A 72,089-nucleotide genomic window follows, 5' to 3' on the forward strand; every position below is an offset into this window, starting at 1 on the left:
AAAGGATGAGCCAAAATGATAATTATCTATAGGTGATATAATCACATGGCTTAAAGAGAGTCACAAGGAAAATTATTGGAAATGATAGTGGGAAAGCTGGTTATAAAATGTGATAACCAATAACCAATAACTTTTCTATATAAAAACAAGATAGAAAACATAATGAAAAAAATTTCCCATTTAAAATAGCTTCCAGAATAATAAAATACATTGGAATAAAAATAATAAACACACAGGGTGACTGAGTTTTAAAAGAATTAAATGATATTCCCTAAGTTTAGATAAAAAGACAAAATACCATAAAGACGTCAACTTTCCCTAAATTAAATTAAGTGAATGTAATGCAAATAAACGTGCCAACAGGATTTTTTGGTTATTTTAGAATTTACATGCAGCAAATAAAAATATTCATTACACAATTATTTTAGTTGCAAGAGCCTAGAAACAATCTGAATGTACATCCATAGGAAATTGGTTAAATTATGATGTATTCCCAGAGGACAGGCTTATGATAGATACCCTGCTACTTAAAAAAATAAGGGAGATCTGCAGGCATAGCTATGGAATAATCTCCAAGGTATGTTGTTAAATCAAAAGATCAAGGTGCAGAGCACTACACAAAGGTTCTTCAAAAGGTTCATGGAAAAATAGAATTAAAAGATAATACAAATATTTCCATGAACTTTTTGAAGTACCCTCATGTGTGTGTGTATGTATATGTACACAAATGTGTATATACTTATATAAATATATTATGTTGTCATTTGTGTAAAAAAATACACACACATGCACATACTTCAAGGGGCACCCAAGAAACTTCCACTGGGGATTAGGAATGGAGGATGGGGTAAAAAAAGACTCCCTTTTCTACCATATATCCTTTTTACACCACTTGGTGCTTTTATTATGTATATATCTTAGCTTTTCTTTTCCTTTAAAAAAAAATTTTTATTATTAGCATATTCATTATTACAAATTGTAATTTTTCTTTGTGCCCTTTACCCGACCTATCACTCCCCAAACCCCTTCCTCCCTCCCTCCCATCTCTAGGAACCTTAGGTTTGTTCTCTCCTTCTGAAAGTTCAATGTACTGTTGTGGTTCTTTGTTCTTTTCTCTCTCTCACTCTTTCTTTCTTTTCTTTCTTTTCTTTCTTAGCACCCAGTTATGAGTGAGAACATGCGGTATTTCTCTTTCCTTGTCTGGCTTATTTCACTTGACATAATTTTCTTCAGACTCATCCATGTAGCTGCAAATGGCAGAATTTCATTTTTTTTTATGGCTGAGTAGCATTCCATTGTGCATATAAACTACATTTTCCTTATCCAGTCGTCTGTCGATGGACATTTAGATTGGTTCCATATTTTGGCTATCGTAAATAGAGCTGCGATGAACATACCTTAGCTTTTCAAGAGAAAAAAATAGTTGTTCTTAAGCAATAAATGGAATAAAAACCATAGTCCTATAAAATAGTACTTGTTCAACTTAACATTGTCTATTAAAATGTAAACGAGCATTCTCATCTGCTCAGATAGTCAACTTCTGGTCATATAGAAGTTCTTGCCCATGTGCACAACTAGGCATGTACAAGGAGAGAGAGGCATGTCATAGACAGCAAAACTAAAGCATCAGCTTCCTCTATAATACCTATTTACAGTGTTAATGTTAACAGTAACAAAAAATTGGAAACTAATATCCATCAACAGGTAAATGTTTAATAAATTTTGGTACAGCTAAATACTATGCAGATATTAAAAGAAATGCAAGAAAGCCATATATAATATGAAAGGAGATCCATGTTATAATTTGATTAAGTGTAAAAGACAATGTAAAACAATGTATGTAGTGTCATTATTTTGTATAAGCATAGAAAATGTACAGAAGGAAGCATATAGCAAGTGCCTGAGGGGAGACATTGTTTCATCCGCCAAGCCAAGCCAAGCCTCCCCATCTCCTTCCCAGCTTCCTCCAGAGGGAGCAAGAGGTTTCTGGTCTGGCCATGAACGCTAGTGAGCTGGGTCACTGAAGTAACCCTGGCTCCAACCTGGCCTTCAGCAACTCTGCGTCGGGCTGCAGAGCTCTCTTACAACCAGCGGCAACATTAGTCCCTGCTGCTTTTTCTGCATCTCCTTCAGTGTATTGGCTCCTGGAGAATTTAGCATGAGGGAGAAATGATGGGATTGATGGGTTCCTGTGACCTGACAATAACGCCATCAAAATGCCATAAAACCCCACCATAACCCCTACCAGGTACCTCCAGGTACTTCTAGGAAGAACTTTTCTTTTCACTTTTTTATACTTTAAACAGTCGGTGTATATGTATTTTTTTGTAAAACAATTTATAAATTGTAAAATAAGTGTCAGTGTGCACAAACAAAACAACCACATAACATATATCTTAGAATAAACATAACCTTGAATGTAAACATAAAAGTAAACACATGTAAAGTGTTTTATCTCTACTGATGCCTCTCATCATGACATGAAAGGATCTGTGACCACAAGGGATTAATAGCCACTCTACTCAACCTGTCTATTTTGTTTTTTGTTACACTCATTTTTTGTTTTCCAAAATGGGTAATATACTATTATATATTCAGTTGAGAAGAATATTAAGTTAGTCAACCTATATCTTTACTAGATAAATTATAGTTTATACTGTGAACATTTTATCAGGAAAAAAACCTACTACTTTCCTATAAACATCTTAGTATATTTTTTAAAAATCTGTACTTACTCAGTCATCTGGAATCACATGGTCTTCTCTCCCTTTCCCCTCCCTCCTCCCATGAAATAATTTTAGAAAAGAAAATATGACTATTGGGGTCAAAGCCTATAAATATATTAATGTTTCCTGATGCAAGTTTTCAGTTTAACTGAAATTTAACTGATTTTATAGCTTAACTTCTTTGATTTTGCAGTACCTCACAGGGTATAAATGCATGAATTTACTCCAACCCTCCATAGCCTTAAGCATTACATGTAATTTTTTAATTGATAGCAAACTTACACCAGTTTCCCCTTAGAATAAGCCCATTTTCTGAGATGTATCTATTCATTTACTGATAAACATTTTCAGATTTAGAATCCTTTGTTAGAACTCATGTAAGGAAAAATTTGGGTGAAGCATCTTTCCTGAACATCACTGTTGCATAATGCCTTATCTTTACCAGGTTAACAAAAATCACAAAATGTTAGGTGAAAGTGGACATGTTAAGGTGACACTTCGATGTATACTCAATTTAGGAATGGATGAATGGTAGTCCAGGTAGGCAGTATGTGAAACCTGCAGGCTGCACCCCCAGTTATAGTGAGTCACCCTGCTAGCATAGAGTTCCCCAGAGAATGGCACCATCAAGCGAACGTCCTGTTACTCACTGATCTAATCTAGCCCTAGAGCATCTTTTAGGGGACTGGAGCAAGACAGACAAGGTAAAAGCAATAAGAATGCCAAGGTCAAAGTTTTGTGGCAAGAATTAAATTTTTATTAATTTTTAAATAAAAATAGTGAAAAAAATTAAGATAATTTTAAAGAAAATCATAGTCCAACACTATTATACAACTATTTTCAGTTCTACATATTGCTATTTCTTAGAAATATGTACATTTAGCTAGTTGCAATCATAGACATGTCACACTCTGATTCTTTCAGTTAACTTTATTTTATAAGCGTGTTTCCATATTTGTACATAGTTTTCATAATTGTTATTTTTAATGGCTTCATGAAGGCAGCGCTCATTCTGTTTTATTAATCTGTCTATCCCCGGTGCCTTGATTCTCAGTAAGTCCTGATGAGCACATAGAATGATGCTAAGACTGTAAGTGCTGGGGCCAAAATACCTCAATTCAAATATAAGTTTCTTAACCTCTGTGCCTTAGTTTTCTTGTCTGTAAAATGGGGATGATGACAATTCCTACCTCAATGTTTGTCATGAGGATTGAGTGAGTTAATCTGTGTTAAGTTCTTAGAACAGCACCCGGTGCAAGATGAGCAATTAATAAACATGAAGAACTATTATTGTTGATGTAAAATACAAGTCATTTCTCATTTTTACTGCTTTAGATAATGTTTTCATGTAATATTTTCAATGTAATGTTTTGCTTCTGTATAATTATTTCCTTAAATTCCTAGAAATCAGATTTCTGGTATTCATATCACAATGAATACCTTTTAAAGACATTCCTTTGACCTCTGCCCTTGAAGAAAATTTGATGGTATAAAAAATACTAGTTGATATAAAAGACATGAGAAAGCAAAGAAATCATATATTTGATGACAACAATAATAATTTAGTAAACACCCGCCACTTTATTTGTAAAACTATGAACACATACAAAAACCCTGTTGATTTAATTCAACAAGTACTTCCTGGTCTGCTATATGCTCGTTCCATGCTAGACATTAATCAAAGAGAGGAGGAACATGAAGTGGTCTTTGTCCTTAAAGTCTCAAAATCTATGAAGGAAGGTAAGATGTGAAGGTAATACAAAACTATAAAATCACCTGCCAAATTACATTTTTAAAAGATCCCAAATCCATGATACAGAAACTACATATTAGGCAGAGTTAGCTAAGCAATTAAGAGTAGGTGCTGGCTAGAACCTGGCAGACTTAAAAGCATTTTCAGAAACAATATTCATTTGGCAGCAAGTTACCCACCCAAGTGATGACTAAATTAAGCTTACTTTCTTCTAAGAATCTAACATTTTATAATTGCTTTTAATCCACCCCAAACCAACAGGACAGCTCTGTATTTGAATATCATTAGCAGAAAAGGTTTGCTCTTGCTAAAACACATTTCATCCCTGCCAGTTGGAAGGTAAAAGCAGCCCTCAAACTTCAGTTGTGGGCTTTAGCCAACGGGGCCCAAGAGGGGCATTCTGGAGCGTAAAGGGCCAGTGGACAGCCTCAGTCGAGGACTGTGTGTGTTTATCTGTCTAGGATGGGCCCTTTGCCAGCTGAAATAGCAAAATCTGTATCTTACTCAAAATTTCACACTACAAGCTCCACCACTCTTGAGGCTTCTGTCTTTTGCCATGGTGTCAAGAGAAAGGGGGTAAAACTGCCTCCCCTCTTTGAGATGAGCAAGTCATTGGTTTCCAGGAAGCCAAACCTGAAGTAGAAGCAGAAGCCCTTTCATGTAATTGAGGAAGACTTCCCAGTTTCCAGGAACCCTTTTTGTAAAGGGACAAGCCCCGTATAAAGAGGTTTCTGTCCCTGAAAAATTGCCTGCCAACCATTTTTGTGACTTATCCAGGAGTTGTTAAACTGCCTACTATGTACAGATCTTCGTAAATTGACAGACTCCAGATTTCCACAGAATGCTTCGGCCTCCACAACATCAAGAGAAGGAGCTGCTTTGCCCAAACAGGTTCCAAAGCACACAAGTGAAACTGTCTTCCTTATATGGTGAAAAGCGCCCTGTCCCTTTAAGGCCGTGAGACTGGGCTGCAGACAGTCCCTGGGAAGTTTGCCGGCAGCCCCATCCTGTGTCTGATCCTTGCTGCTGTGCAGGTGAGTTCCCAAACCCTCTCTCCCTAATTTGCCCTCTATAATTGCTCTTGTGGCGGGTTGGAAATGCTGTTATGAAAGGGCTAGAGAATTTCAGAGTCAGTAGAGATGGTGGTGTTTGTAGAAGTTTGAGTCAAAGGAAAAAACAAGGTTACTGGGGATATGTGCAGTAATGCACCCAGGGAGGATGCATCTAACTTCCAGTGGGGAGGAGGCTGCAAGGTTACAGAAGGCCCTGAGACATTCCAGGACTGGGCAGGGGAACAAATTCAGCAGGAGAAGAGGGACAAATTCTAGGTGAGACCATGCAGGGCTAAGTTTAGACTCTAAAGCTGTATAACCTGGTAAACTGCAAGTTTAAACCAAACATAACTGGGAGGAAATACTGCTTCTGCAAGTGCTGAAGGCTTTGCAGGAGCTGGAGTTACAGGACTGACTGCAGAGGAGAAAGTATTTGGGAATGTTTGCAACGTCTAGAGACATGGAAGGCTGCAGCCTTAACCCTTTGTGCAGCCTGGCTGGTAAGCAGGTAGGCTTTGGCTGCCACAAAGCACAGGGGGTGCTGGTGGCAGTGGTGGACGTGCATGTGTGGAGTATTGCCATGGAGACTAAATAAATGGATAATACTATGATTGTGAAAACGCATCTCTGGTATCTTCACAGTACCGCGTGCAGAGAAGAGAGATTTTTTTCTAAGCTCAGAAATTCTGTGTCATCCAAGCAAAGGGCTGGAAGAAATCTCATTTAAGCTGATTATTGCTCTGTCATTTACTAATTCAGCTTCCTGATTTTTTCCCCCATGGCCCGGAGCCTCCTAAGATATTAATTTGAAATTAATAATAGAACTTTTTTACAGCTCAAGATTTGCTAGCAGAAGTGTATGTCTATGAAAGGCTGAAATGCACACAGTTGGGGTTGGGATTTTATAGATAACATGAAAAGAGGTGGGCATGGCAAAGGAAGGGGAACACTTGATGGTCATTTTACATTGTATCCAAAAGCCCTCTAACTGAGCCATTCATCAGCTACAGCCAAACAAGAAGTTTACCAAGAATTAAAAAAGAGAGATGCTAAATTACAGGGCTTGGGGTCATCCTCCCTCCCAGTTGAGTCTGGGACCATTCATCATTCAGAGGCCAGTGGTTTTTCTACAGTTGTCATGTGGGGGAGTGAACACAGAGGCTGGATTAAAATTCCTTACATACTCCATGCCTTTTAAAAATATTCATTCATCTGAATAGTCACTGAAGAATTCTTTTATTAACTAACAAGTGCTCTATCCACTTGTTAGTGCTTTTTACAGAATGTTCACGAAAAAAGATTTTGTTTTATCAACAGGGATTTGTTGGTGCAAGTGTTCCTCGCTTCTCACTTCTGAGGGGTGATTATTACTTGCTGAATAGAAAGATCTGTTCTTGACTCTGAAATCACAAAGGATTCCACTTGGGCCTTACCCTTTCAGGAACTCTGGTATCCCAAGCAAAAAGTTAACTTATGTGTTCACAATGTAGAAGAGAGCAGAATGCAAGAGCATAGCTTTGCTTTAGTTTTCTATCAAGCTAAATCCAGAAAGCAATGTCAAATATACTGCTTTCAAATATCGACACTACCAACAAAAACAAAAGCCCTTCCCCAAAGCTGGAAAATCTCTACAAGTAACATACTGTGATCTTTTATAAGCTAAATCAAGACACTTTAAATGAAAAAAAAAAAAAAAAAAAAAGATGTGGCTTCCCGAACACTTCACACAGTGAACCCCAGTCACATATTGGCTGTTCACCTTCACACAGGCCATTTGTTTTATCTGTGCCTCAGTTTCTTCACCATTAACTTGTGGATTGCTGGGGGGGACTCCTGGATGAAGTGGAAAGAACCATTGGACCTGGAATTGAGCAGACATGGTTAAATTTCTGGCCCCTGGATTTATTCCATCACCTTAGGCAAATTACTCATCCAGTCTGAACTCAGTTTCCTTATTTGTAAAGAAAGTAAATAATTAACAAGGTTATTAGGATTAGAAGAGCTCAGAACCCAGCAGAGGCTCCGTAAATGTTATTTCTCATTTTTTTTTCTATGACTTGGGAAACTATATTGTTCCTTGGAGGAGGAAATGAGTTTTGAAACCTGAAGCCAGCTCTGCAGCACCCTTCAGAACCACTTTAGCTCAGCCCCTCTTTCCACCACCCTCTAAAGAAGGATGCCCTACTCCCTAGGAAACTCATCCCTAACTGTTAGCCAGGCTCATTGTTCAGAAGATCTTCTTAAAGCAAACCCACTTCCACTTATTTTGTGTTCAGAGACATGAAGAATAGTTGGTTGTTTTCTTTTTGTATAGAATTATTCCACATTCTCGAAGAACAATAGTAAACCGTCTTAGAATGTCTATAAAGTTGGTCTACTTCAAAAGTATGTTTTAAAAACATTTTAAAATATAAAATTTCCTACAGCACTCACACAGCTGTCTTTAAGAACATGATTATTGTCACTTTCAGTGTTGTCATTGTACAGGCCACTTTAAGAGTAGGTTTCTCTTACTTGCAACAGAGCTGTGTATGACACACTTTTAAGGCAAAAACATTCTTTCTCTCCACGAGCTTAGAAAGATGGTGATAAATTTCAGCAGCAGAAACATTCCATTGTAAGTATACATCACAGCACATACATCAGCTAGGAATTGAGGCTGCCATTTTTAACTAAAGTTAGGGCAGGTCACTTCCACAACCGATCTCCTCTTGAAGAGACTGGTGTTCAGAGTCAACATGTAGCCACTTAAAGTAGCTGTGGGACTCTGGGCTAGTTCCTTTATGTGTCTGAGCCTCAGTTCTACAGTTTGTGTAAGTGAAAATGATAATAATACCCATGCACATGGTTGGCAAAAGACGTGAAACATGGCAGAAAAGAGCTTCACAGTTGTGTGGGATCTGAATGACTAATAGTCTCAAACAACATCCCTATACTTTCATAAGATGCTGGCCCTAGATCTTGCCTGCACACTTTAAAACAAACGGCAAGTATGGGTATGTGTCTAAGGATGTGCAAATTCGATTTTTAATAAAACTAAGTTTTTACTTAGGGGAACCAAAGAGAAGTAGGTGCTGGGGCAATCACATACGTGCTGTAGGAGTTAACTTTGGAAATAGCCTACAAATGGAGCTGTAGTTTAAAATTGGATGGGTCTCACAGAGCTTTGGATTGATTATGTTCTTTAAAAATATTTTTAACTTCTGACCCCATGGGAAGTACTTCTACGTCTGGCACATTGGCAGAAAGAGTTGGAATGGGGGAAGCAAATGGTCTATATTGAGTAGGTGGAGTAGAAGGATCCTGGTGGAGTTGAATCTCTTGACACATTTTTTTATCCCATCCCTCCTCGCCCCCCAACTAAGTGCCCTGTGCTTGTCATATGCCATTCATTCATGAAACCACCAAGCTGGGGAAGCTTGAGGAGGTGTCTAGGCCAGCTTCTTGCCTTTAGTCAAAGCTACACTGAAACAGTCAAGAACAATGGCCACCTACCCCTACACAGGGAAAGAGGCTGAAGTTCAGTCTGTTGTCTTCCTACACCGGGCTGCACTTGGGGCATTCCCCCTACACCTAACCTTGTAACACAAGCCTCTGTTCCCTTTGTGTGCACTGGGTCTGTCCTTTAAGTCTGCAGCAAATTGATAGCCTGCCTGTGGGAAATTGCCACTAACGTGGGGGGTGCTGACATGGCCACCGCCTCTGTGAGGGGCAGTGCTTCTCGTGGTTCCCAGACTAGAAGAGAGTATGCCACAGAATCACCTGGAAGGTGTGTTGAAACACGGATTGCCAGACCCCATCCCCAGAGTTTCTGATCTGTACGTCTGGGCTGAGGTGTGAATATTTGTAATTTCTAACAAGTTTGCAGGTGATCTGGGAGCTACACTTTGGGAACCACTTCTCTGGCCAACAAGAAATCTCCCTCTGGTGTTCCCAGTCACCTGCACCGCCTTCCACCTTCCGAGATAGTAGCTCCTCCAGCCTAGGGGGTGGAATATAGCCTTCTCCTCAGCACAGTTGTGCTACTATTCACAGAAGTCTGATCGTAACAAGCACTGTGCTAAACTCCTTACATACGTTATTTGTAATTCTCCCAACAGCCCTGCAAGTTTGGTATCATCAAACAAACAGAAAGAGATTAAGTAACCAAGATCTCATAAGTGATAAAGAGCAGATATGGTATTCAAACTCAGATTTATCGGGCAAGCTTTTGCTCTTTCCACTATTCTTGGGCTGGCAAATAGATTTTTAACTTGTCTGCCAACTCCAGTTCATTGATAGCCCCTGCGTGGAACACTGGGTTTAGGAATCCCAGGCAGACGGTGCTCAGCAGGAGGGAGCTCTGGAATTGGTGAGTTGCGCCTGCTGAAATGCAGGAGTAGACTGGCGATATGCATGCACGTGGTCACCATCCACCCGTGCCTTGCCTTGCTCGTGGATTAATTTTGTTAGGACCTAGAATCACAAGACATTCTGGAACAATAAAACTTATTCCTTTTCCCTCCCTTTCTCTGAAAAGTAAATCTCAGCTTTTGAGCCTAGATTTGAGAAGGAATGATTAACTGAAATGTAAAATGGAATGCAGTTGGTATTCGGAGAGTAGTAACCAACATGGACATTTTGCCCTAAAGTGGTGGGGCCAAGAGAATTTGTTAATTATAGTCTTTGCATGTTTTATGTCTTTCAGTGTAACCTATCTAATGGATCGCCTTACACTGAAATAATCGGCTCTGTCTTAATAAGGAGGTAATGACATTTCTACTTTAGTTCCTTCCTTCATCTTTAATATCCAGCATGGACCTTGTTATTTTTAGTGTCTCAGTGCTTAATATAAAAAGTGAATCTGATAATGCTCTTCTGCTTTGTCCTAACATTTGTTATGAATGTGGTTAAATGACATATAACTTAATGGCATCTGTTAAGCATAACAGATTGTTCTCATGGAACTTACATTCTAGAGAAGAGACAAATAATAAACAAGTAAACAAAGAAGAAAATTGTGTATAGTGATGTGTGTACAGTGAGAGAGAGAGGGAGTTTGGCTATTTTAGATGGAGTGGTCAGGGAAAGCCTTTCTGAAGAGGTAGCATTAATTTGGAAAAGGAGCCAAATGTGGGTAGGTCTGGGAGGGGAACACGCCAGGCAGAGAAAATAGCCAGTGCAAACATCCTGAGGTTGAAGGTAAGCAGGAGCCAGATTACATAGGTTAGTAGGGGTTTTCAGCTGGGGGTGATGCAGTCCCTCCCCACCCCCACACCTTCAGAGAGGGCATTTGAAGACGTGCAGGTGGCAATGTGATGCAAAACGCTAGAGCTGAGGGCAGAGCACTATTGGCTTCTAGTGGGCAAAGCCCCAGGGATGCGAAGCATCTTGCACTGCTTTGGATAGACTCAAGTCAGTCTTGTCCTGCTCATATTGTCCTGCAAAAACTGTCTCTATTGAGAAATCCTGATGACCTTCTAGAGCCAGTGTAAGAAGTTTAAATTTTATCCTAAGTACAGTGGGATGCGATCGGACAGTTGTAAGCTTTAAAAGATGATCTTTAAAAGATCACTTTGGCTACTGACTGAAGAGTGAATTGTAAGGGAACAATGGTAAAAGAAGAGAAATTGGATAGGAAGCTATTTCAGTAATCCAGAACAGAGATGACAGTGGCCTGGACAAGTGAGTAATGGTGATGGTTTTGAGAATTAGTTTTACCTTCGAGAGAAAGGCTGCTAAATAAATATAAAATGCTGTTTCTCATGACACTTCTATGTTATCTTCTTGAGAGTTTTTTTCAGTGTCAGAATCAGCTGGTTTCCTCTATTCATTTAAGAGAATTTTGTGGCAACGAGTTACAGAAGACCTTGCTCTTTCAAATGCTCTCTAACCTTCCATATCCACCTGCATTTCAAGTCGTTCATTGTTCAGGAAGGTAATCTATTTGACTTGGGCTTATAAAAGAGATAAAATTACATGTGCTTCTTGAATAACAATATGTGATTTCTTTTTCTGAAGGGTCAATAGGAATTAGCCAATATGTATTATTTTACAAAACCAGTACCTAATCACACGAATAATAGGGACGAGGTCTACTCTGCTGAAAGAGCAACATTAAGTGAACATCACAATCTCTTGAAGTGACTGCAGGCATTTCAGTACTAATTTTACGTGGGCATTAAAGCTTTGCAGATAGTTTCCAGGTGCATCAGCTCCTCCCTGACAAAGGCAATTCAGCTTCCAAGACTTTAGAGAAGCCCCTTACTGCATCCTCTTGTCTCCCCTTATAGCCATCGCTTCTTACTGCACCCCCACTACAAGGGGCCCCCAGACTGCCCTTGGAGTATCCCTGCAAATGCAGAGATCCACAAAGTAACAACAAGGGAACCCCTTAGTTCACCTGCAGAAGAACCCACTTTTCACCTGGGGGGAGGAGTATCCTGTCCCCCAGGCTGAGCTGAAGCAGGTGGCAAGAGAAGAAGAAAAAGGAGGTTGCTGGCTTCAGGCCATCCCCACACTAGTGAATGGTTCCTCTGGGTGATAGGTGCCTGCTATGGGTAAAATGTGTCCCCCAAAAGTTCACACGTTGGAAACTTGATCCCCACTGTAACAGAGTTAAGAGGGTGGGAAATCCGATTATGATATTTGAAAGGTGGGGTTCTCGAGAGGTGATTGGATCCTGAGAACTGTGCCCTTGTGGAAGGAATAATCCATTCATAGACCAATGAGTTATCGTGTGTGTGGATTGGAGGCTTTATTAGGAGCATATGAGAGAGCTGTTGTGATTCTCTTGCCATATGATACCCTGTGTCACCACAGGCCTCTATTCAGAACCCCCACCAAGAAGGTCCTTACCAGATGTGTCCCCTGGACCATGGACTTACCAAACCCCTAAACTGCAAGAAGTAAATTTCATTTCTTTATAAATTACGTTGTTTCAGGTATCCTGTTAAAAGCAACAGACTAATACAGCACCTCTGCCATGAGGACATGGGTCTTCCCCACCAGAACCTCGTGCCCTGCAAGCAGAGGGAGTGTTCACCACAGGAACACTGGGGTGGATGCTGGGCAGGTGGAACAACGAGCCACAGCCCCCAAGTGAGCTGATGGGGCCAGGTGCTCTCCAACCCTCACCCTGCCTGCCAAGTTCTGGATGAAACTGAAGAAGAGAAACAGAAAGGAGACAGGGTAATCCCCCCAAAACAAATTGTTTTCTTTAATTTAAATCCATCACCCAGTTTACATAAGCCAGGCTCCCAGGAATTAAAAAAAAACAAATGGTCTCCCTTCCTTCCTTCAAGGGAGAGGAAGCGCTGCATTCATCAGTGGCCACAGGTGTGACCTTGCAGGAGGCAGACTACTTCACTGCCTGGACAGAAAAGAGGAGAAGCCAGAAAGCTATGTTAGAAAGGAAAGAGCAAAGGCTTTGCCTTAAGAAATCCTGTCTTAGCTGCTAACTAGCCATGCCAATTTGGACAAGGTCACCTTCTTGGGTTTCAGAAATAAAGAGTTGATCAAAAGTTTTTTCAGACCCCCATGTGTTCTGACACTGATTCATAATTCAGCTCAAGAGCTTCACTGCTCCCCTAAAGTCTCTAGCAAACCAACCCGTCCACCTCATCCACCTCTTCTTTCTCTCTCTACTATGATATTTGCTTCTTTCTTTGCATGTCCTTCTCATCTACTAGCTCTTCAGCTCCCCAAAGGGAGGTACCAATGTCATGTTTTGTTTTGTTTTGTTTTTCAGTGCTTACCCCTATACCTGACACTTATTAGATGTTCAATAAATGTTTGCTGTTGGGTGAATGCACAAAGAGGATATAAAAACAGAGAAGAATGAGCCCAAGCCAATTCAAAGCTCAAGAGTCAGCTTTTGCTTAAAACCATATGTTCTGCCCATAAGATCTTGTAATTCTTAGAATTAAAAAGAGAGGGGGACGGAGTTTTAGATATTATAGCAATAATTTTCAGACACCATAGTTTCAAATACCTTGTGTCTCCACTGAGACGCACCAGGTGCACAGAATTTTAGAAATACTAGCTTTATCTAGCCTGTATGGAATATCTTATATTTCTAAAGAGCTAGTATAAAACTGCTGAGTGGAAATTTTCAGATCCTTTACTCTATGACTTCATGCCTCTTTGAGGTCTTCCCAGAAAAAAACAAAACAAAACAAAAAAACCTCAAAAGTTTAAAACTGCCTGGATCTTCTCTTCATAAGTTTTGATCCTTTTATTTATTTAAAATGTGTAACCATCAAGGTCTCATAAGTAGAACTGCTAAAAAATCACAGGGAAGGACATATGGGATGACACCCTGGCCTGTACAGCCTCGCTGGGACGGTGCCGGGAGGGAGGGAGCCGGGATGGGCAGCAGAGGTGGCAAGCCCAAGCCTGGTCCAGTTCCAGGAGTTTGGATTTGAAGAGACTGAGTCAGAACTGGATTGGGTACAGCATCATAGCCTTTGGGCAGTGGCCAAATGTTTGATGAGTCTTAGACTAATCAGAGAAGACCCCACATGAGAGGTTCCGGCCTCAGGAAAAGAGTCAGAAAGGAAAAGGAAATGTAGCTGATTGTGCCTCTTCCTTGTGCCAGGCTCTCTGCAGAGCAGGTGCGGCCGCTGGGAGCTACATCAGGGCTAGGGCAGGAAGACACTGCCCCAAAACTGTGGAATCTCCAATGGTGTCCCTAAGGGATATTGTTTCTTCCAAAATATTGTCCACAGGGCAAAGAGTAATAAACAACTCCAACTTCATCGACATGATGTGCTGTATATGGCTCATCCATCCATTTTTCTAAGCCCTGTTTGCAACTTGTGTAGCAAGTGTCATGAACTCAATTATTTTTATTTTTCATGTCACCGTATAAAGAAGCAGGTCCCTTAGACCCCCATTAGTGCTGTCCCGGGAGTGGGGGAAGGGACCACCACGAGACCATGATACTATTGTAGGTTTAATGACAATAATAAACCTTATTCTGGTTCATGTTGGTTACTCTCTTTAGAGGATAAGGAACTTGACTGTATTCCTCCTAAAACTGCCTCTCTTATTTGCAGCTGCTGTAAGTGTAAGAAGTGAAGAAAAAACTAATATTCTCCTACCTTTGGGTTTCAATCAGTCCCTTCTGAGCTTTCATCTCTCCTAGGCTGAATGGATTCTTAGACTTTTCCTAAAGGGTAGTTGCTCTAGTCTTGGTCATTTTAAATGATTTTTATAAATCTGGATTAGAAACAGGACACTAAGACATTAAAAACATCCATACAAAGTAAGAACACTTCTATGTTTTAAAAATAAAGAGCCTACCAAAAACTGGACACAGCATAGATATCCTACAGCAGGTGAAGAGTACAGCAAACTGTGGGACATCCACACCATGGAAAGTGCTCAGCAATAAAGAGGCACAAGCTCTTGATACATGCAGCAACCTGGATGAATCTCCAGAGAATGACACTGGGTGAAACAAAGCCATCCCAAAATGTTACATACTGTATGGTTCCTTTTACGTAACATTCATGAAATGGCAAAACTATAGAGCAGGAGAACAGATTAGTGGTTGCCAGGAGTTAAGGAGAGAGTGGGGGCAGGAGGAAAGTGGTGTGGCCATGAGAGGGCAGCATGAAGGATCCCTGTTGTCATGGGAATGTCCTGGTTCTTGACTGTGTCAATGTCAATTCCCTGGTTTGACATTCTACTGTAGTTTTGCAAGATGTTACCATTGGTGGGAATGTGAGTAAAGGGTTCAAGGGATCTTTCTGTATTGCAGTAGCCCCCCATTATCTGTGGGAGATATGTATCAAGACCCCCAGTGGATGCCTGAAACTACCCCTAGTACTGAACCTATATACACCACGTTTTTTCCTATGCATACATATCTATTATAAAATTTAATTTATAAATAGGCATAGTAAGAGATTAACAACAATAACCAATAATAAAATGGAATGATGATAACAGTATGCCAGCATCACTACTCTTGTGCTTTGGAGCCATTATTAAGTAAAATAAAGATTACTTGAACACAACCATTGCAATACCACAACAGTTGATCTGATTATTGAGATTATCAGGGCAGGTAGCATATGCAGCATGGATACCCTGGACAAGGTGATGATACACACCAGGTATAAACAGTGGGACACACAAGATTTCATAACACTACTCAAAACAGTGTGCAATTTAAAAGTTATGAATTGTTTATTTCTGAAAATTTTCATTTAATATTTTTTGGACCATGGTTGATCATGAGTAACTGAAACCACAGAAAGCAAAACTGCAGATAAGGGAGGACTACTGCATTTTTTATAAATGCATGTGAATGTACGATAATCTCAAAATAAAAAGTTTAATTTAAAAATAATTAGCTAACTGAATGGACATAGATGAATCTCTAAATTACAGTGTCAAAATAAAAAAAAACCCAAAATGTCAAACTATATTCTATAGTATATACCTTATAGTAAAACTATAAGGAAAGTTGAGCTTAATTTACAATAGTGTTGAGAGGGGAGAGTCAGAGAGAGAAATATCATCAGGGTGGGACACCCAGAGGTCCTCAAAGGTCTGAGAATATTCTAACTTAAAATGGAGAGGTGGGGAATGCTCGTGTTCGATTTAATCGTTATTCTTTAAACTGCACATATGTTTTAATACTTTATATGTATATTTTAAAATAAAAAGCTAAATTTTAATTCCCTCCAAAACATAAAGACACAGGGTCTGAAAGAAACTGATCAAGAAATTTAAAAGTTGCCAAAATAAGGCCAATAAGACCTTAAGTAAAAATTTAAAACATAACCTGTAGAACCAGTACAGACAGATTCTGTCTCTCCCTCTCTCTCCCTGCCTTCACTGGTAAAATTTGCTGACTATAAAAAACTTCGTGGGCATGAGGAGCATTAAAACTTATCTATATGTTATATTTGAGAGAAAATACTTTTCTTCCTCCTGCCCGTCCTGCTTGCCAGAGCAGGACTGATTTAGCAGACTTTCTTGTCCAAAGGTAAAAGGTTAAAAATAATGCCCACTTCTGCAAGCTGGTGTTCTAATACAAGGTAGCAACTAAACGTGAGAATCCTGAGCCAGGTGGGTGCCTTGTCCTGCCTTTCCCTCTGTGCATCTCTGTCGCAGGGCTATTCATTATGGTCTGCGCACCAGCTCAATATTTCTCATTTTGCTTCATTCTTTACATGCCTCAAATAGCTCATTTTTCCTGAGCCTGTGCATAGCCAAGTTCCCTGCATTTGGTTCCTTTGATCTTTCTGCTAAAATCAATCTCTTCCTCTAATTATTTTCTGTTCCACTTCTTTGAACCCCTTCCAGTTGTCTCCATCTTTCAAGGCACCAGGTGTTTAATAAAGAATCTGGATGAGGTTCAGCCAGAATCAGGTGGAGGCAGCTGCCTGCCCCCAGGTCACTCACGTGTTGCTCCTCTTTGAGCAGCAAAGATAGTTTACTAAAGGCACGTGACACTCCAGAGCCCAGAACAGGGCCCTGGCAATGGCAAGTGTGCAGTACATAATTACCACATGGAAGGATTAATTGGGGTTCCTCTTAAATGGGCTAGACCATATTTCAACTTGCATCTAATTTACTTCTGCATCCCATCCTCAACCCAGGACACTTTCTGTTTTCAGGTTTTTCTTTCAATCTAATAGTTATTTCATAGCTTATTTCCTTGAAAGATGGAGACAACTGGAAGAAGTTCAAAGAAGTGGAACAGAAAGCACATTTTTAAATTGAATTTCTTTTTAAATTTCCTGCTCATATATTTAAACTCAATAGTTTAATTCGTGTTGTAGGATTTTGCTAGCAACCTTGTTTACCAGATTGGCATTATTTATAAAGTATCCTATTTTACCCTTTTCTCCAAATGACTCAATCATGTTAATATTCTCTTATTTTTAAATTCTCTTTATTAGAGAGTAGACTTTGCCTCCATATTTGTTGATTTTCAATGTTTTTCTATTTAGCCACAGTGCAAGGTTTATCATATACTATGATTCTGACACAGGTTTGGGCTGAGAAGAATAAAGGCCGTTGTCTTAGAAAGATATGATATCTGGGACTTGCTTCAAAATAACCTGGTAGGAGTGAAAGGACTCAGAGGGTGATAGGTGAAATAAGATAGCCAGAGGCTGATAGCTGCTAGAGTTGGATGATAGGTACATAGGGGTTCGTTGATGCTTGAAACGTTTTCATAAGAAAAGAAAGGTTAAAAATAAAAGGTTATTTTTTAAGAAGCAAAAAACGTCGATATATAGATATAAAATTGATCTGTATGAATTTTCCTGTGATGGACAGAAAGGGAATTCCTCCATCATCCTCTACTTGTATGTGTCATTGTCATTTATTGGCGGTCCAGATGTTCCTCTATATCCATTGAGAGGTTTAGCACGTGCTCCTCCTCTTCGTTTCTTTCCACACTACAGCTCTCACGTGGGAGAGTACACCGTCCTGGTGTGTGGCTTATCTAGCACCTCACACTCACAACACCAATCACCTGCATGTTTACTCTCTTGCAGCAACCCACCACCCCTGACCATCCCCTAAATCATTTTACAGTGATGCAGATCTGTATATGCTGACTGTCTAGAACTCTAAGGCCTTCAAGGTTATGTTTTGATACAGAATTTACTTTTTCTGGACATCAGTCAACACATAAAACATATATAAATGCAGCCATTCCTGGCTTAAAATTCTTCAGGTCTACCTATCAACTTCAAGTTCAAACTCATTTCATATCCTTCATATCCACCCTTGCTTTCCTACCATTTCCAGACTCTTTCCCAAAATCTTCCAAAATTGACTCTCTTTTCAGCTATACCAAATGTCTTTCATTTTTGGGTGACAGACCATGCATCTCCAAGCTTTGACTATACTGTTCCCTCCAGATTGGAATGTCCCCCTGTCCTTCAGCCTCTGAGGGACTGCGGCAACTTCTGTTTGTACCTGAAGACCCAATTCAAGCATCACTCCTTTTGGAAGGCTTCCCTGAGCATTCCACATTGGGTTAAATTCCCTCTCCAATACCTTTTATTCATAGCTTTCTTAGTGCACACACTAATACTTTGAAACCCAAATGAAACCACTGGAATTCTTCACTTCCTTTCTAGACCATGAGCTCTTTGATATCTTTGAACTCTCTCTCCCCAGAACCCAACCCAGGGCCTCATGCATAGTTGGCATTTGGGTGCATGAGTAGCTGAATGAACAGGGGAAGTGATAAATGAATACTCTGCTATCTCCTTAAAATAGCACCTCACCACCCAAGGGCCTACTGTAGAGCTCTGGGTTGATGCTCTCAGTCCTGGGAAACCACTCCAATCTTTGTCTCTTAACGGCCCTACTTAACCCACCTGACACATCTGGCTCCAGCTATAACCCAATTGTCCCTGTCTCTGTTGAGTCCTCCTTATTTGGTGCTTCATCCGGATGAGTGTTTCCCAGAGTGTAGAACAGAGTAATTTTTAGGTGATACTCAGATGTTTATATCTTTTGACAGTCTTGTATTTACATTCATATATATATTGGGAGGAGAGGGATTAGCACGTAAAGCCTGTGATTTCACAGAGAATATTGGTAATTAACCTTACCCAGACCTTATAAATCAGGTGCATGGTGTTCAGACATAATCACAAATGCTCCAAGTCCTCAGTAACTGAGACCTCAGCATGCCCTTTAGAAGCATAGGTAGCCAGGATCACTGACAGGGAAGGATTCCTATACACTGTGTCCCACAGGCATTTCTGTGTTCTATTCAGTGATATGAGGAGATGTCACTTCTTGAAATTGCAGAGTACAAAGAGTCTTCAAAAAGTTCTCAGAAAGATTCATATTATCTTTTAATTCTACTTTTCCCTGAACTTTTTGAAGTACCCTCAAATACCCATACACTTAATTATAAAACATAAACAATTAGACATATTTTGAGCTGTCTAACCACATCCTCATGTGAATTCAGATATTCAATGTGGGTAAATATAAAACTTGACATATCTGTCTCATTGGTGTGGATCCTCATTTTTGTCTGAAACTCTACCAAGCAAAATATTCAGATATTTTAATCAAAAAGTTCCATCCTTCTGACAAGAGACTTATCTTCAGCCATACATTTTACAAATAAATTTGATTTATTCTATTTTTTGTTTGCTCTTTTTACCTTTTGTTTTTAAAAGCTTAAAAACATTGTTTTTATAGAATGTACTATATTTCATCAAATCTAATACACCATTGATGTGTAAAACAAATCGTTACTTTATGTGTCTCTAAGAACAACAGAAATTTTGCCAATTATAATTGCAAGATACCATTGTCTATAAGACACATCCCAATTTCAGAGATATCAAAATTACTTTTTAAAATGTGTCTTAAAATTAATGAAATATAGTATATGTACACCACTTCTACTTTGGCAGACGATACTTGCATTCCGTTTATAGTAATGATATAAAGTTTCCTTTTTAAATGAACTTAATTTAAAAGTAAGTTGATATGAAGAACAATGTTATGTAAACAAGAGTAGAGGTGGAGTATAACATGGCAAATTCTGGAGATGGTGCCCAAGTGATGGAGCTTGGCCTACCTGCCTAGGCCCAGGTACTGCCTCTTGGCCCCATGTGCCAGCTCAGGCCTCACCGCCCTCTAGCACTGTGCTCAGTTCCTGCCTGGGGCAGAGCTCCAGCTCTTCCACTGAGCATGGGAGAGGGGTTTGGGCAATTATGCCTGTGCTCAGTTAGAGGAATATGGCTATAAGTCCTTGAAGTCATTTTATTTCCATTGGAAAATGCTGTGCTTTTCTGTACCACCTCCCTGGCCACTGTAGTGGATTTGTGTGCATCGTGCTCCCAGCTTCCACCCTTGCTAGGTCAGGCCTTAGACTGCTGGGAGCTACATGCAGCATTTCCCAGAGCGCCAGGAAGAACCCCATGATTTACTTGGTGCTTATTCTTCAAGGTTATTGTGAATCATTAACCAGAATGCAATAGAGCAGGAGGTCACAAGTCATATAGGCTCTACTGCTTGCACATAGCCTGTTTTTGCAAACTTAATTTTGAAGGTTTTAAATGTAGGTGTAATCAGGAAGATAAATTGAACACATATGCATATCCTAATAAAGGTATTCTTTGGAGTCAGCAAATATTCACAACATATTAAGCATCAATGAGCCTATTACAGTATAATAAAATAGAATGGTCTTAGAAGATTTTTATAGGCTATTAGTTATTAGTGTAATTTTAAAATGTAATCAGTAACAATTAGCAAAATTGATAATATTGGATATGCAGCTGTTTCCACTCACTAATACTAATATACTAATACTAGCAACAATTCTATAGTGTAATGTCAGATGAAAGCTAAAACTCCTCTAAGTTCTTTGTTAATCCTTATGGGTGTTCCTGTTTATCAGATCATTGCTGCATAACTGTATAAGAACTATTTCCTGATATTCATAAAAATTATTGACAACATACACTAAATTTGGGGATTTGTTTATAGAGTAGAATACTATTATAAAAGTACCCCAGTCCAGTACTCTTGCAGCAAGCAGACGCACTGGTCAAAAAGCCAAATATATTTAGAAGGTAGAATCATTGGAACTTAGTGTCTTACATCAGGATCCCTAGACGCAGAGCCTGAGACAGGGATTTGGGTGCAGATGGTTTATTGAGGGGTAAACTTGTAAGAGAGTGAGAGAAGCAGGATAGGGAGGGGAAAAATGCCAAGTGGGATGTGGAATCAGTCTATCCTTAGCCTGATGAAGGCAGAGTGATAAATGTCACCAGAGGGGACAGCTGTGAGTCCTTCACAGCCAAATACAACAGCTGGGGTATGGGTGTAGTGGCCAGGAACAGGTATCTTCTTGGAGCACTAATAGCACTAACTACACTTGGTGATGGGCTAGGAGGGGCAGGGGGACAAGGATGGCCCCCAAGTTTGTGTCATGAACAAGTGAATCGATTCTTGTACATAATCACAGCACTCTACATGATAATACCAAAAATCTAAGATTATAGAAGAAATTTTAAAAGACTGTTTTACAAAAATAAATAAATTTTCCTTTAGCTTTCACTTTTCTAGGTTAAAGATACCAACTCAACATATTTGCATAGGATCAATTTTCAATTAAAAACATGTAAACTTGTTTCAAAAAATATTGCTCTTTTAGGTCTTTTCCATTTAGTCTGCTTCGTGTTGAAAACAGATACAAACTGGCGTTAGTACCCTAATAGCTGCAGATTCACCTACGCTCCCAATATTATGTTAGATTTTATAAAGAAATAGTTATATGTTGTGCTCGTGCATTCATCCTTTAGTCCAGGGGTCAGCAAACCACGGCCAGTGGGCTAAATCCAGCCTGTCATTTACTTTTGTATGGCCTCGGAGCTAAGAATTTTTTCATTTTCAAACGGTTGCTTTAAAAAAAAATGCAACAGAGACCTATGACCCACAATGTTGAAAATATTTTTTGTCTAACCCTTTATAGAAAAATTTTGCCAACCCTTCCTTTAGTCCATTATGACCCAAAGTTTTTTTCAGAAGTGTGCTGATTTAGTCTATATTTTAAAAACAAATCTGATATTCAAAAACTTCAAATTAGCAGGTGATTTATGGAACCAGAAAATGTTTGTTTTGTAAGAGGATTCATCATGGAATTTACATAAATTAATTCTAGCTCTTTGGAACAATTATTTTTTAGTAGACAAATTTTGGAATCATTCATTTTAAGTAAAATAAAAATGCATAAATCATCCTCTGTTTTGTATGAATATTACCACATATTTTGTGATTATTGTAAAGAAATTGAAAAATACAGATAGATACAAGGGGAAAAAAATCACCTGCAATCTCACCATCCAGAGTTAACCACTGTTAACATTCAACTACATTTTTTTTTCAGGCACACAACCAGTTAATTTGTTTTAGATGTGGATCACCTTGTATGTATAATATACCCTCTTTTATTCACTTAATATTATAATTTTCAAAAGCATCTTATTTGACTCCATTTATTCCAAAGAATGAATATGTCACAGTTTAAGTAAACATCTTCCTATTTTTTTTAACATTTTAGGTTGAAGCTAATTTTTCACTATTATAAATGCCACAATGAGCACCTTTATGCATAAATCTAGTTCCTCACTTCTGTGTCCTTAGGCTAGATTATTAGAAGAGTAACTATTGTCCTTGCCCTCCTTCTGCCCGTCTTCCTTAAAAACACATGCTTCCTCTCCTGGTTCTATAAATGATGGAGTTCCTCAGGACTACAGACTTGGCCTCCTCGTCTCACTCCCTATATTGGTCTCCAGGCCATGTCACCCATACCCAAGCTTTCAAATACCATGTGTATGCTGCGAATCCCTTACTTCCATCTCCTGCCCCAGATGTCTCTTCTAAGCTCCAGGCCTACATATCCTAATATCTACTTGTCATCTCTATTTACGTGTCTTATAACATCTCAAATAGAGAATGTCCAAAAAGGATTCAATATCTTCCCCTTATCTCCTCCGCAACCAAAACCTCTTTCTCCTTATTGCCCACTTCAGTAAAGTGACACTGCCTTTCCACTAAGTTGCTTATGCTACAACTCGGAAACCATCTCTGTGTCCCTCACCACCCCCATCTGTTCAGTTACCAGGTCCTGTCGATTCCAGTCCCTAAATATCTTCAACATGTCTATTTCTGTCCATCTGCCCAACCCCCACCTAAGCCACCATCTCTGTTTCCCGGACTGCTGTATGTGCTTCCTGGCTCGTCTCTCCACACCCACCCTTGTCCGGCCCTGTCCTTCCATCCCCTTCTCAATTCTCCACCATGCAGTATGTTTCTGAAAATGCCAATCTGCTTTTACAACCCTTGAGTGGCTATTAGGACAGAGATCTTACTGGCAACCCTTCCTCATTCTCCACCCTCAGCTTTTCCCCTTATTCTCTTGTTCCAACCTAGTGGTTTCCTTCCAGTTTCTCAAATGTGCTAAGCATCTTCCAGCCTTAAAACCTTTATTCAGGCTCTTTGCTCTGCCTGTAACACCCCTCCCTCCCTCCTCTGCTGGCCATCCCATTTCCTGATCGCTCCCCAGACACGCACACTACCTATATGCTCTCTCAGCATCATGTGAGTCTACTTTTGGGGTACTTACTATTAATTGTAATCTAAATTGTTGTGTGTTTTTTCCACTGTAATGTTTGTTTCTCCTCTAGACTGAAGTTCCATTTTAGGCAAATAGTGTTTATCTCTTTTGCCACTATATCCCACAGTGCCTGACAGGTAGTAAGTGCTCAATAAATATTTGTCAAATTAATAACAGGTCACAGAGTAAAATTCTGTAAAGAATTAAAAAATTAAAAATTAAATTTAAAAAGAATTTAAAAATTCGCAACATATTATCAAATTGCATTCCAGGAAGTTTATATCAACCAATTTATAAATCTACCAGCAGTATATGAGAGTTTTCCTTTGATCACACCTGTCCTGACCCTGAGTATTATAGTTTTAAATAATTTTTAAATACTTTGACAAGCCAAATATTACCTATTACTGAAATTGCACTTCTTTGGTTTCTAGTGAAGTCAAACATTTTTCACGTATTGACAGCCTTGTATATGCTCTGTGATGTTTAAATGCATGACATACCTCTTTTATCGAACCATTTTTGTTGTGATATTTTGGAATTTTATTTAGATTAATTATCTTTCTACTTACAAAATAATGCCACCAAACTTACTCAACTTCCTCTGAAGGTATGGACAGATTTGAATAAATGAACCTGCTTCCCAAGGTTTATGTTTAGTCACTGATGATCCCCCTGCCTTACGCCGACCATATAACTTACAGTGTAAACTGGGACACTTGTGAGAGTGAAGGAGGGCGCTGTTAATAATTCTTCCAAGAAAACAGGTATAAAGCAGGACCATTCTGCACAAGCCAAGATGTATCGTCTCCCTAACTCTTTCATTTTCATGCAGACTTAGAACGCTGGGGATCTAGAGCTATGAGCAGAGGTCCAAGTGGTGATCCAGGGATAAATGGAAATAGAACTTGCTTTTTGTTTTGAATTTTAATTTGATACCCTTGTACTGTGCTTTTCAGTGACTCAGTGACTTAGCCCTGCTACTTCTCGGTGCCCTGGCACCCACTTCATTCATTTACCTCACCTGCATGACTCTTGGAGGCATCTGAGTTATAGTCCATGAAACTTCAGCAGTTTCTAAGGCTCCGACCATTTCATACAACTTTCCTTTCATGATGAGGCCAGTGGCCCAGAGAGCTACAGGGACTGCCTTGCCCATAAACACAGAGTTAGTCAAAGGCAGAGCGATGTCTCCTGGAAGAGTTCTGTTCTACCAAACTGCCAACATTCCTCCTGCTTGCATTGAACTGACAATGCCAGCAGCTATTTTCTAATTTTACAATGCTTCCAAAATTATGTCGAGATGTGACCAGAACAGTTTTCACTTCCTAGAGCATCTTGCAAGGATGTTCCTCTTTGACAAGCATAACACATCAGAGTACAAGGCATGCAATTTCTGAGGCAGTTCATCTTGTATTGGGGTCATGTGCACATGGTATTCTGTGCCTATCACTTATGATGCTTCCCTAAGCTCTTGCAGTGAGTGCGTCTATAAACTGCCCTGGTTTTTCCTAAGTGGTCTTTTATGTAATTTACACCCTTTAATGAAGCTCAAAAAATACATTCAGAATTGCTTACAGACTTGCATTTTCAAGAATTGCTAAGAACTTAGGTAAAGTAGAATATGATGGCAGAAAAATTCTGGAAAATAAAGATCGAGAGAGTTTAGATAATTGAATTTTTGTCATTGTCATCCAATCTGAGGTATGACTTTATTAGGAAAAGAACAACAGCCTCCCTCTTCCAATCTTGTCAACAGAGAGCAAATTTCCTACCAATGGAATCTCAGCAGAGCCTCTGTGAACTGTTGTGGCACTGTACAGGGCACAATCTGTGTGTCCATATGCCGAGGTCCTGAGTGACACCTTCAATGTGAATTTTCTCCGTTAAAGATACTATCCCTCTGCTGCAGTTAGGGTTGCTTCATTCAGCAATGCCTACAGATTGTTAAGGATAATCTTCATTTCAGACATATATTCACCTAGTTTTTGTAAGCACTGTAGTATTTGTCAAGCCAGGTGCCCTGTTTTCAGATTTGGAAAATAGGACATTAAAGCTATCTTTTAAGTACCATTTTGCCTATATTTTGTCATTTCTTTTTATTGAGGAAAATGTAGGAAATAAATACAATCTCATGGCTTACTAGAGAAAACATTTAAGATGTTAATGTTCTTCAAAGGGATTTTTTTTCATTACAGTACAACTCTATAAATGAAAGAAAGAAGAAAATCATTTTAGTCATAGATAGTACCCATCTCCCAAATATCTACACATATAGACTATGAAGTTAAGATCAACTTCATTGGCTGGTAGAAATAAAGGAGAAATGCCCTGCACCCAAGAGGGCCAGCCTGCCTAATAGAGATAGCCCTTGGTTTTGAACTAGTGTAGGAACCAACTTTGTATCTCCCAACAAGGAAGGCGATAAAAAGATTCAAAGACATTTTTATACTGTATTTCCCATAGTTTCTAAGATGAAATATATGGGTTCGTTTTGTCAGAAGAATCCTTTTAGTTCATTTACTTATGCACTCATCAGTTAATTTTTACTATTTGCCAAACTCTGTGATCATGTGGTCCAGCCTCATTCATGAGGAAACTGTGGTCATAAAGTTGATAAGAGACAGGGCCAAAAACAAAGCCCAGATGTTCTATATACAGGACACTTCACTCCCCAGTGCTGTTAAATATACCCAAGTAGTTACATTCAGGTGATGAAATAGGAGAACATCTGTGTACTGCATGTGACCTGCATGTAATTCATGTAATAAAGATGAAATACAAACCCTTTGCCAGCCATTTCTTTATTACTCTAAATGCCACAACTTAAGGTTCAGTGTCAGAGCTAATAATTTCAGAATTAGTTTGGGAATTTTGCAAATAGATCTTTTCCCACCTATTCCTACACCTTATGACTCAAATATTTCAATCACTTCCTTTCTCAAATATTGCCTTTACAGATTAAAATCCTATAAATAGCACTGACTCGAGAACACGTTCTTCTTATCCCTACCCTTTGAGTATTAATCCAGGCAGTTTCCTACCAGGCAGTTTCCTATCAATGACAAAATGAATAGCCCAATCTCATGATGGCTTCCTTCTTAAAGGATTTGTTTCAGGGGAAACATGTAGATCATAACAATATGAAATTTCATTTTCTGAAGTGTCTATACTCTTCTTTTACACAATTAAATCTCCCAACTTGCTGAATATTGCTGAACTTGGTGGTGGTCGCGGAGGTTGAGCACACGCGAGCAAAGGAGAACAGCTGTTCTTGCCAGCTGCCTTCTCCTCTGCATAGACACAAATATGCCCAAGGAGCCTCTGCAGTGCAGGAGACCATGGTCTAGTTTGGGATTGCTGCAAAGAGATCCTTCTGACATTTTTGCTTCCAATTCATCTATATGCAGCTGAACCAAAGAATACTGAGCCTTTAGTTGAGGGACTAAGAGTGAGAATTCTAAATCTAAATGACCCACGTTCAAATCCTGGCTCTGCCACCTACCTTACCACCTTTTTTGACATTGGGCAAGTTATTTTTAACTTCAGTGTCCTCATCCTCCTTACCTGTAAATGAGGATAAAGATAGTTTCTTTTTTTGAAACAATTTTTTATTGAAACATAAGTGATTGTACATATCTGTGGGGTACAGCATTGAATATCAGTATCTGTGTGCAATATGTGATGCTCACATCAGGATAATTAATTAGTATTTTCAACAGTACACAGTGCAATCATTTTTTGTGGCCCTTTACTAATTTCTCCCCTCCCCCTTTCCCACCTCTGGTGGCCTCAGTTCCTCTCCTTTTGAAAGCTCAACAAATTATTGGGATTGTTGTACCATTCTTTTTTAAAAAATTTGTTTATTGTTTTAAGCTCAAAAATAGTTTCTCTGTGGAATTTTTGAGGATGTTTTATATTATTACAAGTAATTCTAAAATAAGTATCTATTAAGCTCCTATTCTATTCCAGTTACCATAACTGAGAGGGAAATGTCCTCTCCCTTTATGAATTTTACAGTATTTTTTCACACTAGGGGACCTGACCCATTTAAGGGTTGTGAAATCAATGTAGTGAGGTGTGAGCAGATTTTGTCTTAAATGAATTAGAATAGGATTTTACAAAATTAGAGTTTTATGAAACTTTTCTTTCAGTTACATATATTTTTATACATATGTGTAGCCTGGGTCTTGATACAAAAGTATTTATTGCTATGAGTCTAGAAGAGAAGATAAACAATTAAACAGCAACTTTGATACAGTGTGAATGATAAGTGCAGTGAGTGTCATGGGTGCCTGGGAAGGTCACCTGACCCAGTCCAGCAGGTTCAAGGAATCAGGTAAGCCTTCTAGGAGGAAGTGGCTAAAAATTTGCAAAATAAGTTGGGGAAGGGGAGCAGAAGTATTTCCTTTAAGGGCATTATTGGGGGGAGGGTTAATGAAGCAAGAAAGAGACTTGTTCAGATCTGCATTTTATCAAGGCCACTTTGGCTGCATGAGAAGAATGCACAAGGATCACTTGGGAGACTAGTAATTTCAGGACACGGTGGTCTAGACTGGGGTGGGGGCAGTGGGTATTTGAGAGGGACCCTGTATTTAGGTAGCATTGACAGAACTTGGTGATTGATGGGGGATGGTGCTGCAGTGCAAGGGGTCTGGAATGACTTGCACTTGTCCCGCACCTCTGATGTCTAATTTACAAAGGTTTCAGGGAACAAATCTAAGTCTGTAAGTTCCAAGCTCCTAACCTGAGGAAATGTTCCTGTAAACAGGAAGACAGGACCTTTCAATCACTTTGCAAATCATCTCTCCATCCTGCTGGACATATCTGTAGACTGTTGCCGGCCTAGGAGTTGGCAGAGCTTCCTATTCCAAAGTGGGAGGGTTCTTGGCAGGAGATGGAAGGCTGGAAACAGAATGGAAACTGAGCTAGCCAGGCACCTTGCATAATGAGAAAAGAAAAAGGGAAACCTGGTACTGTCCCATCTGATCCAGAATATCTGGTCAGAAAATAATTATGTTTATATTTGGCTTTGAAACACCATGCATTTTTGGCAGAGGATTTACCTTGCCGAGTGTTTTTCTTAGGCCTTATTTTGCATTCCCTGAACACAGACCATCTGGGCAGCAGGGAGATGAGCTAGAGTCCAAGAGAAGGTTGGGGTGGGTGGCTGGGAAAGCCCTAATGTTTAAAAATTGAACTGAAACCACAACTTTCCCTTATTGCCCTGGTGGATCAGTACTTACCTACCTGTATTCTGCCACAGAGGAGAGAGCTTTTTTCTGATCTAAGCCTTGCCAGGTCACATGGTGATCAGCACACAATGCTTCCTACCCACATCTCTGAATACTCCACAGGGTCCCCCCCTCCCCGGGTGGCAGCCAGGCTCTGCAGCAACCTCAAAATCTAACCATATTTGGAGCAAGAGGCAGGCTGTTTACAGATGTTACCATAAAAGATATTTTAAGTCATAATCAGTCCCGTTTTACAGAAGAGCTGGCCAGACCAGAAGGCCCCTTTTCCTGTTATTCATTAGATTGCCGCTTCCAGACAAGTTAAAAGGTTAGCTTATCTTCCCTGGCTCAGGCCTACCTAAGAGAAGAAAGAATCCTGCTTCACACAAATCACTTAAACAAAGGGTCTCTGCGAGGGCCTAGGAGAATTGTCAGGGTGGCAGCCACTCCCTACTGAAGAATCCCAAGCATTCCCCTGTTCCTCCATCTGGGCTGTGCCAAGCCAGGGTAGTGGCTTGGTCCAAACTAGAATTCACTGGTCATAATTAGTAACAGGCCCAAATCTGGAAGTTCAGAGAAACTGGTTTTCTCCAATTCATTGTAAAATTAAGTGCTGTTTTTCATAGTTACCAGTGGGCATTTCCTAGTTTCCCAGTTCTTACAGGTCAGCTCGGTTGGTTCACCGGAGATTCTTAATCTTTAAAAGTTGCTCTGTGTCCCATTTACGTTTTCCAAGTGTTCGTATCTTTCACTTCAAACCTTTCCCCTAAGGAGATGAGTGGCCAGACTCAGGCAGCTCGAGTATGTTTTTTCAAAAACCCTGCAAAGGTTTGACTCAGTTTCCTGAAAAACTTAAGGAAGCCAAGCCAGCGCATGTGCCAGGAGCACCGTCACCTGATACCGGCCTCTTCTCCTCCTTTAATGTCTCCTTGATTGGAGGTGGCAGAAGGGGTTTTTGGAGGTTCGCCCAAACCTTTAGAACATATGCCCCCATGCCCTTCCCCCATCACGTGCCAGGTATCTGTCCCTTCCCACAGTCACCCCTCCATTCCCCATACACACACCTCGCCGAGGTCATCCTCAGCGTGCAGCCGACGGGGGGAAGGAAACAGGAGCTAAAGCAACAGGTTCCACCCACACAGCTTGAACTTGGAAGGGGACACAGCAGCAAGGCCACTGGAGCCGGGCGCTGGAGGGAGAGGAAGCGTGAGGAAGGTGGGAGGGAAATGATGGTGCATGACCAGGAGCACACGTCACTCGGGCTCCCACATGGGCTTGTGTGTGTGGGGGGGGGATCCTTCACGGGGGTCACACGGGGACTTCCGCGTGGATCAGAAGGCGCCAGCCAGGCCCGCGCTTTTGGGGTGCCAGAGGGTTTCGGCCGGGTAACGAGACCCGCCGTGGCCTTGAAGCGCGCCCAGGAAATGCGAGTGTCTGGGGGGCAGAACGCACCACCCTACCCAGGGCGTCGCCCTGCTAACGGGCCGCGTCTGCGCCCCTGACGCCCGTGCCCGCTTCCTTCGGGCCTTTCCCCAGCCTCTCCAACCCCATCCCTGCCCGGCCTCCCGCTCCAGCCTGCCGCCGCGGAAACCGGGAGAGCGGACCGCGCCGCGCCCGGCAGCCTCTGGGCATGCTCGGTGGCGGGACCGGCTCCGCCGCCGGGAGGGCGCGTCCTCCCTCTCCCAGGGCGGTGGCGGCGGCGCCTGCAGCGACTGCCGCCGCGCCCGGGCCGGGCACGACACACCTTTTGGGGGAGGCGGGGGACCATCCTGCCCGGCGCGGGCCAAGAGCGCCCCCAGCCCCGAGCCCTGCGGCGAGCGGGCGCGGGGCCGGCGGGGAGGCGCGGAGGTGGGAGCGAGCCCTCCGGCCGCCCGCGGTGCCTTAGAAAGTAAAGCCCGGCCGCCTCGCAGACCCGCGCTCCCGGCGCCGGCGGGGCAGAGGCGGGCCAGGGCGGGGCCGGCGGGGGGCGGCCTCGGCGTCCAGGGCGAGGTGTGAAATGAGTAGCCGCCCACCCTCTTCTCGCCTCCTGCCCCCGGGGATCGTAATTCTCTAGGAAAGTGTCTGGTTCTCGGAGAATCCTTGGGGCGAGGTGTAGGGGCGCGCTCGGCGCCAAATGGCTAAAACAAAGTCCGCGCGCGCCCCGGGGCCCCTCGTGTGAAAAGTGTGCGCGCTGGTGGCTGGGCACCCCTTTGCTAATTTGAGGGTTAGTTGCCGAGAGGAAGTCTGGGTGTGGAGGGGACAGGGGGGCATCAGGGAAGCCCCAGGCCGGTGGCTCCCGCCCCCAGGCCTCCTAGGGGAACGCACGCGGACCTGGCGGGCGCGGGGAGCGCGGCATCCGGCCGGGGTGTGCGCGGCGGGCGGCGGGCGGCCGGAGCAGCGGGGCCCGGCGGCTCACTCTCTCTGCCTCCTCCCCCCAGGATTACCGAGAGGATGGGATGGATCTAGGCAGTGACGCCGGCAGCGGCAGCAGCAGCAGTAGCCGCGCCAGTTCACAGTCCAACTCCGCCAAAGTGACCCCTTGCTCCGAGTGCAAATCCTCGTCGTCGCCGGGGGGCAGCCTGGACTTGGTGTCTGCCCTGGAGGACTATGAGGAGACCTTCCCGGTCTACCAGAAGAAGGTGATTGATGAGTGGGCGCCGGAGGAGGACGGAGAGGAGGAGGAAGAGGAGGACGAGAGAGGGTACCAGGATGACCGCTGTCCGGCCCGGGAACCGGGGGACGTAAACGCCAGGACCGGCGGCGGCGGAGGCAGGAGCGCCACCACCGCCATGCCGCCCCCGGTGCCCAACGGCAACCTCCACCCGCACGACCCCCAGGACCTCAGGCACAATGGCAACGTGGTGGTGGCTGGCCGGCCGAGCGGTTGCCCGGGCCCCCGCGGAGCGAGCCAGAAGCCCCAGCCGGCGGGGGGCCGGCGCGGCAGCAGGGGCTCGGCGGCGGTGGGGTTCTGCCTTCAGCCCCGGGACGGCGGGACGTGCGTCCCCGAAGAGCCCCCGGTGCCCCCGATGGATTGGGAAGCGCTGGAGAAGCATCTGGCCGGGCTGCAGTTCCGGGAGCAGGAGGTGCGGAACCAGGGCCAGGCGAGGACCAACTCCACCTCCGTAAGTTGGCCGGGGTGCGAGCCCACGCGCGCACACACGCGCACACACGCGCGCACACACGCGCACACACGCGCGCACCGCCCGCACGCCCCCTCCCCGCGCGCCCGCTGGCCTGCGGCCCCATTCATCCTTTCCCGAAGGTGGGGGCCGGGCGGGAGAGCCTGCCTTCTGCTCCCCTGGGGTACGGCTGCTCAGTCTGTGAGCTGTCTGGGTTTGCAGGATGGGCGGAGAGGAGGGAGGGGCAGCCAGAGGGCAGCGGAAAGTCGGGTTAGTGGAACCGGCGACTCATTTTGATGGAATTACTTATCGAGACGAGGTTGTGAGTCACTTGCCTGAAAATAAATCCGGGGAGATTCTGGCACCGAAGCCAGTATCTGCGGGGGATATTTCGAATCATTATAGTTGTGGCTTTGTCAGTCGTGGTGGGTGTCAATCGTGGTGGGTCTGCCTTCGTTGCCACTGGTGTCTGTCCCTGTGCACACGCACACGTTGGCCTGCCCACACCTCCGGTCTGGCAGCGGGGTTTGTTGTATCTTGTGTTAAGCGGATACTCTATTTGGATGGGTTGATCACCCTCCTCTAACACTTTTCTTCCTTTCTGAAATCCGACTTATTGTTGACCTGGGGGAACGGGGTGAATGGACCTGTCAGCATGAGGGAGGGGGTCTTGCCTCGATCGCCTGACTCACTCTCTCTCCTGTGTGTGAGTCCCTCCTTGTTTTGATAACAGAGCCACTTACAGTTCCTTACCGGAGGCTACTGCCTCAGTTCAGGAAAGCCAGACAGGGAGGGTGCCAAAGTGGGGGGAGGAAGGGGGGAAGAAGGGTTGCATCTGTAATAAGAAGCTCTGGCAGGTTCGCACTTGTCTCAACATCCTTTTTTGCCCCTGAGAGGAGAGCAGATAAATGTCTTAAAAGAAAAGCATCATGAATGTAGCTCCCCAATTTATCACTGTTTTGAGGTAAAGCAACAGTTGTAATTTGAAATCATCGATGATGTCCCTAAATTGGGCTGAAGGGCACAGTTTAAATGAGCTGCTTTCTACGCGTGGCAGTGTGGGAAAACGCTTGCCTTGCAGGTGTAATTTTTCCAACTCCAGGGCCCTGGGGCCACTGGAAATTGGGTGCATGCACTTTTGACTTCAGGGGTGAGGATGGTAACTGCATCTCACAGAGAAATTGGCACAGTTTCTATTAGAGCCCTTGGCTGACACAGCCCACTGGCTAGTGTCCCTTGAGAAACTACCTATTAAATTAACACACTCGTTTTAATCCGAGCTGTTTAGGAGTTTACCATGGCCACTAACAGACATGGAATCTTTCCATTACAGCCAATACTGTTTCTTGTACCTTGCAATAGAAAACATCCTTTTCCCACTTAGTGACTGAGAAAAATACCTTATTAAGCTCTCTGGGATTGGAACAATGACTTGAAAATAAGAAAGATGTTTGTTTACTATTGCATGACATTTATATGTTTCAGGAAAATGTAATAATTGAGGATATATGCAGAGTTAGGGTTTGATAGTGACAATGAGCTCTATTATTCAAAAGTTATGAAACAGGATTTTACCGGGCACCCATGTGTTATGTGCTATATATCCGGTTTGGTTCTTAGTGCTGCAGTTACACGTCTGACCACAGGGGGCTGGAATTCTAGTGAGGGAAGGCAGGGGTTCAGACTGCCTCCCCTCCAGGAACTTAAAATTTAATGGCTTCCCTAACAGTCCCCACTCCCACCCCCAACATATACACATAGTTTCTCTTCTTATTATTGTGAATCTTTCCTTCCTGGGCAGTCTTTGAAACCAAAGATGTTTCCTCACCTAATGAAAAGTTTGCAAATTTAGATTTCTCCCATCTCCCCCCAAAAACTTTCCTGAAAATGTCCCCTCTGGGAATTTCCTCCACGTGTCACACAGAGAAATTTAGGTTCCATTGCTTTCAAGCAAGTATGTGTACAGAAAAAAGGGGAGGATGAGGTGGCCTTTGAGGTTTATATTGAATTTTTCCATGTTTTGATTTGTGTTTGAACAAAATTACTAGTAAACATTGGTTTAGAATAGTGGTTTTCAAACTGTAAGTTACCAATCAAATTACCTTAGCATTTATTAAAAAAAAGAAAGAAATAGAATGTACTAGATTTTATAGCAGGTAGTCATAGTAAGCATGGTGACTTTTTGAAACTTTTGGTTTTGTATATACACTGGATCACAATAAAAAGCTTATTTCTGGGCTGGCCCGTGGCTCACTTGGGAGAGTGCGGCGCTGATAGCGCCGAGTCCGTGGGTTCGGATCCCGTGTAGGGATGGCCGGTTAGCTCACTGGCTTAGCGTGGTGCTGACAACACCAAGCCAAGGGTTGAGATCCCCTTACCAGTCATCTTTAAAAAAAAAAAAAAAAAAAGTTTATTTCTCATTATGGGTTGCTGTTATAAAAGCTTTAAAAACACTGATTTAAATCCTGTTTAGTGCTGCCTGGAGTAAGTGGTGGAATTTATTTATTTGTTTATTTTAACATTTACTTTTACATCATTGTGTGGTACAGTGTGTTGTTTCAATACGTGCATGTACTGCACAATGATTAAGTGGGAGAATTTGTGACTGTGAGGACAGAAACCTGAGAAGAACAAAGGAGTTGTATAGCTGAACGCCTGTCTTGAAGGAGTTGTCCAAATCAAGTGATATTTTTGCTACTCTTCGAAATCTTGCATAGGAATACACTTAAATGGCATTAATACATACCACTGGAAGGAGGGGTATAAAATGAAAAAGAAGGGATAGGTTCTCTTCACCAAATAAGCTGATTCCCACCTCAGGGCCTTTGCCCTTGCTGTTACCTCTGCTCAGAATCAAGTGTCTGGTTTCTTCTGATCATTCCAGACTCAGCTCAGCTCTCAACACCTCGGGGAGCCTGTCTCTGACCACCCTCTCTAAAGTAAAGTAAGCACTCCACTCCCTCCTCCTGTGTATTGTTTTCTTAATGCTTATCACCATCTGACATTATCTTCTTTAGTTCTCCTTTATTTTGGTCCCTCTGAAATCTAGGTTGGAGTGCGGGTTTCTTGCCTATCTTTTAATTGCTGAAACCTAGGGCCTGTGACTGTGCCTGGGATATAGTAGGTTCTCAGTGGACCCACACATCCCACACCTAATCCAACCCCCTTGTCTTACAGTTGAGGAAACTGAAGCCCAGAGAGGTTAAGTGATTTGTCTAAGGTCCCAGCGAGAAACCTATGTATGCAAGGGGTTTTGCCCTTTCTTCTGACACCAAACTAGGTTTTTTTCCTCCTCTTAATGCTTAAAATAATTTGAAATAAAAGGAAAGGGAGGAGCTCCCATCTCCCTGAAATAACTTAAAGGGTTTCCTAATGACAAGTCCCTTATTTTACTTCCTTGGTATTAAGGACAAAAGTAAACTGGGAAATAATCAAGATCCTGTTACTTACTAGACTCTTCTCACAGCCAGGGTAGGGTTTGGTTTGGTTTGGTTTTAATGGCATAATGTTGAGTTCTGCAGAGCAGATTAGTGACAGAATCCAGGTCTCATTCCCGTCCAGGGCTCCTCTTTTCCTCTCGGCTGCAATAATACACTCAAAAGGAAGAAAGACTGAAGTCTCAAAAATGTGTTGACGATCAGCTGCCCCTAGTCCAGGGAAGAGTTAGGGACAAATCGGAAAACACATACTGTTTAGGTGGGATTTAAAACCTAGTGCTGACCTTTACTTCGTGAAGGGTTTAAGCAGCTAATCTCTCCCGTGGTGTCTGCAGAAGGGGATGAACTCGGATGCTTCCAGCTACTGTCTTTGGTGCCAGAACGTGGAGGGGCCTGAGGAGTCTCGAAGGAAGCACTCTGTTGACTGGATTCCCTGCAGCCTTCTCAGAGCTGGGGGCTCAGGGACAGACCTGCATCGCCTCCACATGGGCAGCAAGCGTGGTTATTCCATTGCCATATCCTAGTAGCCGGCACTGTGCCTGACACAAATTGCTTGACACATTTGGGAGGGTGAGGGATTCCACCCAACTACTAATCCCAGAAGCACCCTGCTCCAGTGTGTTTCTCACAGTCCTGCCCTGAGCCTGTGTCCCCTCTTGCGTGTGAACACTCTTGGTGAACTCCGGGGCCATTCATGGAGTAAAGAAAGGTTCTGGGTATATGTGCTTTTGATGTCAGATTAAGTCCTGCTGCCATATGTTCACGTTCATCCTAAATCCTTATCTCTGTGCCTACTCTGACTCTGGTGAACGAGCTTGGACAGTGCTGAGGGAAACCAGAAGCTTCTCTTCAGTTTTCCTTCTTTGGAGAGAAGACCCCAGGCAGTCAGCTTTCTCTTTGCACCTGCTTCTCCAGACCTTAGTTTATCACAATATCACTCTTCCTTCTACTCAAGAGACTCCCTAGGCCCACCACCAAGTGGGGTGGGGAGGCCCACTGGCTCAATGTACTTCACTTCCTAAGTGAAATATAATTTCATCCCTTTTTCCCTGTGGTTTTTCCATGAGGGTTCATTTCCTTCAGGGTCTGTGGTCCTCCATGTTTAGCCTGTTCTCTCTCTGGAAACTCAGCCCCCCTTATCTTTCTTTTAACTCTTCTTTAAAAATAGCTTTATTGAGTTCTAATTGACATACAATCAACTGCATGTATGTAAGATATACAATTTGATGAGTTTTGACATATATATATGTGAGTTATGTGTATGACACACTATGAGTTTTGATACACCCATGAAACCATCACCAAAATCAAGATAATGGACATATCCATCACCCCCAAAAGTATCTTTGTGACCGTTTGTAATTCCCCTACTGATCTGATTTCTATACTATAGGTTAGCTTATATTTTCTAAAATTAACGTAAGTGGAGTCATACAATATGTACTAATTTTTGTCGGGCTTCTTTCACTCAACATGTGATTAGAGATTCATCCATGTTATTCTGTATATCAATAGCCCATTGCTTTCTATTGCTGAGTAGTATTCCATTTTATGGATATGCTATATTCACTTGTTGATGGACACTTGGGTTGTTCCTACTTTTTTGGCTATTACAAATATAAGTGCTATGAACATTCAAGTACAAATCTTTGCATTGACATACACTTTCATTTCTCTCAGGTAAATACCTAGAAGTGGAATGTCTGGATCATGTGGTAGGTGTATACTTAACTTTGTAAGAAGCTGCCATACTGTCTGCCAAAGTAACATTTTAGATTGCCATCACCATGACTCTTAAAGCACTTACTAGAACCTTGGGCTTCTCCTCCTTCCGGTTGTTCTATTCTATCTACACCTTTGGGGCTTTTCAGGACATCTCTCTTTAGGTGACTGGGATGGCTGCTCCGCTCTCTCAAGAGAAAACAAGAAAGCAATGGGGTGATATGTTACATGCAACCCACGTCATTACGTCCATTGTTCAAAAAAGGAAAGGAGTCGTCTTTAAATTAGAGAAAAGTTGTAGTTATAGACCCGACACATTTTAAGTGCTGTTTTATTATTTTTAGTGCCCGTGACAGGTGCACTTTCCTCATGTAATGAGAAAATAGGAATAATTTTAATTGACACATTAATTGAAACAAATTCTCCTGATGAAGTTCTTTCCAAAGTACTTGAAAATAATTTGCCTTTTTATTTGTTTATGCTATTAGCTAGCAGCAAACTTTAAATTACCTACATTTCTTCCTGGAATGGTACTAATTACAGGTTATTTTCAATGAATTCTGTAAGAATTACAGCCCAGTAGTGTTATCGACACTACTAAAGTAGTTTGGATGGCTGAGTAGTTTGTTTCCTTAGTTACTTGGGCTATGTTTAAATTACATGAATTCCTGTTTTTGTAGACTGAATTAAGATGTCTATAGTATTTCTAGAAAATGTAGAAAGGTTTGTAAGTTTAATAAGTTACGGGATTGTGCAGCCTGTGACACAGCACTGAAAACACTCTATGTGCTATGTAGCTATCACTTATTACTCTTAGAAAGCACTCCATGACAATGTTAAAATATTTTTTTACTATAACCAGAAATTACCAGAGATAAATGTATTCTGTGGTTTAGTCTTTTACCTTGAAGTGTCTGGTACCATAATGAAAAGTTTTTTGCCTACTTTTCTAATTTATGTTGATTTTTGTTTAAGAGCTGCAAAGTCTGCTTTATTCATTAGCATGCACTTAGGACTTCAAAGAAATATGGTTGGGTTTTTAAAAAAATTAGGTTGCAGGTATACCACAAGTGACAATTCTTAAAATTTTGAAAATATACCATTAGTTTTGGGGCCGGATGTTTGTACATCTAATCATCTAATATTAGATGATTCATTGTATCATAGAACAAACAGCCTTTCGAAATGTAGTTAGATTAAAAGAAATCTTTGCTTACCAAGTAGTTCACACATAGTAGATCTTTAAAATATCCTAAAGAAAATTTTCAGGGTGCACATCAGAAAAACGGATGCAGATATTTGCATCACATACTCGCTGAGCTCTTTGACCGTTGTGTCACCTTCCCTCATCCTTTTTTGGCTCTGCCTGCACTTTCAATTTCAGATCCCTTGCCTGGCATCCTTAATACTTCACTCTCAGGCCCCAGCAGAGCCCTTTGCTCAGTAGTGGGTCCACAGCTACTGTCCACTAAACCGCCCAGCACTTTTCCAAGGCCCTGTCTGATTCAGGACCCCACCTCATTGAGAAGTTTTACCTGATCATCTCAGCTTGAAGCATCCTGTCTTCTGAATGACTTATTTCACTGCGTACCACTTAACTCATACTTAGGACTTAAAAGACTTTCTAGTTTTGAGTGTTTTCATGTTCATTATCATATTTGGTCTTCGTGACAAACCTGAAAATTGGGCAAGGCAATTATTATTCCCATTTTAGAGACAAGAAGACTGAGGCTCAGCAAGGATCAGTGACTTGCCTAAAGTCTTAACACCTGGCAAAAATCAGGCCAGACCTGTCAGTTTCTGACTTTGGTGCCATGCTCTTTTAGTGACATAACTACTCTTTGTCTTGTGTTCTCTGTTATCTTCTATCTCTTATCTATGCGATTATTTTAAATCCCTCTTCTCCCTCAAACATACACATACTACACATTACCTGAAGAGCAGACATTGGAGGTATGTTTGCTATCTGATTGGTTAATGTATTTTGTACCAGCCTTTCTGTTAAGTTCTTTAATTTACTCAAAGCTGCTACACTATGAATTTTCTTTTTCAAGCTAATAATAGTAATTCCAGGTCCTTTCTTAAAGGCTTATCCAAATTCTGTGACATTACATTTGCATTTTTGAATAGAAATATGTTTTTGTTCCTGGACTTCTGCCCCTGAAGACGTGAGTTGTTTTATTTTCTTACTTTTGAAATTTGGTCCTAAGTGTTTTCAGGAAAAGGGCATTTGCATATGATTTTCTTTAGCTGCTTTATGCTCCCTGAGCCGTTAGGACAGATGACACTTCCTGCTGTCAATTATTGGGAGATCATTTTACACTAAACTTCTATAGAAATTCAAGTATCAATTATGAAATGGAGCATTTTCCAAAGGAAAGTAATAAAATTTTAGAGGTTCTAAGAGGTCATCTCATCAAACTCTCACCATTTACAAAGGAGGAAACTAGGTCTATGTAGATTAAACATCTTCACCCAACTTCCCCAGCCCAGGCCTGACCCGGCCTCAAGTCACCTGACTCTTAATACCCACTGTTAATGAACTCTGCTTCACTAATGCTACCATTTTTTTTTTTTCTTTAAGGGAGCTTTCCAAATTTAATTTTGAGGACAGATCTAGTCTTATGATTTCATGTCTTCCAAAACTGGAAGTAGATTCTAACTTTCATCGTTTGATAGAAAAGTTTTCATTTTAATGTTTCTCTCCTTTTCTTAAATCCATGTTGTCAGAACAATTATAAAATTTCTTTCTTCCTTTCAGACTCCAGCTCATCACTTTGTGTTTCTGTCAGTAGAACAGTGCTGTCCCTGGTTGACAGTTTTCTCCTTCATTGCACCTCTTCCAGCTGTAAACACCTTTCCCTGGCCATCCTCCCTCCTTCCCAGCATTGGATAACCCCCAGTCCTCTCCTTTCATGGAGCCAGGGTGCGAATGGGACTTGAGAACTTTGCAAGGAGCTGCCTGAGTTGTAGGAGGCAGAGAAGGGAGCAGCCGGGGTTCGGGGTCACCTTTCTGCACATCACCTTTATTTATAAAGCCCATATCTGGATTGACAGGGCTATGAGGGGGTACCTGGATTCAGAAAGCTAAGGAGCAGCAGATCTCTGTGGGGCTCATCCCATAAGTGGAGACGGATTTTGTTCTATCGAGACAGAGTTTTAGCCAAAAAATAGAGAGAAGTAACAAAACCAAGAAAGGGTTAGTAAGAAAGATATTTGTGAGGTTTAGAAGCAACTCATAAAATAGTCGAGGTGAGGACACCTGGCTTAGAATATGGGTGAGAGCAAGGGATAGAAAAGTGGACATAAGGACAGGGAAGTATATTTGGATTTTGATGTCCCTTGTATGATGTTTCTGAGTTTCCCAGTTAAACGTCTAGGACTGAACCATCACTAATTCTTTTTGTCAGGTCCAGGACAGTTGTAATAATCACTTCCCTTCAGTTACCACGGCTCTCTCCAAATCTGTAAGAGCCCTCATCTGTTTTGTTTTGGTGGTGGCTACTACTGCCCTTTTGTGACTGTTATTTTCCTTATAATATTTGTTAAATAACTATGTCAAGCATGTGCTATCACTAATCTTTATCACTTTTCTCTATATATTCTCATTCATGCATATACTTAACCTAATTTTATACTCTCCACCTGACCTATTTTTCAACATTTGCATCATTTTAAGTTATTCCCATTTTTTCCTCCTTCTGTGGTATTTTCTTCATAAAGCGTAATTCAGAAGATGAAGATTTAGGCTAGGAAATGCCCAAGAGAGAGGAATGAACTTAACTAGTGGTTTGTTCAGATCCAGGTTGATATTTTGTAAAAAGTACTTGTAAACCTATTTTTTAGTTACGTCTAACTGACATGAGGTTGAATTAAAGCAAAACTTACTGGAAGCTAAAGAGTAACTGGTTTTCTTCAGTCTAATTTTATATATCAAACATTCTAATAAATGACACTTGTATCTGTACATTTTACTGATACCGCAGCATCTCCACCCAAATGTTTTATATTTCTTTGTAACCGAGTGACCTCGCTGGCGTATCCAACATCAGCAATATCTTTTTCTTTCTTTTTTTCCTTTCTGTTCTGAAAGTCTCTTCTTAGTATTTGTGGTTCATGAAAGTGACTGTGAATCGTTCTTCCTTGGAATAGTATGCCAAAAAAAAAAAAAACCTTCAGTTTTTATGGATTACAAGAAGCAACACATTAGTCAGCAGCTGATTTCTGCAAATTTGTTGATTCAAGAAGGTTTTATTGCCCATGTCCTAATAGAGATGATTGATCCCTTTAAAACTCTTCCTTGTAGAAATAAATGTCTTAGTTATTCACAGAGTTGTTTTTTACAAAATATTACAAAAAGCTTCTATCAGGAAAGTATGTGGATTGGGCTTTTCCAGGTACAGGGGCAGGGGATGCTCCATTTACATCAGATGGGTGGGCTGGTTTTCGAGATGCTTGGGGAAGGGTGGAGACGGGAGCACTGTCTCTACTGCCTCCCAGCCAGGCCTTCAGGCACTGGACGGTCTGTCTGCGCCTTGCTGGGCATACTCCAGCTGATCAGGCCATGTCGTTGCCCCTCCAGCAGCACATGCCTCCTCCAGAATCTCTTCACTGTGGTCCTCAGCCTGCCTCTTTCCCCTTTTACTCCTGTGTAGTTACCTATCTGTATAGAGAACTGATTCTAAGTCTCTATGGAAGTGGCTCATCTATTACAGGGCACCTCTGGTGGCCATGCCCCCTAGCTGGGCCTCCCATGCACCACTTGATGATGGAGAGACAAGGACAGGCACTCTCCCTGGCCAGCTAGCTGTGGCAGGGTTTGCTTGCTCACAGACAGGCTGTAGGCATGCCCTGAACAATACAGTAGGTGAGTCATGGCAGCTGCTAAACCAATATAACTTGATTCTGCTTCCTTCTTGGTTTGCCATATAAGGAGAGAACTTTGCTTTCTGACAAAGTTTAAAGGGAATGAGGTCATTTCCTCATAATTCCTAAGATCTCCAGTAGTGTTATAAATTTAGATTTGAGGTTAGAGTATTAAAAAATAAAAACAAAAACAGAAAAGTCGCTGTGTTATGAAAGGCTAGGGCATTTTTAATGTCAAGTTCAGCCACATATATGATTGCTTTTACCCCTTTCCCCACCCAGAGAAAGAGTAGTGTTAAACTTAATTCCAAAAGAAGGGTCTGAACCTCTGAGAAACTGACTCAGTATCTTAGAAAAGAACCTAAAGGCTAATCTACACTCTTTTAAAAATAACATGTTTTCAGATAGTTTCAAAACCAATTTAGTCTCCTGTTTTTCTCTTCATGGCACTAGCAGCTAAAAATTATCCTACTTATGAAAATTGCAGACGATTTTTGTATGCGCCATCTTACATAATTCTTGGTCCATTTTGACCTGCTCTGACATTTTATTATGTGCAACCAAATCTTAAGTGCCCTGTCCTTTTTGTTTCTACTCTAAAATTGGTTCTGTAAGGAGAAAGAGAGTAAACCACTGGGATTTTATTTTGGAACACTTAAATTATGTAACCAGTGATGTTAGAGTTGTTATCCAGCCTACAGTGGCCCCATAGTCTGACCCGAATAGCCAAAATAAGATCTCATTCTAGAAGAATAAGTTTAGGCAGCGGTAATTTTAAAACGTTTTGAATACCTGCTCTGCTATGGTATTAGTGGTTTAAACATTAGATTCATTTTTCTTGTGTTTCATACAGAAACCCTCAACAAAGCAGATATCCAATTGTGTTTGTGCTAACACATGAGTAAACCCTCTACAGGAATTACAGTGTGCTGGAAGCCGAATGAAACCTCAGTTTTATCAGTGAACAGTCACACTGAGAATCAGAACATTAGAGGTGCTCTACAGGGACTCCAGAACAAGGGTGGCAAACTCAGATGCTTCCAGAGGCCTTGGAGGTAACTAAGTAGCGTAGTAGCCGAGATGGGAGAGGATGTGGTTAACTGAGGGGATGGGAGCTGTCCCAGGGATAAGGGGGCAGCTGCTGTTTCTTGCTGGCCAACTTATTGCCATGTCAGAAAATAGTCACAGCATTCTGATATGTCAGGAGAAGACAGGTGTTTATAGGAAATATTTTTACTATTAACTATTGGCAAATAACTTTAAATACACACATAAACTTGTGGGGCTAACAAGCAAATCTAAGGTTGGAAATATGGCATCTGGACTACAAGTTTCCCAGGTCACACTTAACCCCACCTCTTTACTTTACGTATGAGAAAACTGAGAAAACTGAGATCGGGAGAGGTTAAATGACTTACCCGAAGTGGGGGTGATGTGGGGCAAGGTGGAGACAGTTTTCTTAAAGGTCTGGTGAGAGTCTAGAAGTGAGAGATATGAGGGAGGTAAACTCATGGAGGAGTGTTGTTCTTATTTATTGACACCAAAGTAGCTTTTTTTCCTCCTTTCTATGCTTAAGACATAGAAATAATAACATCCAGAGTAAAAAAAACCAAGAATACTGCATACCTCACTCTATTTCACTTAATTTTTATACACATCCCATTACTTAGCATTTACTTTTCTCTTTCATCTTCAAAGCAGTTCAAAAATTGATTCGTTATTTGGATTCAGGGAAATGTACCATGATTTATTTTTTATTATTTATGAATAATGAAAAAGGAAGAACTCTTTAAGAACAGATTAACTTAAATGTAAACACACACACACATATATCAGGATATGTGTGTGGCCTCAGATCTTTTATCTGCTGGAAACTCATCTGAGAACATTTAATTCCAAGGGGTGGTGGTGTTGACTTTTGACAAAACCTTTTATTATACAGAACCTAATAAAACTTCATTATTGCTGAACCACAATGAGATTTTATTTAATTGCAGCTGTTATTACATAATATGGAGGAGGACCTGTTGAAAGTATAGAGGTCAGGACTTTTTTTTTTCCTCTCTCTAAAACTAGTGGCTCTAAGTACAAAGTTAACACGGATTTCAAACAAACTGGACAAGTTTGGGATGTTTATTCACTTTCCTTTAGAAAAAATAAAAAACATTCTTTATATTAGCTTTCTTAGCAAACTCTTTATTTTTGGAATAATTTTAAATTTACAGAAAAGTTACAAAGATAGTACAGAAAGTTCCCAAGTATGCTTTACCAGCTTCCCCTGATGTTAACATCTTGTATAACTATGGTACATTTGTCAAAACTAAGAAGTGGACATTGGCACAATACGATCACCTAAACTACAGACTTGATTCAGATTTGTATTAGCTTTTAAGGTTAAAAAGGTTGCATTAAAACTGTTTGACAAAAGTAATAAATATATCCCCCTAGGCTGTGGCTTGAGGAGGGCGGATAGAGTTGGGCCTTTCATATCCTCTCTCACTTTCCCACAAAGTCCCTTAAAGCGAGCATGAAATCTAAGTAAAAATTGTGCTTGGGCCAAGCCAGTGGCGCACTCGGGAGAGTGCGGCGCTGGGAGAGTGGCGACGCTCCCACTGCGGGTTCGGATCCTATGTAGGAATGGCCGGTGTACTCACTGGCTGAGTGCCGGTCGCAAAAAAAAAAAAAATTGTGCTCGTGTGTTTGCTTTGTAAATGCGTTTTGGAGACGAGTCTCCCAGCTGCCTCTTCCTAGCAGGTCGCCTTGCCTGAGTCCCTCCTGTGTGGAACTCTGGAGCTGCCTCTGTAGGGAAGACAGATGCAGGGGAGGACACAAGAGGGGCAGATACGGGAAGGAACACAGTCACACATGGCCTGTAGAGGCAGAAGCTCCTGCTGTCAGGAAGGAGGGAGGGGGGGCTGTATTGTGAGATCCCAAGTGTAGAAATAAACTACGTACTTGCCCACAGTCTGCTTTCCACGGGGGCTGTGGATAGCCACAAGTTCTCACTGCACTTTGGAATGTTATTTGGCTCCCCAACATCCAATTCTTTTGTTCGATTGTTTTTTAACCAGAAAACAGCTCTTTGGCTTGGGAGTTTACTTCCCAACCTTAAAGTTAAGTTTCTGGTGGAATTGTGAAGGCTTTGTGAGTGTGGCAGGTGTGAATGGTCTGGCAGAGGGTGAGTGACAATTGATGGACAGAGAGGCATGAGTGACCAGTGGAACAAAGGCCACCCAAGATGTAAAACACTGGCTTATGCCCTGAGGAACGTGTTTGAGAGATTTCACTGATCAGAAATGGTGTAGAAAGAGGTAGGAGACTTGAAGTGGAAAAGGGAAGGGAAATCGGCACATCGGGATATTTAATATTTGTTGACTGAATGATCAGAATTTTAAAAACTAAACTAATTGGGCACCGGACATAGTTTTGTCGCCAATAGAAGGCTGTCCCCATGACTCAGTGGATTCTCATAAAGAGGGCTTCCCGTTACTGCTTCTCGGCCTATGGATGGCCTGGTTTAGCTGACAAGATCAGTGATTTCCTCTTAAGGCTTTTTAAAAGCTTTTTAAAATTCTTTTACTGATTACATGTTCAAAGTACTAGACCAAACTGTTTTGAATACGTGCTTCGATTTATATACTCTCCTGAAGTTCATCAGATGTGTGCGTGAGGACAGATGTACTGGCCTCCCTGACCTCTGTGTTCTTAGGTTCTTTCTCCTACAGTGGATGTCCGTAGGTTTTTGGTGAAGGGTAGCATGATTCTCTAACCATTTCTAATTTTGTAGAAACTGTATTGTGTGTGTTTGTGTGTGTGTTCTAAGTGTACCGAGTCTCTGAGTTCTCAAGGGGTAAACGCTTTGAATCCATTTTGGAGCAAGAGTTGTATTTTTAAATTGCTTATGTGAAGCTTTTTAGCAAAGCATAGTTCACAAAATGATGTCTGCCATGAATTTCCTTAACATATGACATTATTTTTTCTTCCTAGCTTTATCCAATCAGCAGATATGTAGTGAAGGTCTCTTACGTGTTAGGCCTGGAGCATGAGAGGAGCAGAAGCTGACACGGAGTTGTCCTGTCTTGGAGCTTCTTGCCCTCGTGGAACTTACAGTCCCACGGGGAAGACTGACATAAGTCACAAAAACACACAGATGTGGCGGGAACTGCCAAGCAGGATGGTGACACTGTGAGAAGTGGAGGGACACACACTAAACGTGACTTAAGAAGCCACTTGTCTTCTCTTCCCGGGACAGGGCTTCTCTGTGGCACAGGTCCATCCATCTTTCACCAACTTTATCACTAAACATGTAGAAATGGGCAGAAATTATAAAAAAGCAGTCATGTTCACATTTCGTGGTACTTAATCATAGCTATTACTTACCGAGTGGCTATTGTGGCTGGACATTGAGCTCACTACTTGTCATTGTGCTTAATGCTCACGTTGGGACAGGTGGACACTGTTAGTCCTGTATGGAAGTTAGCCTTTCTGACTTTCATAACACAATAGCAGTTCATCTTTACTAGTAGCTGTGGCCACATCTGAATATCTGCAATCACTTGATATGTAATATCCTCCTATGCCTGTGTGCCTCTATGTGACAATTTTTCATAAATGGAAACTGTTCTTTAATTAACTAAAGATTTATTTGAACATAAATGCATGGCTTTATGCTCTTTCTGCTTTCAGGGTTCCCACCACCACCTCTATGCTTGCTTCTAGTAGTCAAATCCATCCAGTCCTAAAGGCTCAGTTAAAAACTCACCCTGTTGATTGGCTTGAAGGGATTGGAATGATCCTCAGGTTTAACAGAGGCTCAGAGAGGTTAAACGGTACATTCAGAGTCATCCTAAAGTCCTGCTCTCTTGACACCCAATCTCGAGCTAGCTGCTCCTCTTAAATTGATTTATATGTAGAATAGGACTGTGGGTCCCTGAGGTTATAGGCATGTATGAACAGATGGGGGCAGGGCGTGCTGCAGGAGCCCTTGCCACCTGGTGGCACCACACCTGGAGGACTCTCCTCTCAGAAGTACTGAAACCATATTCAGCAATAGCTTCATCTGCAGCAGTGTGTCTAGCAAAGAGCCTTTCACCCAAAGGACCAGAAAGGAAAACAAGGTTGGATAGGACAAAGTTGAGGGGCTCAAGCTGCTGCTGAACCCACTACCTTCTGTGATTTCTTTGCCCATGACTATACTGTCATTTATTTACTCAGTAGCTGCACTGTGCTAGGCAGACAAGCTACCTATGATCTCTGCCCAAATTGCCTATTTATTTTAGTGAGGTAGATGGACATGAAACAAATTCCTCAGCTAGTTATTGAATATTAAAGGTAAGTGGATTAAAGGAGAGGCTCAAGAGACTTTGGAGAGTGACTTGGCCACCTGCAGAAGCAGTGCCGAGAAGTTGACAGCTGAATGGAGGTCCAAAGAGCTTCTGGGAGTCAGGTGAAAAGTGGGATGGCAAGAGCTGCCCAGGCTGAGCAACCTGGAGCAAGAGAGAGTTTGGAAGGTTCGTGGAAACTGAGCCAGGAGGACCCTGACCAGAATCACTCTCTTTACTTGCAAACACATCCCAGGCATCTGAGCTTGGACCTCATTTATGGAAGTTTCCACCTCTCCTAAAAGGCATCTTCCACACAATAAATAACCTTGCAGTTTGTCTGTAGTCAATTTGAAATATTTTTATGCTGCAGGGAGTTTAATATAGGTGCAAAGCTTGAAATGCCGTTTCCTCGTACCCAGAGAATTGGGATGGGGTGGGGAATGGAGCCTTTTAGGGAATCAAGGGGGAAGAAGCTATTTGAATTCAATAGTGAATTAGTTAAATTTCTCAGGCTCCAGGAACTTCTTGAGTATTTGTTTAAAGGAGTTGGCATATTGTTTAATTTTTCTGTCAGGTCTACTGGATGCTGAGAGCTAGAAATATGTTAAAACAGTGGTCAGCCTTTTTCCTACTGAGTTTTAGGCACACTAACCCAGGATGGAGCAGAGGTGTTGAAATGCCGGGTGCTAACCAAATTGGGGGCTGAAAGTCAGACATCCTAATGCCAGTCCTATGAGTACTCCATCCTGGGACTTCCTTCTGGAACCCCTCAGTGCTTTGAGGCAGGTCCAGAGAGGTTAGAGAAACGCCCCTCCCCCATACATCCTACGTGTGATGATTGGATTGGGAGACTTGATTAGGAGCAAAGGGTAATTACTATGTCTGAACATAACCAATTAAGCTTAGGTAAAGCTTAATTCTCTTTTCTACCCACCCACAATGAAAAGCTGTTGAAAGTCAAATATGGTTTGCAACTTTGAAGTGAAAGTGTCTTCTACCATATGTCATCCAGTTGAGCAAGTCCACACATGTTCATCTGGTCGTTGGTTGGTAGAAAGAATGAAAGTAAAAAACTGTGCCTTTGAGCTAAAGTATTTTCAGTACTTATTACCCTGATCCACTTTCCAGCTTTCACCTTCTCTGCAGTTTTCCTTTCATCTTGACACTGTGAGTAATGCACGAGCCTGCCCTATGGAACTTTGCAGATCTCCTTTAAATGGTAGAAACATCTCCAGCTCAGCTGACCAGCTTGTTAGAAGAGCTATTTGTTACACAAGAAACGTGCAGTGTTTTTGTCAGGTAGGAGTCTAAGGACTCACTGTGACGTGGGCATCTCCCATCAGTTTCCTTTATACTTTCCTTTCACCCATTGCTTGTGTTGTTTTAGTTTCCCTGTCGAATAAGCGGAAAAGTAAATGCTTTTATTGCACTGCGCTGGGTCTGAGAAAATTATTTACAAATCTCTATCAAAAAACAAAACTGTGAAAGCTTTCATATTAAGTAAAAGTCGAAAAACCAATCTGACTTTTCTCTTTAGTATGGCTGTTTCGCTTTGTAACCTAGAATTTGAACCAGGGCTAGAGGTTATGAACTAAACAAGGATTTTATGAGTTTTCTCCAGCCACCTTTATGCATTAATGAGTAAACAAAATGAAAAGGTTGTAGGGTAAACCCAAAGTTCTGTAATACTTTTTAAAAATCACAATTAAGCATTATTCATTTTATATACCTGCCAATGACGGCACACTTAAAATGCCATATCAGAACAATTGTGCACCTTCTCAATTTGATAGCTTTTCTAAAAAGCATAACCATGCTTCCGTGAATGTAATGAAAGCTTTTTTCATATTAAAGGCATGTTATTGGGAGATGGAATGTTTCCTTCTCCCGACATAACTGCACAGTGATTAAATATTGACTAAGAGCCAGGAGTTGACAGCCAGCGGCCTCACCCGGGTAAATGCTGATGTGTGAGGCTGAATGTAAATGTGGAGCTGTCCCCGCAGGGCCATGGTTTTTTCATTCCCCAGTGGGGAGCAGGCAAGTTGTGAGTTATGGAGGAGGTGTCAAGTTCGAGAGTTGCAATAGAGTGGTGTCATTTGAATCAAGTAATTCCTTAAAAAGCAACCCAACTCTGTCAAAAGAAAAATATAATTTTCCTAATCAATCTGAATAACAAAGGGGATGTTAGAAGTTTTAATAAAACATCCTGGGTACCCACTGAACACACTGCTGCTTGTAGAGACAAAAGAGCTGTCTGTCACTGGGACAGCTTATAGTTTCACAGACAATGATTGTTTGGTTTATATGAAACAAGCTGGTTGACATCATCAGATTTATTTCTGGGACATGAGTATTTGATTGGGAAATTTCAATATATCTTATTTCTCTGTTTTTGTTGTATGTGTATATCCTTTGTTGTTTTAAACAGTTGGAACATTTAAAATATACGGTTGGCTGTTTTTTTCTCTTTGGGGGAAAATTAGATGTTTTGCTTAGTTTCTGAAAGAAAATAATTTTCATTCCATTTTCTCCTGTTAATAAGGTTCATTATGAAATCTAATTATTTTTATTTCAAGACTTTTAAACTGCAGCAGATACATGGAAGTCTCACTCAACAGCCTTTCTTGTATGTTTGTAGTTATAATAAGGTAAAATCTGTTTATTCCTTATTGGTTAGAATGATTTAAATACGGGTCTCCTTTTCAGTAAATATAGTAATCTTAAAAGTCTGCATTCAGCTGGCCAGTTAGCTCAGTTGGTTAGAGCATGGTGCTAATAACACCAAGGTCCAGGGTTCAACACCAGTACTGGCCAGCAAAAGAAAACCCAACAAAGTCAGCTTTTTATTCCAACAAATTTTAGAAGACATTTCCTAACCTCTAAATTTTCTAGAATATTATCATGATAGTCATCTGAGCATCAGCATCACTATCCACAAGGTATAATGAAATTAAAAAATACTTTTTAAGATTATTTTATTTTTCAAATGATTTAAATTCAGCCAAAATGGATCCCTATGGATTTGAGTTGTTACTAATCCCTATGAGAGGTATTGGTGTATGTCTATTCAAAAAATTTAATTTCTCTTAAATATCAATGATTCTGTTCTTACTTGAAATACACTGAGAAATGGATTTTGTGCTGCTGAAACTTGAGTGAGAAGAAATGGTTATAAATCATGGTTTAGTTCCTCCCCTCCAGTCAGAAGCACAGAAGTGACTCAGAGAAATCAGTGAGTCAGCGAGTGCGCGTGCACGCGCATGTGTGTGTGTTGTGTGGTGGGGGGTCAATAGAAACCGAGCACCACAGCTGGGCCAGCCAGAGCATGCAGACCCCTCCTGTGGGGCCTCAGTGCACAAGACAAAGAATTTAGGATGACACCTTCTCCCTTCAAAGAGCCCTTAACTTTTGTAAAAATTAGATTAAAGTGAACATTGAGGATAATTTTGAAGACAAAAAAAAAAAAAACTCACAGAAAGGCACAGTGTGGAAAGAGAGTATGGGCAGGTGTGTGGCTGTCAGCTTTGCTGCTGCCTGGCCAGGAGAAGGCTTGTTGAGAACTGACTGTGGGTCTGAGCGTGTACTGGGGACTTGACCCATGTACCTCATTTTTCCTCTCAACAAACTATGTACCCATTTTTAGTAAACAGATGAGAACAGTAAGACCCAGGAAGATTTAGTAACTTCCTCATGGCTAGTAAGTGGTTGAATTAGAATTCCAACTCCAAAGTGACTTAATTTAAAATGTATTTCTAAGTAGCTCCCGTAGGGATTAAATTTTGGTTTGGTTTAGGCTTTGTTGTCTTTGTAGACACCAGGAGCTGGCGAGCTATCTTCTTCTACTTTTTCTGTCGCCGTTTACCCCCTACACATTCATACACACATGGCTCAGGCCTTTGTGCCCCTTCTCTGGATACTGAATGACCGTCAGCTTTACCTGGGCCCTGCCTGGAGTATGTCCCTTGGGAAGTGCTTTGTGAGCCAAATGGATTCCTAATGCAGTAATGAATCCCTTTCCTCATATCCTGTGGGTTTTTATCCTGTGAATGGAGAGCAAGTACAAGAAAGTAATTCTTAGTGTTTTTCTCCTCCGGGAGAACACCTTTCCAGTTTAACAACCTAAAGACTGACCACTGTGTTGAAGAGGCATCCGTTGAGCCCTGCGTCCTCCTTTCTGACTGCCTTTGCCTGCCTGCTGTTTGGACCACCTCCCCTCATCTGAGCCTGAGTGTGGTCAGCCCGCCCTGCAGATGTGGCGTGGTTTCAAATGGACTTGACCTGGGCTTAGCTGGGGGGCATGAAGAAGGCTAAACTGGGAGATGTTTACACTTTCTGATTGCCTGTGACAGAATTACCGTCCCTGAGGTTTCCAAATAATCTCATTGAGATGATTTTGACCCATTTTCAATGGTGTTAGAATAGTCCCTGCAGCCTGGAGACCGAGCCCTGCCTTTGTCTGGCCCCACTGAGTGCGTGATGTGGAAGTGGAGACGTGTCTTGTTCCTGTCACTCAGGAAAGCACGCTCTTTAGATTAATGTACTGCGGCAGATACTGATAAAGACAGTATTTGAAGCTAAGTTTGCAGTTTTACTCTTTCCAGAAGAACAACGTACGATAAAAACCTACTCTGAAAGCTTGTTCTAGGTACAAGGCATAACAGAAATGACAAGATGGAGCCACTACACTGGTGGCACTGAAAACAGTGGTCATGCAGACAGGAGCAAGAGCTGAGTGGCCTGCCGAGTGCTGCGTGTTCTTTCACTTGTAAGAAATTAAACAAACGCTAAGCATGATTCCTGGATGTGATTTCCTGTTGGTTCATCTATATACTCTGGAAGATTCCTGAGAAGAGGTTTGTTGCCCACAGGAATTTAGTTAAGGTGTCCTCAGTGTTGGCTGTTTTCCATGAGTGCCCTCAGGGCCAAATTATCTACTTCCCTTTCTCTGTGAGTTTACCACAGTTAATTCATTCATCAAAAATGTATAGAGAGCCTACCTACTATATGCTAGGCACTGAGCATACAGTGCTAGGGAAAAAAAAATGTAAAATCCTAGTCCTAATGCGGGACACATACATTAAACCAATAAACCCCCCTTGTATCAGGGTTCTCCAGAGAAATAGAACCAATAGGATATATATGTATGTATGTGTATATATATGTATGTGTATATGTATGTATGTGTGTGCATATATATATGCAAGTATGTGGTTATATATTTTTTATGCCCCACACACATATACACATGCATGTGTGTATATATATACACACACACACACACACACACACACACACACACACACACACACACACACACACACACACACACACACACATATATATCCTATTGATTCTATTTCTCTGGAGAACCCTGACTAATATAAGGGGGATTTATTGGTTTAATGTAATGGAGAGAGAGGAAGAAAGAGAGAGAGAGATTAATTTTAAGGAATTGGCTCATGAAGTTGTGGTAGCTGGCAAGTCCAGCCCAGCAGGCTAGAAATTCCAGCAAGGTCTAAGTTATAGTCTTGAGTCCAAAGACTGTATGGAGGCAGAATTTCTTCCTCTTCAGGAGACCTCAGTATTTTCTTTTAAGATGTTGAACTGATTGGTTGAGACTGACCGCCTTCATGGAGAGTAATCTGCTTTACTCAAAGTTGACTGATTTAAATGTTAATCATGTCTAAAAAATACCTGCAACATCTGGCCTGGTATTTGACCAAACAACTGGGCATCATGGCCTAGCAAAGTTGATGCATAAAATTAACCATTACCTGCCCACCCCCAACCCCCACCTCCAATAACTCATTTCAATTTAATGGTTCTCAAACTTGAGCGGGCATGAGAATCCCCTGGAACACTTGTTAAAACACAGATTGCTGGGCTCTACCCCCCTGATTCAGGAGGTCTGGGGTGGAGCCCAAGAATCTGCATTTCTAACAAGTACCAGGTGATGCTGATGCTACTGGTCCAGGGACCACCCTTTGAGATTGACTGGTCTGTATAATCCAGCCTCTTGGCTCAGAAACTGGTTTTGTGATCATAAGAAAGATAGTTTTAGTTTTCAAAGATATACTCAAACCAAGGTTGCAAATCCGATGTGTAAAATAGCAATGCCAATTTATTGATTTATAATAAGAACTATAACCACTGTGGCTGCCGGATGCCCGCAGCGTGGTTCTGTGTCCCTCCTCCTGGAGGGCTGTGTCTGAGCTGATAGGAATAATCCTATCAGCCTGGGGAGGACAATCCATCCTCTGGGCAGCTCCATGGAAAGCTAAACAATGATCAGAAGGAGCTGGGGAATCAGAGCAAAGGAAAAGAGATGATTTGACTGTTGGGTGTAACCACCCCCACTGGTGACAAGGAGGGTCATATTCTCAAAGTCCACTGGCCAAGACGCCTTCTCCTTGGACTTTGTACATAGATTAAGACTGGGACCTTGATTAGGATATGGATGCTGTAGGTGGAAAGCTTTGGTTTTTACTGGTGTTTACCTAGGAGAAACTGAGGCTGAACATATGTATCTATATGTTCATATAAGCATAGTATTTATTGAACCAATATGATGATTACAACCAGGGGAATGCATAGGTGAGGTCACCCTGAGAAATGCATTCCAAAGAGAGCCAGCAGAACTTTAGCATTTTGTAATCACAGGAGGAGGAGAATCAAAGGAGAGAGAGAGAGAATAGTGCCTCTCTGATCACTTCATCAGGCTTTCTATTGGTTGTACATGACGTGTAGATTTGGGATTGTTACTAGGTTACATCCTGCATGCAGGGATCTAGGGTAAGGGTTACAAGAAGCATTCTAGGTTCTTTTATGGCTTTCTGGTGCCATTACATCTGCTTCTAAGTAAAAATGGTCTTATGATAATGTTTTCCAGGACATGGGACATGACTACTGACTTATCCCAGATCTTCCAAGGCAGTATAATTTAGCTGACCTGGTCAGAACATGGTTTTTTGTTATCATTGGTCTGAAAGAATGTTCCTCTCTGCTGTGCCAACTACTTAGTGGTGGGGCACCAAGCCCTCAGAGCTTGGAAATGCTTTTAGTGAATCATTAATATTTTAGTTTTTTATAGAAACTTTTTATTGAATATAACATATACTGTTTTTATGGAAGAGGAACCTGGGCAGCATTAGAATCTGTTAATGTGTGTCCTTTATATGTTGGGTTTCTTTTCCTGGGTATAATTTGAGTGAAGTTAAAATCTTTCCTTGAAAGATTATTTCCATCTTTCTTTGCACATTGAGGGGATTTGGCTTTAAAAAAACATTAATGCATTTCATATTTCAAAATTTCCCATGTCCATTTGGAAGTCATTTTATCGCTAAACTTTGGCTTTCTGCCACTATTGTGCTAATTTAAGATTCCATTAAGAATGGGATTCCTTTCTTAATGAAGACCTTTGAACCAAAGTGTGTTGCAAAAAACGTTATGTTTATATTATTTGTTTTAATATTCTTTTTTTAAGAATCCTTCCTGAGCATAGAAGTTTGGCCTTTTGAATAAAGATAGACCCTTAAAATTGCTTCTGAGAAATCAGAATGTGGGCTGAGTCTGCTCTGACCCACACCTGGCCTGCCTTGAACTTCTTGTGAAAGATGATTGAGTAAATAGCCTTAGGACATGGGGATAGGGTGGCCCTGGAACTGCCTCTGGTTTATTGTCCTGCGGGTGCAGGAAGGGCACAAGGACGGCAGTGCAGATAAGAAGTGGGTTCACACCAGTCTTAGCACTGTGGTGCAAGGAGGAGCATGCTCGTGTTGAACCTTCCAGTTTCACTGCCATATCAGTCCAGGGTCCAGTCAGCGAACAGAAACCATTCTAAGAAGTTCAGCGAGGACATTTAATACAAGGAATTGGTTACACAAGTGAAGGAAGGCTCAAAGAGCAAAATGTGGATACTGAGGTAACCCAAAGACTAGTAATTGTGAGAAGCAGCCACCACCCAGGACTGAGGCAACAAAAGGGAAGAGGGGTGCTACCAGAATCTTCCTGGGAGGTGCCTCATGTGGCTCAGACACAGCCCTCCAGGAGGAGGGACACAGAACCATGCTGGGGACATGGGGCAGCCACAGTCAGGTCGCAGCAGGGTTGCCCCAATGCTGGCACTCTCTGCAGCTGCTGGAGGGATGTTCCACCAGAGCTGAACCTCCGCAAACACGTCCCTCCTCTTCTCCCACTGGCTGGTCTCCTGTTGGTGCCTCCCATTGGCAGAACCTAGCAGAGAGCCAGGTGACCAGGGGCCTGGGAAGTGTCATTTGCACAGTCTCAGCATCACAGAGCAGAGGCCCATGGCTGGCTCTGAGTCCCCTCCTTCCTGTGTTGGTCTTTGCTATCAGTTTTACTCACTCATCTCTGTACGAAACTTAGAGGGCATCTCAGGTGAGGGCGGTGTTGTGATAGAGGGGCCTCTTCTTCTGAAGAAGAGAGTAGGAAATCTGTTCATCTGTTTTGATTATCCTGCAGATTGTTTCCCACTTGTTATTAGGAAATAATTTTATATTAATGAGGGAAACAAAAGCTCATTATTTTTAAAATCCCAGAGAATAGAGGGCTGTGTAATATTTAAATTTCCCAGAGAATGAAATGCTGTGTAATATTTTCATTTCACTTTTGACATTTTTTAAAAGTGATGTTCATTTTTGGGTGTAATCCTATGTCCTCACAATAACCATTTATATCTAAATGTGTCTATCTTGTGGCTAGAAACAAAATGACTTGTTTGCTTCTAAAGATTAGAATTCCATGGGCAACTCTTTTTCCTATAACTCCTTTGTTCATTTCCAGAGTGGGTGGAGTGGGTACTGATAGTGCCCTCCTAGTATTGTATTCAGCTCAGTTCAATAAGCCTTTATTAGGGGCCTGTCAAATGCTGGGCTGTACCCCAAAGGTATGAAGGAGACTGGACGGTAGGGAGGAGTGTGACTTTAGGCATAGGACAGACTTGGCTTTGAGTTCTGCTCTACCACTGAAGTTTCTTACCCTGTTGAGCTCAGTTTCATTTGTGCTGCGAGCATGCACACTAGGATTGCAGGGTTGTTAAAGGACTGCATGTGGTAAATCACATAGCATCAGTCTGAAGTACAGGAGATGCTCCCCAAATGGTTAACATGTTGTTACCATCATTATTTTGATAATCATTCGTGGTTGTGGTGCAGACTTCTTGGACACTATTTTATAGTAGAGTTTTCATTTGCTTAGATATTTGTGTTTCATTCATATAATTAGTCAGCATTTTAACTGTTTATTCATTTTTAGTCATTGGCCTAGAAGGGAGTGTTTATTTTTAAATTAGTGTTTGCTTAGGATTTATATAATTCCTTTGCTTACCTCTAGAAAGGATTTGAGGTGACTGGCTTGTCCTTTATAAGGTTTTAATAAGAGAATTTTTAAAAACTGAAGTGCCTTAACTATTTTTCAGGTCTTTGGTTTTAATGTTTATTTACAAGTCAACAGTTTGTTTATCAGAATGGAAATTTCATGTGGGTTTGGGTGGGAAGACATATTCTGTTCTAGTGACTAGAATACTGAATTGAAATTTTAGAAAGAATTTGTATTCTATTTTTAATACAGTCAGACATTTGTCCATAACCCATAACCTTAGGCAAACTGTTTTAATCTCTGCTTGTTTTCATTGTTTGCCATCTCCTTGATTCACAGTGATCTTATAAGAATTAATGAGACTCTTTACAAATAGCATATATTACTTTGGATGAAAGGGCTGTGTACAAACTATAACGTACCCTACTTTTATTTGTATGGGGCAGGGTTCTTAAATCTCCCCATGTATGAGGGTACTTCAAATCTTTTAATTCTGTTTTTCCACAAACTTTTAAAAGTACCCTCATATTATAATCCTTGAGAGGCTTTAACATATTAAGATCCAAGTCATCCCACTCCTCTCCACCCTAAGATTTTGATTCATTTGGGACCCTAGCATTAGTACGTGCATGTGTGTGTGTATATGTATGTGTACAAATATTTCCATGAACTTTTTGAAGTATCTGTGTGTGTGCGCGTGCGCTTACCAGGTATTTCTAACAGGAAGCCAGGGTTGAAAATCACTGGCATGAAGGATAAAGCCAACCATGAGCTTGGTTCTTCTTGTTACCTTGTGTCTGTTGGCCATTCTGTTGCCTATTGGGTATGGGCACATGCATTAGTTTCCTATCGCTGCTATAACAAGTAGCTCCAGACTTGATGGCTTAAAATAATATATATTTATTATCTTATAGTTCTGGAGGGCAGAAGTCCGAAATGGTCTTACAGAGCTAAAATCAAGTTGTTGGCAGGGCTGATTTCTTCTGGAGGATCTAGGGGAAAACTTGTTTCCTTGCCTTTTCCAGCTTCTAGTGGCTGCCCACATTACTTGGGTAATGGCCCCACATCATTCTGACCTCCGCTTCTGTCCTTACCTCTCCTCTGACTCTCCTGCCTCTCTCGTGAGGACCTTGTAATTATGTTGGGACCACCCAGATAATTCAGGAAAATCTCCCCATCTGAAGATCTTTAATCACATCTATGAAGTCCCTTTTGTCATGTAAGGTAACATAATCACAGGTTCTGGGTATTAGAACATAGACATATGGGGGGTGGGCATTATTCTGCCTACCAGAGCAGGAAGAAATTTCATGTCCCCCATTTTTCTCATCTGAGCACAGGAACCTCCATCAGCCACAGCTTCCCTCCTGTACAGTTTCTGATGGGCAAGAGAGGAAGATTTTGCAAAGTCTAGAAGTGGTAATACCATGTACAGAACTCTAATTTTATTGATTTTTTTTAAGGCTGCTAATTTTTAAATTTATAGGTGCGTTAGGAACTTGTTTTGGAAGTGCATTGCATAACATTTGAATCTCATGAGCTCTGAAATGGTGCACTGCTGAAGTTACACTCAGGTAGGGTACTTCTCTCCTACTAAAACAGTGATTCTCAGCAAGGAGTAGGTTTGACTTATTCTTGAATTTATTATTCCAAAAAGCGTTTATTGAGTACCCAGTGTGTTTTAGGCCCCTAGACACAAAAAGACTGGATTCCTGACCTCAAAGTCAGTGTCAAAGAACTCACCCCTAGTGGTCAATATATTTGTATTTCAATATAATTGGTTTTCTTTGTAATCCTGTGTTTTTTACTATGTGGATGTAAAAACGTCATTCTGAGAAGAGGTCCACAGGCTTCACCCAGAGTGCCAACGGGGTCCTCCATGGCACAAAAATGGTTAGAAACTCCTATGAGAGGCCAAGAAATAGGATTATAGTAAAATGGTAGGTCTCACCAAAAAGATGATGACAAGATGTAAGAAGAAGTTGCCCATGGGAAGAGAGAGGCTCCTGGAAGTGATTTTCAACTTTAACTGCTTATTGGGATGATAAGTGGAAGGGAGGAGGGGGGACTTTAAAACAAAATCCCTTCATCTGGGACCCATCCCTAGAGAATCTGATGTGATTCATCTGGGGAGAAGCTCTGACATCTGTCACAAAGGACATGATGTTGAGTTCTGTCTTGTAGAAGTGAAGTAGAATAGAAAGACCTAAGAAAGTATGACAGAGATCAAAGGCTCAGAAAAGGAGCTGTAAACAGTTCTTTCCATAGAACTGGGACAAAAACATGGTCAATAAGTCCCTTAGCCTATCCTGTTCCTGCCCCAGTTTTTCTGCCAAACACTGTCTGCTGGACAATGTCTGTGACCTTTGAGAGGGATAGAATCAAGCGTAGACTTTTGGCAACTCAGCCAATTTCTGTACCTTTCTTAGCCAGCTCATTTCCTAGTAGGGATGACAGGTCTTCAGCGGTTCAGAATGTGGGCTTGAGCCAGATTCTTTCAGGGCTGATCCCAGCTCCTGCACTCACTAGCTGTGTGAGCTTTGGAAATGTACTTAATCTCTCTGCTTCAGTTTCCTCACTAATAATAGTACTTCCCTAGACACTACCAACAGCTGAATGGAATAGGTACTTTTGTTGGTTCCGTTTACAGATGAGATTTACAGATGCTGAGTAACTTGCCCAAGATATCACAGCTGGTAAGGGATCAGAGCTGGGATTGGAAACCATATCTTTAGTTCCCAGACAGGGACTCCTAACATGCAAACAATCTTTGGACTGGGTAATAAATGTGATAAAAAGAAAAATATGCTCTAGGCAGAGTGCTGGTCCAGAGGAAGAATTCACTTCATCAAGAGGAGGAGAATCTTGAGCTGGGTCTTGAAATAATTTGCCAGGAGGATGTGGAAGAAGGTATTTGAGGCAGAAGGAACAGCACCTGTGAAGTTATGGAGACTTGGAAGAGCAGGATGCATTGGGGACCATATCATCATGGAGTCGGATGTGTTGGAAGCCAGTAGAGAGAGGGAGGCTGTGGAATGCTGTTTCTCCAGGGTTTTGCTGCATCAGGTACATATAAGAAGCGTTTGATGTGCAGATTCTGGACCTCTCCCCAGGCATAATGAATCAAAATTACTGAGGTTACAGCCTGGCAACGTGCATTTTAAATTAAGCAAACTACACAAATGTATGAGAACTAAAGTTTGGTGAACCACAGACAAGCATGTAGGCAAAGATAGATCAAAGAGGACCTTGTGTGTCATGCAAAGGGGTTTGGACTTGGGCAGAACCACTGTTGGGACAGATTTGGGTTTTCAGAAAGATCACTCTGGGGTACAGTGTAGAAGATGGAATGAAAGGGGTGTGCAGGGGCTGCTGTCTGATGGTGGTGAGAGTGCATTCTAGCAGGGACACAATAGTCCTAAGTGAAAATACTCCTGAGCTGAGATAGTGGGTGGCAGTGGAAGAGAGAAGGGCAGAGATGCAAGCTGTATAAAGCATGTTGAATCATGAGAACCCAGTGAGAGATGATCTGTATGTGGGGATGGGGGTGGGGGGCAGCTTTGAGGAATCAGAGAGGAGCCTTGGTTGTCGGGTTGGTATGAAGTGACTGGTTCGAACTCAGTGAGTCTTTGATGTACTACAACTTGCAAAAGTGACCTGCCAGGGTAGTATGGTCATGCACCCATCCTTCCCAATTCCCCAGGGGAGAGCATAGATGTAAACATAGCTTGACTGGGGCAGTGACATCTGCAGGTAACAGAGAGAAAGCCATCTGCATAGCTACAGGCCCCTCTGCTGTGACACTTATTGGATAAGGAAAATAATAGTAAAAGGAGATTTGGAGTTTTGATTCAGGACATATATTGCAATGCAAATTTACTAAATGTACTAAAGCAAAGTACTGATCTGTTAAATCTTTGGTGACAAAGAAGCCTTACATTTCCCATGGAGAAATGAAGTAATAATCACTCTCAGAAAGAACCAAGGCCAAAAATCACAAAGGGAGGTAACACCATATACTCTGTATGTCAGGCAGGGAAGTGACTGAAACTTTCTGCACAATCACCACATTATTTTTCTTAACAGATGAGGTCATTTAGTTAGAACAAGGACTTAACCAACTACTGAATTATCCCAGTTTTCCATGACTGATTGACTTTTCCTGTTGTGTTTGGTCTTGGGATTTCTGTTGCCCAGGAGATCCACTCCTACTTGTTCAACCTCCAACCGTTCAAAATTATTCTTCATATGAAGGGCTGTTTTTTTAATTCCTCTAAATTAATGGGAGGCAATGGTACCACTTCTTTCTGCAGCCTGGTATTTTTAAGTTGGTAAGGTCATTGCAGTCTTTTGAACCTGAATATTTATTTTGTCCCGCCTGGTAACAGTATCCAGCAAATCATTGTAAAACTTGATTTTTATTTAGTTTCTCATAGGTTAAAATGTGGAATTTCTACAGTCACTTGTATTTTCCTAAGTCTTACCTGAAGATTCTTCCTCCAGGGGATTTTTCTTTCTTCCCGTCCATTGTTACTTTAAAAAGGAATTAATAATATCAACTTGAAGTTTCTTATTATAAACAGCACATTTGTAACATACAAATTAGTATTGAAATGTTGTTAGACTAATTCTGTGCTACATGTTGAAACAAATTCTTTTGGAAAAAACATAAATCAAACTATTAGAAAGTGTCATTTACATTTGTCAAAAGACAAGATTATAATGAATTTATTTTAGAGCTCTTAACTAGCTTTTATTTACAGTTCTAGAATTGTTGGGCAACATCTCGTTCAGTAATATAGAAGTAGTGTTCTGAAGAGCTGAGCAGAGGAGGTTGACGTTACAGAAAATGGCTGTGGAAAGCAGAAACAGAACAAAAAGTGGATTGGTTGTTTCAAATTTACTTTCCTTTGGGCCGGCCCGTGGCTCACTTGGGAGAATGTGGTGCTGATAACACCAAGGCCATAAGTTCGGATCCCTATATAGGGATGACCACTTACTCACTTGGGAGAGCATGGTGCTGACAACACCAAGTTAAGCATTAAGATCCCCTTACCGGTCATCTTTTTACAAAAAATAAATAAATAAATAAAGTTACTTTCCTTGTACAGGTTAAAGCAGAGGGGACTGCCTTATGATGCCAGCTAAAACTGGTCTGTTTGGGGATTCGCCTATTATCTCTCTCTCTCCCGATTTCTTGGAAGGTCAGATAAACAACTTAGTTTCAGCTTGGCGGCATGGAACTTCAGCATGAGTAACTCCATTTTGGTTTGGTCTGTTGGGCCTAGTTAGTACAGGAGCTCAGTCTAAACCAATGGCCTTCTATAAATCTTATTTAACAGTTATACAAACTAGAGAGTTGGCATTGCCGAGCAGATATGAGCAGGTTTTAGAACCAGCTGACCTGGGTTCTAATCCTTTCTGTTCCTTCTAACTGTGTGACCTTGAGCAAATTACTTGACCTCTCTATGCCTTCATTTCTATATCTGTAAAATGGGGATATTAATAGTACCTAACTTTACAGGCTTGTTATGAGGATTAAATGGTGATGTGTGTATCTAGCTCATAATTAATGTAAGTTGTTTTTCCTCACCTTCATCATCATCATCATTGTTAAAAGGAGAACTTTAGGCAAATTAAATTTAACAGAGTTTAATTGAGCAAAGAATGATTCACAAATCAGGTAGCCCCCAAAACCAGAATAGGTTCAGAGCGACTCCAGGGCTGCCACATGGTCAGATAACATTGATGGACCAGAAAAAGGAAAGTGATGTACAGAAAATGGAAGTGAGGTACAGAAACAGCTGCATTGGTTACAGCTGGGCATTTGCCTTATTTGAACCTGGTGTGAACAGCTGGCTGCCTGGAATTGGCTGAGACTCAGATACTTCTTACAAGAGTAGTTTACAGTCTCTTTGCATATCAAGTTAGTTTACAAGAGTAGGTAGAAGACATTTATAAAAATGTCTGTTTACACATTAAATTAGGTTACAGTTCACTATGTCCAGAGAAACCTTTAAGCCAAATTTAATTTAACATTATCATTTACTCCATTTTCACAATAGCCAAATAAGGCTTATTTTTGCAGAGGCCTACTACAGTTTCATGTACCTAGTTGGCTATCAACAAATCAATGAATCTGAACTTTTGAATTAGAATGATCATGAGCTAAATAAAACAGAAAGTGATTTTAAAATCCTTTCTTTGATTTCTTGAGCCTTTGCTTTTAAAGATAGCTGCAAAGCTTCTGGAATTTTCCATCTAGTTGTCTTCCACTTGTGGCCTCACACATGCAAATGAGAAGAGTTGGGTAATAGAAGGAGAGGAAGACACTGCGCAGGGCAATTATTTGACCTACATTCCTTTACTCTGGTGTTCAAGAGGCTTTATTCATATTTGTGTGTGCATTCTTGAGAAACCACCAGCAAATTCCATCTCCTTGGGCATTCCTTCTTCCTGCAGTAATAGATGCAAGTGCTGTCGAGGGCACTCAGATGCAGGGGTATGCTGCCTTGGCTGCTGTTATGGAAAAGGAAGGTTAAGTGCCACCGCCTGGGACAGTGGAAAGAAGGTGGACTCTGGGGTCCATGGGCTTGAATTGGGATCCTAACCCTAAGAAAATTACTTGACCTCTCTGAGCCCGTTTCTCATCTATGAAATCATGAAATGGAGGATTACAAAGAGCATGAAATTGAACCTAGCACAAAATAAAGTATCTTCCTCAGTAAAAGTTTTCTTGCTGCCTCCTTGAGGCAGGCTCTGGGGACATAGGTGACCAAGGTCACAAGACAGACAAGCTGACAGACAACCCGACAGGTGTTGCAAAGCCCAGTAAGCACAATGATAGGGGAATAAATGCTGGTGGTAAGAACACATGGAAGAATTTGCCACGTCATCTAGTAGGAGTGTGGGAGAAAGCCGGGCAAGCAGAGAAGTTCAGTAAGGCTGGCTCAGGTGGGGAGGGATGGGTCAGGGCCAGGTCAAAAGGATCTTCACAGCTTCATTTAAAAATCTGAACTTTATCCTAAGAGTAATGAGAAGCTTATAGCACCAGTTTAAGTGGAGAAGTGATACAATACATTTGGATTCTAGAAAGATAACTTAAGGTAGGGATTGGATTTAAGGGGCAGCTACACCAGGGTCTGGGATTCAGTTGGGTTGAGACCTTCAGTTGAAGTCCCCCAGGTGAGAGATGATGGAGGCCTGGTCTTGGGAAGAGGAGGCTTTCAGGAAGAAGAAAGTGGTGCTTTCATTTATTCACCATTCCACACATTAACTGAGCATCTATTATGTGCCAAGCACTATTCCAACAGTAGTGAACAAAAGAAAGTTCTTACCTCAGTGGAGCTACATTCAGCATATAACACAAATGAATACGTGAATAAATGAATGTAAGTGAAACACATACACCACTGATCTTATGGCCAAGTTGATGCCCACTTCCCTGATCCCTTTAGAAGGAAAGGTCAAGAGTAGTTGAGCAGGTGTTTCTCAGCCAGCCTCGCCAATACACAAGGCCCTCAGGGTGTATCTCTGATCATGATAATCTCATGCCTGAGTCCCAAGAGCCAAAGTCTTCTGATCTGTTCCAAGAGCCTCTCTTGGGACTACCCCGTCTCCCACTAGCAGATGAAAGAAAGAGACCAATTCAGAGCTACTCAGAGTCACAAACTCAAACACTACTGGGGCAGAATATTGTTATCAGCTTTATGTTACACAGATGGTATCTGGTGAAGGTGAACTTTGCAATGAGACTGTTGGGTCTGAGCAACCCGGACCTGTAAAGTAATTGCTGCCCTTCGGCTGGCTATATGGTAGTGGTTCTCCATGTGTGGTCTTGGCTGACTGTGGGCCATGAGGGTCCCAGTGACAGAAGGAGAACTGAACCATGCCAGATTGTTGTTCTGTTGTGGTGGACCTATGACCTGCAGTTGCCTGGACTTTCATTTTTACATAGGGCAGAGATGTGTGTGAGAGCTCTGATACCTTAAATTCATATATGCAAATTCATATACCTTAAATACAATCCAGGGTGATTTCTGAACGAGGGAAGCCCCCACAAATGGAGAGTGAGAGTGGTCTCAGTCTAAGGGGACTTGGACAACACTGTGCACAGCTATTTGTGGCTTTGCTGAAAATGCAGGTCATAGGATTTTCAAGTGAAAACCCCTGTTTTTAAACGTTGGCAACTAAGTCTATGTGTTTAAACATGAAGTTTTTAATCTTCTGTGGGCTGGATTCTTCCTTTATCTTTTCCAAGTCTGCCCTGCAAAAACCTCTACTTCTGGCTGCTTCTTTTCTTACCTTTTCAGTTTCTAATGCTGGGTCCTTTAGTCCTTGGTTATATCCCATAGAAATGACTGAAAATTGGTCAAAATTTTCTTGCATTTATACAAAAGTAAGCTTATGTATACAGGATTTTATATAAGGAAGAATTTTCAGTTGGGGATGATAACAGTTACTGTAAGTGAGATAATATTTTAAATGTTTTTCTAAGGGGAGAAATTTCTGATTTCTGGTTGACTTACAAACACATGTTCTGGAACATAAATATTTGTTATATAAGTAAAAGAGAGAAAGCACATGCAGATGTATTAAGTATATACACACAGGACGTATTAGTACATAATTTTTTTCATAAGAATTGTCAGATACCTCTTTTATCCTGGATCAAACAATGAGGACCATTTAAAGTAAGAAAAGAAAAAAACGATATGTATATTCAGTGTGGACATTTTGTTATCACTTTTATGGCAAGCAGTTACATAAGGCTGTGCCTTATTTTGGCATTATATAGATTTAGATTACTTTTTAAGTAAAAACAAGTTTTTTAAAAAAACAATTTTTTAAAAACTCCTTTTATTGAACTCTTTTGCTTTCTGAAAATTGGGGTATTTTCTTCTAAAAGAAGTCATCTCTTTAATCAATAATAATCTATATTTGTATGTACCTTATAATTTCGTAAGATTATTTTATACACAGTATTCTCTCTTTTTAAGGAATTTATTTTTCAATTGAAACATACTGATTATACATATTTATGAGGTACAGAGTTATATTTTAATACATATATGTAATATGTAATGATAAAGTCAGAGTAGTTAGCAAATTCATCATTGCAAAGTTTATCATTTCTTTGTAATGAGAACATTTGAGCTCCTCTCTTCCACCCATTTGAGAATATACAATAAATTATTGTTGATTATAGATGCCTAGCAGTACTGTACACCACTAGAACTTATTTTTCCTATCTAGCTGTAATTTTGTATCCATTAACCAACCTCTCACTTCCCACCTACCTACTCCCTACACACAGTATTCTTATAACTACTTTCTCATTTTTATTTATATTCATAAGAACATCTCTAGGACCTGGAAAATACAGATTTTAATTAAATAATGAAAATAGAGTACTTGATGCAGTGCCTGACACCTGATAATCATGCAACATGTTAACAATTGTTATTACTACAATTAATAATATCACTATTGTTATTAGCCTTGTTGACAGTTGAAGAAACTGAGTCTTAAGGAAGTTAAGGCCACTATGGTTATGAAGCTTTTAAGTTTTAGAGACTAAAAGTTGTTAAAACACAGTTCTACTAACTTAAAATCCATAGCCTTTCATTTATACCTATAAGAAACAAAAAAAACAAACAAAAAGAATCTTTGTTACTTGAACGTCTACTATGTGTTGGGTGCATTGCACATATTAGCTCATTTGATTTTTGTTTTTCTGCAAATGCTATATGAGGTCTCATTTTAATAGATGAAGAAACTGGAAATAGGGCTGGCCGGTTAGCTCAGTTGGTTAGAGGGTGGTATTATAAAACCAATGTCAAGCCACCAAAAAAAAAAAGAAAAGAAAAGAAAAGAAACTGGAAATAATAAGGGGTTAAGTCATTTACCAAGGTCACATTGCAAGTAAGTGGCAAATGGAAAAAGTGCTCCTAGGCCTGACTGCCAAGGCCACTGACCTTCCTCTAGAATACATTGTGTCCAATTGATGCTTATAAACAACAAATATTTTATTTTTAATTGATAGTAGGCATTTGAGAGGTTTGTGTCACTTGCAACTAGGGAAAATTTTATTAGTTTCATAAAACTGCCATCTAAAGTAGAAGAAAACAGTCATCTTGAATAGATAGGATTTTCTGTAAAATAAAGAGGTTTCATGCCTGGCTTAAAAATATATATCTCTCTATATATATTTCTTTCCATGTCTGAGAGGTGACCTTCTGATATTATACTGTGAGTGGAATTCATTCTGTAGGATGTGAGTGGGATTTTGGGAGTAGGGTGGGAATGACTGATGAATCCATACCCCGCTTATAAATGGTTGGGCATGTTAAAAACAGTGCATTTCTGATATCACAGATGAATGGGGAAAACATAAATGATGGATATAGCAAAGTATCAGTTCAGATTACATTTGGCTGTGACTGACAGAAAACACACAATGCAAGAGAGAGGATTTTATTTCTCATGCACATAAAGGAAGTGTGGAGGTCCGAAATCTGGCAGTTGCAATATTTTTTTTTTTTTTTTTTTGGTCTTCTGTCTCATTCTCAATACATGGCTTTCTGCCTCATGGTCCATGCTGGCTGCTTACACAGCTTCTATTGTGTTGTAATCCAGCCTGTAGGAAGGAAAAAGGGTACATCGCCTTTCCTTTAAGGACACTTCCGAGAAGTCACATGTGACACCTCTGCTTAGATCCAGTTAGCCAGAATTTAGTCACAGGGCTGTGACTCCACACATTTGGTTGCAAGGGAGACTGGACAATGTATTTTGACCTTTGTCATCCATATGCCCAGCTAAAAGATGTGTGTGTGTGCATGTGTGTGCTCGTGTATGTGTGTGTTTCAGGGAGAGGGGGATTCTATAAATAAGGAAGAAGGAGAAAGCAGATATTGGGGAAAATCAGTAAAGGCTATCATAGAAAGAATGAAAAGGAGTTAACCATGCAACATAGAAAGATTGCCTCCATTCCATCCTCTGTTCCAGGATACCTTATGTGTCCTTTGCCTAAGACAGGAATCCTTGAACAGATGCATAGATGTAGGTTCTAAACTCTTTCTCTGAGCACCTGATTGCGAGTGCATGATAAATCCTGAGGTGCCCACATCTTTAAAAAGAAAAGCAAAGATGGCCATAACCTTAATTTTTTAGTAGCTCCTTTGTACAGTGTTGCATTACAAATAAGACCTTTCTGAGGAATTAGATCATTAATGAACCACTAGCTCCAAGTCTGCACTTGCCTTCAGAAACTCATGACTTCCATTTGTAAGTCTGAGCTCCCTAACGTAGATACGGACCCTGCACGAGGAACATGAGTTCTGAAGTTCTTGCGACCTGCTTTTATCAACATACACCCAGAGAATCTTGTTATGGGTGGAAGTAAATACACTGGGAATGTTTAGAGAGCAGGCTGCTTCTCTGCTTTCTTCTGTTGCAGTGCTTTTTCCTCTCAAGGAATATTGAAATAATAATTCTAGCAACTATTTTCAAATGCCAAATCTGTTACAGTTGTTATTACACTAAAATTTCATAGCAACCTGAGAGGTAGGTTTTATTCATTCTTATTTTACAATGTGGTAGCTCAGAGACAAAGTCACACAAGTAGTAGGGGAGTCATCAAGATTTTAACTTAGGTGCAATAGACTCCAAAACCCGTGCCCTTTATCCTTATAACCTCACATCTTAAAAAAAAAATAATACAAGAAAGTACAATGACCCCTTTCACTGTTTCTTTTTGTACAATAACCTAAGGAAAGTAAAGGTAGAGTCAACTTTTCCTGGTCCCTCGAGTTGCATTAGGGCTCCCGTTACCCTCTCATTGGTTCTTTACTGAGTTACAGGTAAAATCCAGTTACAGTGAACTATAGGAAATCCCATTTTAGAGCTGTGAGGATTTAGAGTCTGCTTAGGGCTGGTCAGGTGGGGGAGGTTGGGAGCAAAGAGCTGGAGCCAGAGGCCTATTCTATCCCAGCTCATTACTTTTCAAAGGTCTGTGGCAGGGAGGCTCCTGGTCCTCCCAGTGTAGGGGAATGTGATTGTGATCAATAAATTTCCAAAAAACATATCTCCACTACTAAGGACATGGTAATGAAATGGAACCAATTAATAAAAAGGGCTTCACAGCTAGGTAGGAAAGAGGGAGGCCTAGAGTATACAGTGTCTTCCTCTCTCAGTTTTTCTTCCCCAGTCAAATGTTTTGGGCCATGGGCCTCTTGTTTGCTAAAGAGCTTTGCTCTCTGCAGGGTAGGGTGAGCTGGCTCAAAGTTTAATAAGTAGTAGCTTGTAAATCACTTGCAACCTTACTTTCCAAAGCTTGCTTGTAGTTGCTGCCTTTGTCCCCTCCATGTATCACTTAGGATGCCTTCAGATGAAAAAAAGAAAACCAAATTCAGCGTGCTTCACAGTGATGTGATTAGTTGGCTTATGCAGCTGGAAAGTCTGCTTAGGAAAGGCTGCAGAATTTGTTTGCTTCATTGACCAGACAGAACTTCACCAGGAACCCTGAGTTGTTTTTTTTTTTTTTAAAACTCTGTTCTCTGTTTTTGCAGTTACCTTCATTTTATAGCCGTTCCCCATACCTGGTAGATGCCAGATGACTATCTACATCCCCAGGGCTTTGAGTTTCTTTGTCCCCATCCATAGAGCAAGAGAGAGAAAAAAGGTCACTTCCGGGAGCTCTGTTTTCCCAGTCATCCGCAATAAATTTCTCTTTAATCTCATTGGCCCAAATAGAGTCATGTGCTTACTCTTGAACCAATATGTGGAGCCAGGGGATGGGATAATGCAAATTAACTTGGGCTGTGCAGCAAGCCCCACCACCGGATTGGCTTCCCCCAAGCACTTGAGCTTTTTGCAGGAGGGGGTGAAGGTACCCAAATAAAAGTTAAGGCTGTCACTGAAAGAAGGGAATGGGGTTGGGAAAGCAACTACTGTGCTTATTCGACTCTTCTGCTGTGAGAATCAGCTCCAGTCCACTCCTATCAGCGCCCAGGACTGGGGCTCTCAGCTTGACTCGCAGTTTTTGGAAGGCTACTGACCCCTAGTGTTTAAGTAAAGTATTGGATCTAGAACCCAGAGATTTGGGTTTACCTCTCGCTTGACAAACAATAGCTGTGCCGCACACTCACACACAAGGAGCTTATAAGCCAAATAAAACTTCTAGCAGCACTTTAATGAGTAAGTGAGTTTTACTGCAAGTCTTCCAAAGACCCTTCAAGGCCCAGTATACAGGCCTTGCCTGACCTTGCAGACCAGCATCCTCAGAGCACTCTCTGTAACCCTTGTCACACCCGTAAATTGTCATCCAAAGTGTGTCTTCCTCCCTCCGGGGGTGGGGGGTGGGTGCTTTCTGAGGGTGGGGGCCTAGTGAATGCTCGTGTGAGTGAATGAAGAACCCAGCTGTTGCTCAACTGTCCTCTCTCCTTCCCTAGCCACTGCTTTCACTTATAAATATCAGATCTACCAGCTAATTGTACTTGCAATGAGAAAACTAAACAATCAATTGTGTTTTGAAACTGAGTTTTATATAAATATGAAAATATTCCAGAACAGCAGCTGTTTTTGTGTTGTGGAAAGGCTACTATATGGTCCAATGGCAGAGAAAGCACTCATTGTGCAAGGCTGTTTATTATGACCAGATCCACAAGCACTGCTACTGTGAACTCTTACTCCAAGCTGTCAGTGAAGCTGTGTCAGATGGGATCTTTCTTTGGTCTGTCTTTTCCTGTACTCCATGATTTGGTAACGAGGTAGAGGGGTAGAGGTAGGAACATGGTAATTATAATACAGGACAACTCTCAAGAAAAGAGGGAATAAGGATTTTTGTTTTGTTTTGCTTTTAATTGACTTCCAATTCACGTGTGAATTGTGGCAGCTCTCAGGATAAGAGAAATTTTGCACAAATCCAGTAGAAATTAACTGCTGTTAGCTGTGGAGGGCACTGAAGGACAGATAGGATTTCACAATCTGCGGTCTGAGGGAGAATTCTGGGAAACAGTGGCAGCCGCAGCTGGAGAAGTCCTGACAGCTGTTGGGTTTTGGCAGGCAGAGCTGCTGCTAACTGAAGAGAACCATGCTGCTTCCTGTGCAGGGCCCTCTCCTCACATGGCAGCCTGTGACATCGCCCCTGGGAGACGAGTCACACACAGGGAGGAGAAAAACGGGTAGGTAAGGATCACAGCACTCAGACGCATCATGGAATGGAAAAAAATTAAATCACTGATACAGAGTGACTGGAAAAACCAAACTGTAACATTGCATCCTAAAGTATTGTATCAGTTTTGCCAGCCTGCTCTTGTCTTTTAATTAAGTAAACTAAATGCTGTTTATTATCAAGACTCTCATCATTATTATAATTACGGTATTTTGTAGAGAATAAAGATAGGTACTAAATATTTGTCCTACCTTTTGTTGACAGATTTCACACTTTTGCCTGAGAGCCCTTCTTTGATGTACATAGCATTGTTGTAGAAATATGGATTTCACTCAGTGTTTAACCAAGACTTTGAAAAAGCTACTAAACTTGCAAACCTATCACAATCAGCCAATTTGAAGTCTCCTATTTTAAGCTGTATTTGTGCTTCAGGGAGAAAGCAATCGCAGAGGCTCCAGGATGGCTTAGTGGGACTGAAGTATGAAGAATAGGCAAGTAATAGACGGCCTGGGTTTCGTGCCTGATGGGCACCTGCGCACACAAGCATTTGACACGGGCCCCACCTTTTTTAATGTGCCCAGTACATAAATTGGGTTGGGATGTTTTTCTAAGTGCTGTCTCTGATTCTGTAAAAGAATTGGCTATTAGGAATATTACAACACTTTGGGTACAAAATTAAAAGACTATTTTTAGAATTTTGTTCTCTACATGTTAACTTCAGGGTTTTTGTTTCTGTTTTTGTTTTTTCTGTTTCCATTTTCTGTTTGTTTTTTGCTACCCCTCCCACCCCACATTATAATTTGTGTGAGTGTGTGTATGTGTGTGTGTGTGTGTTGAATAGATGATCTCTAATTAGGAATTCTCTTGAGAAAAATTCTCAGGCTGGTAAATGTGGAGAAACCATAGCTGGACAGCTGTTTAATTTTGGCAAGGAAAAAACTCAGGACTCATTCTTCATTGCTGGCATGTGAGGCAGTGTAGTGCCACTGTGTAGTGTGCGTTGTGAAGGAGGGAAGCCGACGCACAGGCAGGTGCCTTACAGCAGCTGTCTTATTAAGTCCTCCCAATAACCGTGTGAGATAGGTATTATCATTCCCCTTGTGCAGATGAGGAAATTGAGGCTTAGCTAATTTATGGGATTTGCCTGAGGTGTAGTTACTAAAGGTGCAGCCAAGTTTTCAATCCAGACATTTCTAACTCAAGACCTCTGTTCTTTCTACTGTATCAAATGACTCCACCCTCAAATTTTTGTCTTA

Source organism: Cynocephalus volans, chromosome 1, assembly GCF_027409185.1.
Source record: "Cynocephalus volans isolate mCynVol1 chromosome 1, mCynVol1.pri, whole genome shotgun sequence".
In the NCBI taxonomy this organism is placed as follows: Eukaryota; Metazoa; Chordata; class Mammalia; order Dermoptera; family Cynocephalidae; genus Cynocephalus; species Cynocephalus volans.